At 42.6% G+C, this 58,314-nt stretch overlaps 1 protein-coding gene and 1 long non-coding RNA gene across 2 annotated transcripts; both read left to right on the top strand.

Annotated features, from left to right (window-relative positions):
* The first annotated feature begins 10,472 nt into the window (after nucleotides 1–10,472).
* LOC309334136 lies at nucleotides 10,473–25,206 on the top strand. The gene is made up of 2 exons (XR_014152912.1): nucleotides 10,473–10,596; nucleotides 25,146–25,206. It is a non-coding gene; the product is annotated as an uncharacterized lncRNA (long non-coding RNA).
* A 9,376-nt stretch (nucleotides 25,207–34,582) lies between these two features.
* On the top strand, nucleotides 34,583–47,880 carry P2RY10 (P2Y receptor family member 10). Its single transcript, XM_081848129.1, has 2 exons — nucleotides 34,583–34,718; nucleotides 46,340–47,880. The coding sequence occupies exons 1-2, from the start codon at nucleotides 34,714–34,716 to the stop codon at nucleotides 47,379–47,381; spliced, it is 1,047 nt and encodes a 348-aa protein (XP_081704255.1). The 5' UTR covers nucleotides 34,583–34,713; the 3' UTR covers nucleotides 47,382–47,880.
* The last annotated feature ends 10,434 nt before the right edge of the window (nucleotides 47,881–58,314 follow it).

Raw genomic sequence — 58,314 nt, 5'->3', positions numbered from 1 at the left:
TCCAGAGAGTTTCATGTTCTCCTACCAGACACCTTGACAGGTTTGGGGGTGTTTTTTTGTGTGTGTTTTTAAAAGGGGTGTGTTTCTTTCATGCCCTGGGAACAAACCACAGTCTAGTCTTCTTAATGGAAAGTTGAAAGTAAGGAAGGAAAATTGGTTTGCAACTGGATCGTCTCCAGGATGCTCATACATAAGCTGTCTCTAACCTGAGCATAATGCTTCCTCTTTCTCCCTCTCTCTCTTTTGGAGGGCAACTCACTGCCAAAGCTTACAACCTTTCTGTTTGCAGTTTGGCAAGCCAAGAGCTGTGGTCAGTTTTCTCACGTAAAATGCAAGGCTGTCATTGTTTGCCAAAAGCTGTAAACCTAGATGGTGGGGTGTTTTTTTTTTGTTTGTTTTGTTTTTTTTTTATAAAAAAGGTAATTTAACACCTTTGCTCTATAGATTTATCTAGAGATCATTTGCTAAGATGGAGCTTTACAAATGGCAAGACGTGTGTGTGTGTGTGTGTGTGTGTGCTGAGAGGAATGCATATGTATGTTTGCTCTGTGTGTGTTTGTGTGTGTACAAATAACCAATTATGCATTCATAGCATGAGGGGGAAAGCTTAGGAAAATTGATTCACAGTTTGGGCAGCTTACAGAAAACTGGGTCCCCCCACTTTCTCTAACAAAGAACTATTGTTAGCAAAACGGGCAAAAACAGAAACATTAGTTTAAGTGCACAAGTGCACAGTGAGAGTGATGTGTTTATATAGTTCTGCAGTAACTGCTGAGAAGAGAAAATTGAGAGAAAACACTCAGGGAGCTTCGGAACATTCTGTTTGCTTTATACTTTTATTCATTAAGGTTTTACATAATTTTATTCAGATTTGCATTAATTCATTTTATTGCATCCCATTTCACTTTATTTTAATATTTGCTAAAATAAGAACTTTCCTCCCCCCCCTTTTTTATAGGGACATGTCTGCCAAGAAAATTGACATCTTAAACTTAAGATGTTTCTGAGATAACTATTGATGCCACCCTGTGTAGCTTTCACACTGTTACAAGCTTTTATTTTATGATGGTCTGATGACTAGATACAAGTTAATGAATCTGTTTCTGTGTAGCTGAATCATGAAAGAGGCAGGACATCAAGAAAAAACAAGTTCTGATGTGGTCTCCTTGGTTGACCCGAATCAGCCCAGTTTGACTCAGGAGCTGAGATTTAGCTGGATCCAGAACACCCACCCCAGACTATTGTCTATCCAAGATGGAACCGTTTGTGCACAAAAGAGGTGTATCAGCAAGCTCAGGGAAATCTCAAGGTTCACAGGGGTACAACTGTGCAGTGGGAAGCCTGGCAAGCCAATGCCCTGCTTTGAGGGGTACATTAACGGCTCCCTGCAATCCCAGCACCACTTTGCAAGCCTTGCAAAAGCGGTGTGGCGTTGGCAGGGTGCATGTCTGCTGTGTCCTCTCAGCACCAGCTGGAGGGTGGCTGAGAAGGACGCAACAGCTCATGGCACCCTGCCAGCTTTGCAGGGTTGGCAGGGCATTGTGAGGAATGCACCCTCCTAAAAAAAAATAGCCTCCGGGGCACCGCCCCACAGCCCCCCCCCACACACTATACCTCTGGCTGGAGGGGAATGACAAACTGAGAAGGTGGGGGTGGGAGGGATGAAGTTCAATGAAGAATTCTGAAAAAGGACATGTCTGGCTGGAACCCTGAACAGGAGCACTCCATACTGCAACATTTTGTTGCAGGTCATACCCATGGAATTTGGTGGCTAAGCAAGGCCAGATTTGTGTTTTGCTGAAGGATATGAAAGGTGGTATGTAGTGATGGAGGAAGTCACCACTCTCATAATATACAAACTGGGTCTTAGTCATGTATGGCATTTAGCTGTTACTCAGAAGTTACATATATGTATATTATAGAATTGGAACAGAATCTCCGGACAAAGAACTGTGTCAGTATGAATTGAAAGCTTCATTTTAAATTGAATCAAAAGGAGGATGTTAGTCAGAATGGCTGGCCCTGAACTTGTTCTGTTGATAGTTTCCAAAACAGCAGCATAAACAATGCAAGCAAGACACACCACACACAAGCAACCCCCCCCCTCCATTTGCGTGAGTAGCATTTCCTGGAAAGCATGGGTGCAATTTCTTTCTTGTTCCATTTTCTGAAAACACTTCATTAACATCACACCAGAGGTCTCCAGGATCACATAACTCTTTCCTTTGAAGTTGTTCGTATGCAGTAGACCACTTCTGACAGTCTGAGGCATCATAAGACCACAGCAGTCAGATGACTGTTTTGATATTCACCCTGGTCAGGAGGCTGAGAACATGTTCCACACCATCCGGGTCTCCGTTTACTCTCAGTTTGCTTGTTGACAGGGGCAGGAAGACAGAATTTCTTCTGAGTGAGCCTGATTTCAAAGGTACATAGGTAAGGCAAAGTGGTTTAGTCATGCTGGCCACATGACCCAGAAAGCTATCTGCAGACAAACGCCGGCTTCCTCAACCTGAAAGCGAGATGAGCACCACACCCCTTGGTCAAGTTTGACTGGACTTAACCATCCTGGGGGTCCTTTACCTTTACCTTACCATCTACTTCAGAACTGTCAACACTGACAGGCAGCTGCTCTCTAGGGTTCCAGGGAAGATTATTTCCCAGCCTTTCGTGGAGATGACAGAGATCGATCCTGAAATTTTTATATATTCTGAGTAGTACGGTATGTCAGGAGCTAAATACCAATGTCTTTAGAGTGGATTTCTTGAGGCAGGTGCTGCACACTGATGTCAGATGCTGGCCCACAATTTGGTAAAGGGGATGAATTAAGCATCCTTAGCTGTGCAGGAGTTAGTTCATGGGTAGGCAGACTAAGGCCCGGGGGCTGGATCCGGCCCAATCTCAATCTGGCCCGCGGACGGTCCAGGAATCTATGTGTTTTTACATGAGTAGAATGTGTCCCTTTATTTAAGATGCATCTCTGGGTTATTTGTGGGGCCTGCCTGGTGTTTTTACATGAGTAGCGCGTGTGCTTTTATTTAAAATGCACCTCTGGGTTATTTGTGGGGCATAGGAATTCATCCCCCCCAATATAGTCTGGCCTCCCCACAAGGTCTGAAGGACAGTGGCCCCCTGCTGAAAAAGTTTGCTGACCCCTGAGTTAGTTGATATAAATCGGGGATTCTGAAGTCACCTGACACAGGGTGGAAAATGTGCCTGGATGGAGGACAGAGTGTATGTGAAAGCTAGCCTACTATTCAGTGGTAAAATTAGCATCATTTCCCTGCTAACATTTGCTTCTGGCCCCGCCCACCCCTGGCAGGTGGCCCCTAGAAGGTTGCCCAGATGGACATTAGGTCCATAGGCCTCCATATAAGGTCCCTTACCCCTGTATCAAAGGGAAGTTATTAATTTTAAAGTTTACATTTATGCCCTTCAAAGCCCTGTTTACTTCAAACAGTACCTGCAGAAGCAAATATAAGCCAGGGAGGTGGTGCTTTTCAGCAGAAAAACAGCATGGGACTACTATCCAGACCCAGAGAACATTCTAGATTAGGGCACTGTGAATGCTTCTCCTCCAAAATAACATACCCTTCCTTGGGGGGAAAAATGGATTAACAAAAGTCACATGTAACTCGATTTGCTCTTGGTTTGTCTTTGTTCATGTGAAAGTCACAGCATATCACCCTGTTGCAAAACTGAGAGTTTCATCACAGCAAAACATACTTTTTTATTCCTGGCTCAGATAAAGCAGAAAATGCAACTGTAATACACTGTGAAATCCATTCTGAGCATGAGCTAGCCAGTGCTTTAATTGATTAGGACTTGGAGCTGAGGAGAGAATGTATTTACCTCCCCATCCTTTTTTTAAAAAAAGTATATTTTACAGGGAAAATATGAGCAAGAGTCTGCTGTGCTGTGAGGACCATTTTACCACTTCAAAAGATATGCAAATCCCATTTGGCAGGCAAATATTATGCGAAAGAAAGAGGGGGCTTTGCCCTGCCAGACTTAAAGTTGTACTATGAAGCCGCAGCTTTCTGCTGGCTAAAAGACTGGCTACTTCTCAAAGACACTGATGTACTGGATTTGGAAGGTTTTAACAATGCTTTTGGTTGGCATGCATACTTATGGTATGACAAGGTTAAGATCAATAAGGCCTTTAAGAACCATATTGTCAGGAAAGCAGTATTTAACGTCTGGACAAAATACAAAGACTTATTGGAAAACAAAACTCCGAGGTGGCTTTCCCCTCTGGAAGCTAAGGCCCGAAAAAGACCCAATATGGAGGCCAAATGGCCAAAATATTGGGAAATATTAGAAAAAGATGGAGACAATTGGAAATTGCAGAGTTTGGAGAAAATGAAGGATAAAGTGCGAGACTGGTTACATTACGCTCAGATTAAAGAAGTATTTAAAAATGACAAAAAGTTAGGGTTCCAGGTGGAGAAATCAAAGTTGGAAACAGAATTGTTAGAACCAAAGACTAAGGTATTATCAAGAATGTATAACTTGCTGTTAAAATGGAACACACAAGACGAAATGGTTAAATCGGCTATGATAAAGTGGGCACAGGACATTGGGTATAATATTATGTTTGAGGACTGGGAAAGGTTGTGGACCACTGGGCTGAACTTCACTGCATGTAATGCTTTGAAGGAAAATGTAATGAAGATGATATATAGATGGTACATGACCCCAGTTAAACTTGCCAAGATATACCATTTGTCTGATAATAAATGTTGGAAATGTAAAGAAAATGAAGGAACATTCTTTCACCTCTGGTGGACCTGCCCTAAGGTGAAGGCCTTCTGGGAAATGATATATAATGAGCTGAAAAAGGTATTTAAGTATACCTTTACCAAGAAACCAGAGGCCTTCCTTCTGGGCATTGTCGGCCAGAAGGTGTTAAAGAAGGACAGAACATTTTTTATGTATGCAACAACGGCAGCAAGGATACTCATCGCTAAGAATTGGAAAACCCAAGAACTACCCACACTGGAAGAGTGGCAGATGCAACTGATGGACTATATGGAACTAGCTGAGATGACTGGCAGAATCCGAGACCTGGGAGAGGAGAGGGTCGAAGAAGATTGGAAGAAATTCAAGATTTATTTTAAAAAATACTGTAATTTGGTTGAATGTTAAGAAAGGATGCTAGATCATAAATAATTGTGCACCACTAAAATAGAAGGAATTAAGATGATAAGTAAATTTGAGGAAAAATTATAAACCTATTGGAGAATTTAAATGAATTTGACACAGGAGTGTAAACAAGATGATAAATTGCTGGCAAGAATTGAAAATGATGCAAATGAGAGCGGGAGGCGTGAGGGAGTCCATAGATGTCAAGAAAATATGTTATGATATATGTTATGCTGTTTTTATTTTTGCATTTATGTTTAAAACCTAAATAAAATATATTTTTTTTAAAAAAAACCACAAATATCTCCAACGCCAGACAGTTGCTTTGTTTATCATGAATATGTGCTTGAATGACCCCTGAGATGGTTATGAATATCTTAGCAGACTGATTCATTTTTGCATCGGATTCATAGATGAATTCTCAGTTTGTAATACAGTGGTACCTTGGTTTAAGACCAGCCCTGTTTACGAACTATTCGGTATACGAACTCCGCAAAACCAGAAGTAGTGTTCCAGTTAGAGAACTTTACCTCGGTCTACGAACGGAAGCCAAACAGTGGAAGGGCACCGGTGGCGGGAGGCCTCATTAGGGAAAGCGTGCCTTGGTTTAAGAACGGCTTTGGTTTAAGAACGGACTTCTGGAACCGATTAAGTTCATAAACCGAGGTACCGCTGTACATATATAATTATATTTGCAAAGGAAGACACTACAGCTCAAAACTCTAGCAACCCATCACGGGGGTTATCTGTAAATAGGGGGTTGGCAGAGAATGAAGCCACTCCGGGATTCATTAATATAATATGCCAAGCATTAAGGGTAAGGAAGAGGCATAATGTTGTGATAATGCGGGGAGGAAGCTACTGATCAAAACATAGTACCATAATTTAGTACATTGTTTTATGAGAAAATAAGGAACATTTGCTTGCTTTTCATAACCACCCCTGCTCCTTTCATGTGACATCCCTTTAAACTTACACTCCAAGTTTTGCTGTAAAGAAGCTGATGGTTTCTAAAAACAAAAGAAGCTGAGAATCTTCAGATGGGACTGGGAAAGTTGTGTGTCTGAGACCTTGGAGAGCAGCTGCCAGGCAGAAGAGAGCTAGGTGGACCAATGGACTGGTTTGGTTTACGGCAGCAGTGGGCCTAAGGAAGGGCCACGTACTGTAGCTCAGTGGTAGAGCAACTGCTTTGAATGCAGAAGGTCCCACGTTTAATCAGGGCTGGCTCAAGACATTTTGGCACATGTGGAGAATCACAAAATGATGCCCCCACCTCCTGCCAGGGAAGAAAGGATGAGTGAAGATCTACATCAAGAACAAAGGTGGGAGAGGAGACCAGCAGTGCCTCTTATTGAGGGTAATGCTGAGGAGATGGCAAATCCAATCTCCAAGGAGTGCATTGCAGCTATCGCTGACACTATAGCAGCAGCAGGCAGGCAATGCGTTCATTGGAGACCATATCTGCTGCCCCTGTGGATCTTGCAGCCCAAGGCACATTTTGCCTCACCTTTCCTCATGGGTGGGCGGGCCCTGATATCTTCAAGTAGGGTTCGGAAAGACTCCCTACCTGAAATCCTGGATAGCTGCTGCCTGTCAGTATTGACAATGCTGAACTAGATGGACCAATGGTCTGAGTTTGGTCACATCTGAACCATATATTTAAAGCAGTATGGTATACCACTTTAAACAATCATGTCTTCCCTCAAAGACTTAGAATCATAGAATCATAGAGTTGGAAGAGATCACAAGGGCCATCGAGTCCAACCCCCCTGTCAAGCAGGAAACACCATCAGAGCACTCCTGACATATGGTTGTCAAGTCTCTGCTTAAAGACCTCCAAAGAAGGAGACTCCACCACACTCCTTGGCAGCAAATTCCACTGTCGAACAGCTCTTACTGTCAGGAAGTTATGGGAGCTGTAGTTTGTTGCAAGTGCTGAGTGTTGTTAGGAGACCCCTATTCCTCTAACAGAGCTACAATTCCAAAAGTGGTTTAACAATTCATTCTTCTTCAGGGGAAACTCTGGACACTGTACTTCTGTGAAGGAATAGGGGTCTCCTAACAACTCTCTAAGGGACGCAGGTGGCACTGTGGGTTAAACCACAGAGACTAGGACTTGCCGATCAGAAGGTCAGCAGTTTGAATCCCCGCGACGGGGTGAGCTCCCATTGCTCGGTCCCTGCTCCTGCCCACCTAGCAGTTCGAAAGCATGCCAAAGTGCAAGTAGATAAATAGGTACTGCTCCGGCGGGAAGGTAAATGGCGTTTCTGTGCGCTGTTCTGGTTCGCCAGAAGCGGCTTAGTCATGCTGGCCACATGACCCGGAAGCTGTACGCCGGCTCCCTCGGCCGGTAAAGTGAGATGAGTGCCGCAACCCCAGAGTCGGCCACGACTAGACCTAAGGGTCAGGGGTCCATTTACCTTTACTTTTAACAACTCTCTGCAACTCCCAGAATTCTATGGGCAAAGCTATAACTGTTTAACATGGTATCATAGTGTTTTAAATGTATGGTGCAGATGTGGCCTTGGTAGGAACCAGTTTCCTAGGTTTTATTTGTTTGTTTACATCTTTATCTGGCACTGTATCATAGAGAGATATCACATGGTATACTACAATATAAAACCATGAAATCAAACAATAAAATCATAAAGAGTTAAAACAAATTAAAAGCAAAAAGAAATTAAAAAACATCAAATATTATGTTTTTAATCAGTGAAGTTACTAACTGCAGGTACTGATTATATTTTGGGGTTGTATAAAACCACGATTTTCATAACTTTTGTGGGTTTGTCTGTTTTTGTGTTTAGAGTGAGCTGACTGGGAGAGGTTAAGAGATGCTTTTTTTAAAAAAAAAATCAATACAGGTTCATGAACTCCCATCGCCTGCTTCCTGTATCAAGTGCAGATGTGCAGGTTTGAATGTTCATTGCAGATCTGACACCACAGATTCACAACACTCTCTGGAAGGACTTATTAGGCTAATAAGGCACAACACGCTTGCACTGTCTGATTATGTTTTAGGTTGTACCATGCATGCTTTATTTGGTTGTTGCTACTGAATAATCAAATAAATAAATTTAAATAAGTTTGAAAGAATGAAAAGTGAGAGAGAAGAAGGAAGGGCAGCTGGAAGGAACAAGGACCCAGGGCAGGCATTAGCAGTGAGGCCTTATCGGGACCCTAATTGTGGCATGAGAATGCTGGATGCTGACATTGGCTGTCTATTGATGTATTCATACTTTACAGACAACTCCTGTTCCTAAACTGTCTGTGATAGTCATAAGACATCTGGGTCCTCTGTTTATGAGTCAACTTGGCTTTGCTCAGCAAGGTATAACAAAAGCCATCTGCCAACATTAGACATCTGTGTAGATATGCCAAACACTAAACCAATCTCTCTCTCCCACCCACCCTCTCTCTCTCTCTCTTTCCATGCACATAGAAATGAATATAGCAGTCTATGTATTCGTAAGTGTTTGCATTTCCACCAGCTGCCCAACTCTAATTTCTTGTCATATTTCCTGCATAAAACTCACAGTATTTAATTAGTATCTAAAAAAGCAAGAAAATCCTGTTTGAGGAAGCAGCAGACATAAAACAAGATTGGAGGGGGCATAATTTTTATAGCTTTGTGTGGCAGCCTCAAAATAAATGAGTTATGAATAGCACCTTCTTCCTCTGCACTAGAACATAGGAAGCTGCCTTATACTGAGTCAGACCATGGTCCATCTGGGTCAGTATTGTCTACACAGGGTTCCAGGGATGGAACATTTCCAGCCCCACCTGGAGATGCTGGGAGTTCAACCTGGGGCCTGGCAGATGCTCTACCTCTGAGCTGTGGCCCCTCCCCTGCATCTGTGTTGTGCTTCCTTTCCGTTGGAAGAACACAATTTCAATGAAGAAACAGTTGTCGGAAATACAGGGTTTGATAGTATGGGCTTCCAAAACCAGCATGAGAGAGAAATGATTGGCAGGAGAACATTGGGATATTCCAGATGCAGTTGGCAACAACGTCAGAGTAGCTTTGTTTGCAGGGCTTCATAGGGGGACATGGCAGTAGAGATTAGGGAACATCTGTCAACAGTCCCCAGTGATGTGGGAGGAAAGAAAAGGAGGAGGAGGAGGAGGAGGAGGAGGAGGAGGAGGAGGAGGAGGTAAGTAAGGGGGGGGGGGAGGAGGAGAGGAAGAAGAAGAAGAAGAGTGGGAAAACATGATCCACATTTGATGGACTCACCAAAGTGCCCCTGCCCCAAGGATTCACTTGGTTATTCTGCAGGATGGTTCTGTCCCAGTAAATTCTCTCTGTGCATGGGTGAATAAGGCCTCATTCAGACCATACATTTAAAGCACTATGATGCCACTTTAATAATAATAATAATAATAATAATAATAATAATAATAATAATAATAATAATTTATACCCTGCCCATCTGGCTGAGTTTCCCCAGCCACTCTGGGCAGCTCCCAAACAAGTGTTAAAAACAGTACAGCATTAAATATTAAAAACTTCCCTAAACAGGGCTGCCTTCAGATGTCTTTTAAAGATAGGATAGCTGCTTATTTCCTTCACATCCTTCACGACAGTCATGGATTCTCCCAGAGAATTCTGGGAGCTGTAGTTTGATAAGCGTGCTGAGAGTACTTAGAAGACCCCCCCCCCATTCTCTGCACAGAGCTACAGTTCCCTAAGTGACAACAATCCCACTTGCCAGAGACACCACCAAGCTATGGGTGCCAAGCAGTGCACGTCATGTCATATTGTGCCTGCGCCTGCTGCTCAGCCTTCACCCCTCCCGCTGCCACTCTCTGGCACCACTGCAGGGCCGGGGCTTCTGCCTCTACCATGGGGCCTCTGTTGGGGCCCGTCACATCTGCAGACGCATCATGGAAGCTTGTCTGCAACTGCAGCAGGCCACAACAGAGGCCCTATGGTAGAGGTAGAGATCCCTGGTTCCGTCACGGCTGCAGTGCCAGAGAGTCAGTGGTAAGATAGCAGGTGGTGGTGTTAGAGGCCGGGCACCCTCAGTGGCTCTGTCAGGGGAATGGGGGTGGGTGTCTTTTAACAACTCTCAGCTGCCTTAATAAACTAAAGTTCCTAGGATTCTTGGGGGAAGTCAAGACTGTTGAAAGTGGTATAATGCTTCCTTAACTGTATGGTGCAGATGTGGCTCCAGGTGTGGGTATCTGATCCCAAGCCTGAGACCCCATCCACATTTCCCTCTGCAGTCTTATCTCTCCAAGCCTGGAGCACTAAATCCTTGGGTTTGGTGTGTGTGTGTGTGTGCATCTAACTCTCCATAGTGGAGAGTCCCCTCCCTAGGGTCGAGTTCCATTTTTATTGCAATTCTATTTACAGCCACTTAAGAAAGGAAGGAAGCAAGCGAGGAAGGAAGAATCCCCTGCCCCAAGTTCATTATCTGGAAAACATTGTTCTGATTGAGGAAATGAGAGGTAAGATACAAAAGGCCTGGACCAATGGATACAGAGGTTGCACTTGTTTGCACTAATCTGTATCTGGTAGCCTAAGCAACAGTTCAGTCTTAGAAAATAGCTGCCTTCTTTGTGAGTTTATAAAGAAAACATACCCACTTTTGCACACATGACATTCTAGGCTGACCACAAGCAGAGGAGTTGGAGTCCCAAACAGACAGCCTGTGTTCGCTTTGAAAACAAGGCTGACTCAAGCTCTTTTGCTACCTAGCTGAGGGTGGGGAATTAAATTTGCATGTGTGTGTGTTCACATTCTTCATGACTTTTCTGATTGCACTCCCTCTTTTCACTGATCCATCAAAGGTTTGCTATTAGGAAAACCAATAGTATTATTTATTTATTTTATTTTTTATTTATAAAATTTTCAAATTTAACAATAAAAGAAAAACATTCCTTTTGAATTATACATCCAATTCTAATTTTTCCACTTTTAGACTTCCTTCAGTCTATCTGGAAATTTTCATGTTTTTGCAGTTATTCACATTTCTTGCATCTATATTGTTGTTGTTTTTTTAACCAAATTAATCTTAACAATTATTATAAAACAATATTTCTTTCCATTATTATCACAGAGCTTCTTGAAAACCTACAAACTTTAATTGACCTTCACATATATTCTTTTTTTTTTTTTTCCATATAATTTTTATTATTAAACATAAAACATAAACATAAAACAAGACAAACGACAACAACAACGAAAAATAATATATATATGTACAGTGGTTTCACATCATTTTCATCACTACATTTTCTTTCAAACTTCCCTCAGCTGTCCCGTAAATCATCCGTATTCATCACTTTCATTACGCATTCCTCAATCTTGTATTGACATTATTTATCTCTTTTCCTCCTATTCCCTTTAATCAATACTTATTACTTTTTTACAGTGCTTCTTTAAATCCCTTAAGCGTCATCTTTCCTTTACTTAAGCATTCCAGATAATCTACATATTTCTTCCAGTCCCCGATGAATTTTTGGTCTCTTAAGTATCTAATCTTTCCTGTCAATTTATCTAACTCTGCGTATTCTAACAATTTTGTTCTCCAATCCTCTATGGTCGGTATTTCCTGTTGTCTCCATCTCTGGGCCAATAACACTCTTGCGGCTGTGATTGCATATCTAAAAAATTTGCAGTCTTCCTTTTTTATTTCCTTTCCTATTAGTCCTAGTAAAAAGACTTCTGGCTCCTTTCTAAACGTATACTTTAAGATCTTCTTTAACTCATTGTATATTTTCTCCCAGAAGTCTTTCACCTTCCCACAGCCCCACCACATGTGATAGAATGTACCCTCCTTATCCTTACACTTCCAGCATCTATTGCATGTCTTATACATCCTCGCCAATTTCACCGGTGTCATATACCATCTATAAAACATCTTCATCGTGTTCTCTTTTAACGTCATACATGCCGTGAATTTTAAGCCCTCCTTCCATAATTTTTCCCATTCCTCAAATTGTATATTGTGGCCCACATCCTTTGCCCAACTAATCATTACCGACTTAACTTCTTCATCTACCAGATTCCAATCCAATAGCAGTTTATACATTTTTGATAAATTTTTCGTATCATTACCTATAACCTCGCTTTGAAATAACGATTCTTTGTCCATGAAACCTCGTTCTTTACTGTCTTTTTTAAACACCTCATTCATTTGGAAATAGTGCATCCAGTCATAAACATATTCCTTCACCTGCTCATACGGTTTTATTTTCCACTTTTCCCCTTCTTTATATAACAGTTGGTCATATGTTATCCATTTACTTCCCATATTTAATCTCTTTATACTCTTTGCTTCTAAGGGTGAAAACCAGCGTGGTGTTCTAAGTTCTAATAGATTTTTGTATCTATCCCAGACCTCAATTAAGGGACCTCGGAATATGTGGTTCTCAAAGCCCTTATGGACTCTCTTTTTTTCGTGCCATAAATAAGCATGCCACCCAAATCTGTTGTTGAATCCCTCCAAATCCAACAGTTCGTTATTCTTCAATTTAATCCACTCTTTCGTCCAGCAAAGACATGAGGCCTCGTAATACAATTTCAGATCTGGCAGGGCAAAACCTCCTCTTTCTTTTATATCTGTTAGCAATTTAAATTTGATTCTCGGTTTTTTGCCCTGCCAGATGTATTTTGAGATCACTCTTTGCCACTCCTTAAAGATCTTAATTCCCTTAATTATGGGGATAGTCTGAAATAGGAACAGTAATTTTGGGAGCACGTTCATTTTGATTGTAGAGATCCTTCCCCAAAATGACAATTTCAATTTTGCCCACACCTCCAAGTCCTTTTTGATTCCCTTCCAAGCTGGTTCGTAGTTGTTTTTATATAAATCTATATTTTTGGGAGTTATCCAAATACCCAGATATTTTACCTTTTTGACCACCTCTATTTGGGTTAATTGTTGCATTGCTTCTATTTGGTCTTGATCCATATTTTTTACTATTATTTTTGTTTTTTTCTTATTAAGTTTAAAGCCTGCCAGATTTCCAAACTGTTCCATTTCCTCCAAAACTGCTTTTATCGTACTTGTTGGTTCCTCAATCATTATAGCCAAGTCATCTGCGAATGCTTTGGTCTTGTACTCATTCTGTCCGATTGTCACTCCCTTTATAGCCTTGTTTTGTCTGATCGAATTCAAAAGAACCTCTAATACCGTTATGAAAAGTAACGGCGAGAGAGGGCATCCCTGCCTCGTTCCCTTTTGTATCCTTATTCCTTCTGTAACTACATTATTTATAATCAGTTTAGCTTTCTGATCTGTGTAGATAGCTCTGACTCCCTTAAGAAAGTCTTCGCCTATCTCCATGTATTCTAGGTTTCTCATCATAAAGTCCCATATTATGTTGTCGAATGCCTTCTCGGCATCTACAAAGATCATTGCGGCTCTTTTATCAATCCTATCAGACAGGTATTCCATCACATTAACTATATATCTTATGTTGTCTTTCATCTGTCTGTTTGGTAAGAAGCCGGCCTGGTCTTTATGTATGATTTCTGACAGAATCTTTTTCAGCCTCTTTGCTAGAATTGCAGCAAATATCTTGTAATCTAGGTTTAGGAGTGAAATCGGCCTGTAGTTTTTGACTTGGGTTAGATCTGAGTCCTGTTTTGGGATGAATGTAATGTACGCCTCCTTCCATGTTTCCGGGATTTCTCCCTCTTTTAGAATATTATTCATCACTTCCTTCAATGGTGTTATCAAAATTGGTTCTAACGATACAAATTCGTTTCCCAGTCTTTTATTAATTAATATTTTTTTGTGTCTTCTTGCTACGTGTGTCTCTTGTAGGCATATGATGTCTAAATTTTTCCTTTTTAGAAACTGTTCAATACTATTCCTTTTCTTTTTTTCGTTCATCCCATTTATGTTCCAATTCCATATTTTTAGCGCCATGGTATCTTACTTTGAATAAAGTCTAGCTGTTTGCCTATAATTTGTCTGCCTCTTCTTCTTCCTCGTCTTCTTCCTCGTCCGTTTCCTTTCTATTCTCTCCTTCCGCCGCCTTTGGTTTTAGTTGCTCTGGTGTTCTTCCCTCTGCTCCTTTACTTTCCTCCGGATCAACTTTGAGTTCTTTATATTTCCTCAAAAATTTCCCAGTTTCTTCTGGGTTTGTCAGTCTGTGCCTCTTACTTCTATACATAAATGAAATTCCTTCTGGGAATTCCCACCTGAACTCAATATTGTTTCTCTTTAATGTCTGGGTCAGCAGTTTGTAGGGGTCTCTTCGTTTAAGCAGCCTAATTGGTATATCTTTAAAAATGATTATAAAGTTCCCATCTATATTCAATCTTTTTTCTCTGTTCTTCTGCAGGATCAAATTTCTCATCTCTCTATCCTTGAATGTAATCAGGCAATCCCCTGTAAATCTTTTTGCTTTATTTGTCTTCACTTTCATTCTAAATGCACTTTGGACCGCCTTTGCCATCTCTCCTGTAGGTAGTTCCATCCAGTTTGCCAGTTCTGTTATTAGTTTGTCTTTGATATTCTCTCCTTGAGTCTCTGGCACCGCTCTAAGTCTCAGGTTCACCTCCCTCATCCGAAGTTCGTTCATCGCTATCACATCCTTTATCTCTTCCTGTGCTTTATTTAGATCCGTCATTTCTACTTTTAATCTCTCTTCTTCCCGTTTAACCTCTTTCATTTCTAATCTTGTCTTCTTTAATCCCTCCTCAACCGATTGAGTCCTTCTAAACACTTCTTTCATTTGCCCTTTCAGTTCATTTACTGTTTCGTCAATTTTTTTATCCATTTTTCCAATTTTATTATCTACTTGTTCTAATTTAGATTCTAGATTCTTTTCACTCTGCTTTATTTCCGCAAACATTCTTAGAATATCTGCTTTAAAGTCTATCTCTTGTTTAGATCCTTTCCTCTCTACCGGTGTCCCCCCCTCAGCCCCTTTCTTTGTTGGGTTTGACATTATGACCCAGTGGTTCTCCCCTCACACCAACAACTTCTTGCCTAACCCTCAGCCACAACCTCCTCCCAACAAAGTTTGTCAACTTATCCCAATTCTGTCCTTTCACAGTTATTTCACAGTTATGTACAATTTAACAATTATTTAAGTTTAAGTAGTCTTTATGGCTTTTACAACTTATGAATATACCACCAGAAGTTCAAATAATAGTCCGCTGTATTGTCTTCTTGCCTCCACTCAGGCTAATCCTTTTTTAATGATGTTCATTTAGTAAGGTCCTATCAAACACGAAGAGGGGAGGTATAATATTTGAGATAACAGTTTAGTAACTAGTTCATCAGATTCAGTTGGATGGAAGAAGGGTATTTCAGAGCCCTCTACCCCTTTGAAGTAAGGTGGTCCTATTATGTATTCAGGAGCAATCGCTTAGATAACTGCTGAACGACAATCAAAGTCTGTCAATTGAGTGAAAAATGAAAAATGAAAAATGAAAAATAAAGAACAAATTGTGCTGCCTCTCTTTATCCACTAGAGGTCTTAGTCTGTATAGCGTTACTCCAACTGAGGAGAAGAAAAGGCAAGCAAAGGAAAGTATCCGTCGCCGTCAGTCTCCGCGCCCCCAATTCATAAAAATAAACTCCACAAGTAATTAAGGAAGAAAAGCCCAAAATAGACAAAAAAAGCGGGAGGGGGAAAGAAAAAAAAAAAAAATAATAAGCAGGACGATTTGCACCAACCAACTGATGTTGCTCGATCTTGCTCAAAAATATTCCGCTGAGATGTCCATACGTGACGCATAAAATGTCTGTAATGGCGTCGGGACCTTCTCTTCCGTTTCGCTGCTTTTTGTTGCTGCGTACAAATAGAGAAGCGTCCCTTTTATCGCTTACACCCTCCGATTCACCCAGGACTTCAGTTAGAGACAGTTAAACTTCTGTTCCCCCCTTTGCTATAACAGTATCTTTGAAATCAGTTACTTTTTAACAGAGTTCAGACAAGGGGGAAAAGCGGTATCCGCTGGGGCAACTCACTTTCACTTTTCCCAGCTCTGCAAAAAGTGCTGCGTCGAAGTTGATTTCGGCTGTCAGCTGAGCTCCGCAACTTCTCCTTTTTTCTCCGGGACTTCCTTGTTTTATAGCTTCGAATTTCTGCTTATTCGGTACCGGATTTCTTTAGTTTGAGAGCGTAGCGCTTCCTCGGCAAGCTCGGGGCTTCGCTATTCTGGAGGCAGATAATGGCTTCCCTCGACCCGCAAGTCCGCTCCGCCGTTCTCTTCGCTCCTTTCGGAGCTACCTGACGGCCGGGCTGACCGCTCCTGGTCCGCTGGGATCCTGACCCTCTGGACACCCACCAGTGGTATTTTTGGGGGCCACCGCGCCCTGTAGCACCCCTTTTTCCTCCAAAATAGCCCGGGATCTCCCTCACGGAAAAATCCCCGCTTGCGACGAGATCGCGCTGCACCGGAAGTCCAATTGACCTTCACATATATTCTTAATATACTCTGTAAATTTATTCCAGTCCTCAGTAAATCTCTGGTCTTGCCGGTTCCGAATTCTCCCTGTTAGCTTGTCTAATTCTGTGTATTCCATCAACTTCATTCTCCATTCTTCTTTCATCGGGATTTCTTCCTGTTTCCATTTTTGTGCCACCAAAATTATTGCCGCTGTTACTGCATATAAAAACAACTTCTCATCCTTCTTTTTTATGTCATTTCTTAGTATTCCTAACAGAAAAGTTTCTGGTTTTTTTAACAAAGGTATATTTCAACATTTTTTTCAACTCATTATAAATCATTTCCCAGAAACCTTTCATTTTTTTACATTCCCACCACATGTGATAGAATGTTCCTTCTTTCTCCTGACATTTCCAACATTTATTACTCACTTTGTACATCTTTCCAAGTTTTACTGGTGCAACATACCATCTATATAACATTTTCATAACATTTTCTTTTATTGTAGTACATGCAGTAAATTTCATTCCTTCTTTCCACAATCTTATCCAATCATCAAATTGAATATTATAACCAAAGTCTTTGGCCCACTGAATCATTACAACTTTAACCTCTTCATCCTTAGTATGCCACTCAAGTAATAATTTATACATTTTTGATAAAATTTTAACATCATTATTCACAATTTCTGTTTGAAATCTAGATTTTTCATCTTGAAAACCTCTATCCAGCATCTCTTTTTTAAACACTGCATTCAGTTGGAAGCAGTGTAACCAATCAAACACATATTCTTTAACTTCATCGTATGGCTTCAATTTTCATTTATTTCCTTCTTTTATAATTAAATTCTCATATGTAATCCAACTCCCCGTCATATTGATCTTCTTAACACTCATTACCTCCAATGGCGACAGCCAGAATGGAGTTTTAAACTCTAATAATTTTTTGTACCTATTCCATACTTCAATCAGCGGACCTCGGAAAATGTGATTTTCAAAACCTTTATGCACTCTTTTTTCCTCATACCATAAATATGCGTGCCAACCAAATCTATTATCATATCCTTCTAAATCCAAAAGTTCTGCATTTTCCAACTTTATCCATTCTTTCACCCAGCAAAGACATGCAGCCTCAAAATATAGCTTTAGGTCTGGCAGGGCAAAGCCTCCTCTATCTTTTGCATCCGTTAAAATCTTAAATTTTATTCTAGGCTTCTTGCCCTGCCAGACATATCTTGATAATACTCTTTGCCATTCTTTAAATATCGTAACACCTTTAATTATTGGTATTGATTGAAATAAAAACAACATTTTTGGTAGCACATTCATTTTTACCGTTGCAATTCTTCCCCAAAATGACAACTTTATTCTTCCCCACACTTCCAGGTCCTTCCTAATCTTATTCCAAACTGGTACATAATTATTTTGAAAAAGATCAATACACTTGGGAGTTAAGGAAAACCAATAGTATTAAGGGGGAGGGGGTGCACGTTGCAGGAATGTGTCTGAGAGAGAAAAAGTGAGGGATGGACAAAAATGTATTTCAGTTCTCTTTGTTATTGTTTTTTTCGATTCTTAAATTCTGTTATCCATATTTCTGCAATTTCCACTTATGTAATGCGTTTTGTATGTTATTTGTGCGCATTTTTATGCACACTTTACCCTACTATAGGGTAGGGTACTACCCTATAGTACCCTATGCTACTTGGCTGGACAGCAGCATTGCAAAGTTTGGAGAAGTATAAATTTCGAAGGATTGCTGTTTTTCAGTTTTGCATATTTGCTTTGCAAAGTGCAAATTCTGTAGGCTCGCTTCTAAATGTGAACAGAATCAAAATAATTATCCCTTCCTTACATGCAATGTTATCTTTTCCTCTCTGAAAGAACTGCAGTCTTCTGCTGCATACAAGTGAATGAAAAAAGTGCCAATTCACTTGGATGGAATTATAGAATCGTAGAGTTGGAAGGAATCCAAGGGTCATCTAGTGCAGGAATCTCAGCTAAAGCATCCACGACAAATGGCCATACAACCTCTGCTTAAAAACCTCCAAGGAGGGAGAGTCCACAACAGCTCTTACTATCAGACATTTTTTCTGTATTGTCAGAGCTGCCCGAAGTCCCAGCTCACAGAGGACCAACGCCAGGTCGTTGTTATATACAAAAGTCTTTATTGAAGTTCAGTCTCTATTTCACAACCGTGGCGCGCAGCTCTACATCTTAAACCCTAGACCGCCGAAGCTCCGTCTGAATCTCCTCCCCTCTGACACCAGTTTAAGACTCTAGACCTGCTCCACCTCTTCCTCTGCTCTCTCCTCCTCTGGGTCCTCCTGTCCGCTGGGGCATTCCCCTTTCTGGACTCTTCTGACGCTGAGTCCCCTGACTCCTCCCCCTGCCTCCGGCGGGCTTTAGGACCTGGTTCCCAGTCCAGGTTCTCTGCTGTCCCGCGCGCCTGTACATTTGAACTTGGCTCTCGCGCCAACCCAGTGACCTTCCTCCTGACCGTTACACTGCTTCTGTCACTACTTCCCTCTTCCGGGAGGCTAGCTGGACCTGACCTCCCCTCCGTTCCCTGACTCTCCGATGGAGGCGTGGTCAGCCATGACTCATCTTCTCTCCCTGCTGGGGGAGACGCTGGCCCCGAGATCTGGGACTCTTCCCCCCCCCCCACGCTCTGGTGGGGAAGCTGGTCCTGATCTCCAACTGCTGCTCTGGGAGTCCCCGCTGGCCCCTTGCTTCTGGAGTGTCCCCTTTTGGACCCCCCTTGCCCTGGCCACCGGCGCCCCCTTCTGTGAATCTTCTGATTCGCTGGAGAGGCTCATGGAATCTCTCGGGCCACTGTCATCTTCTCCTACGCTGCCCTCAGATTCTTCCCCTTCGCTCTCCATTTCCTCTCTTCCCTGTGCCTCTGCTCCTGAGCCCCTGACATGTATGTTTAGTTGGAATCCCATTTCTTGTACAGTGGTACCTCAGGTCACAGGCGCTTCAGGTTACAGACTCTGCTAACCCAAAAGTAGTACCTCAGGTTAAGAACTTTGCTTCAGGATGAGAACAGAAATTGTGTGCCAGCGGTGCAGCAGCAGCAGGAGGCCCCATTAGCTAAAGTAGTGCTTCAGGTTAAGAACAGTTTCATGTTAAGAACGGGCCTCCGGAACAAATTAAGTTCTCAACCCAAGGTATCACTGTAACTTGAAGCCATTGGTTTGAGTCCTACCCTCCAGATCAGGAGAAAACACGCTTCTTAGACTTGAAAGCCCTTAAGATATTTGAAGATGGCCATCATATCTCCTCTCAGTCTCCTCTTTTCCAGGCTAAACATACCAAATTCCCTCAATCGTTCCTCATAAGGTTGGGTTTCCAGATCCTTGATCATCTTGGTTGCCCTCCTCTGCACACGTTCCAGCTTGTCAACATCCTTCTTAAATTGTGGTGCCCAGAATTGGACACAGTATTCCAGGTGTGGTCTGACCAGGGCAGAATAGAGTGGGACTATTACTTCCCGTGATCTGGACACTATACTTCTGTTGATGCAGCCTAGATTAGCATTAGCTTTCTTTGCTGTAGCATCGCACTGTTGATTCATGTTAAGCTTGTGGTCCACCAAGACCCCTCAATCCTCTTCACATGTACTGCTAGTAAGCCAGGTGTCCCCCATCTTATATTTGTGTATCTGGTTCTTCCTGCCTAAGTGCAGAACCTTACATTTGTCCCTTTTGAAATTAATTGTTAGTTTAGGCCCAGTTCTCCAATCTGTTAAGGTCATTTTGAATTCTGATTCTGTCTTCTACAGCAGTGTTTCCCAACCTTTGGTCTCCAGCTGTTTTTGGACTACAATTCCCATCATCCCTGACCACTAGTCTTGCTAGCTAGGGATGATGGGAGTTGTAGTCCAAAAACAGCTGGAGACCAAAGGTTGGGAAACACTGTTCTACAGCATTAGCTACCCCTCCCAGTGCTACAATCAGGAAAACTCCTATGGGGTGAGAAGGCACAAATCCCCTTCCCCAGTCTATTTGTATTTACAGTGGTATCTCAGGTCACAGACGCTTCAGGTCACAGGCGCTTCAGGTTACATTAGCTAAAGTGGTACCTCAGGTTAAGAACAGTTTCAGGTTAAGAACGGGCCTCCGGAACAAATTAAGTTCTTAACCTGAGGTACCACTGTATTCCCAAGATTTCAGGATGGGAATCTGTTTCCATGGAGGCTTTTCCCAATTTGCCCAGGACCTTTTGAATCAGCTCAGCCCCTTGGGTTGGGCTGGTCTTGGTTTAAACGTTAGGATGGAAAGACCTATTGCTGAAGGAACCCCACCCCACCAAAAATAGGGAATGCAGAATGGGAAATGAATTACACTGAGGTCTGTCCTTTTAATGGCATTTTGATTCCATTAGGGCTTAGGCCCTTGGTACCAGTAAAGTAATTTTGTTGAATGTCGTCTGAAACTGGGTGGGCAGAAAGTAGATGCGCATCTACTGGTAGACCTTTGGGTGGGTTTCTGATCCCCAATTGTCTAACAACAGGAAACACTGCATAGCTCAGGTGGCAGAGCGTGAGACTCTTAATCTCAGGGTCATGGGTTTGAGCCTCATGTTGGGTGAAAGATTCCTGCATTGGAGGTGGTTGGACTAGATGACCCTCATGGTCCCTTCTAATTCCACAGTTCTGTGATGTCCATACACACCCAAAATAGGTTTCTAAAAAATAATGCTTTTGGGGAAGCCAGCAGCCAGCAAATGCGGGCACTGTCTCACCAGCCTCAGCCTGCTCTCAGTCAGCCCCCACTGTCCTGTCTTCTTACTAAAAACCAGTACAGTGGTCCCTCGGGTTACAGATGCTTCAGGTTACAGACGCTTCAGGTTACACACTCCGCTAACCCAGAAATAGTACCTCGAGTTCAGAACTTTGCTTCAGGATGAGAACAGAAATCGTGCTCCGGGGGTGCAGCGGCAGCAGGAGGGCTCATTAGCTAAAGTGGTACCTCAGGTTAAGAAGAGTTTCAGGTTAAGAACGGACCTCTGAAACAAATTAAGTTCTTAACTTGAGGTACCACTGTACAGGGATGGCTTTGCAGGTCATTGGCTCTGGTGCCACCTGCTGTTGGGTTTCCCTGCCTTCCATCCTGCCAGTTGCATTGGTCACCAGCTGCCACTGCCAGGAGTGGGCAGACAGAACTTGCATGTTTCGTTCTGGTGCTGATCAGTTCCTAGGCTGGGAACATGCTCAGAGGTTCCTTGTTGCTTATTTCTTAGCAGCTGAGCCTCCTAAATTGCACCTAGCTGTGGTTTGAGGACCTCAGGTTTCCAGCAAAAGGAGAGAGAAAGAATGGGGGGAGGGGGGTATCCTGCCCACCGTGGCGCTAAAACCACCCCATCTCTTCTAGTATCGTGTCCTTTTGCCTCGATCTGCTTTTCGCTTTTTAAAAACAGGAATTTAGCTACAGGCAATTGCTACGGTGCATGCTGCCATCTTGTGGCTACTAGGAGAAAAGCAGAAGTAGAATTTAGTGGGTGAGATTATTTTTTAAAAAGGACCATGTTCACACTCCAAAATAGGCACCCAACTTCTGGACAAAGAAACCCCGATTTCTTTACCGCCCTTTTATTGCCTGAACCAGCACAGATTGCTGGTTAGTATGCATCATGCACTCTGCAATTACTAATTGTGGGGAGAGACAAAAATAGGCAACGACGCTCTGTCCTCACAACTAGCGATGGAGAAGGAATTTCTCAGGATTCCCATTTTAGTGCAAACCTTCCTCATTTGCACTTCCCAAATATGTGTACAGAAATCCATGCAGCTATCCTTGCAAATCTCTGCTGTGTGCATTTTGAGATGCAGCTCGCTCGTTCTCTCTTTTAAAAAAGGACCAAAGTGCCCACAATTAGGAAAACTGGGCAGAAAATGCACATACGGGATTAGCGAAAATAACTTTGAAATGCATTATATTTGGGAAAGTTCCTTGCAATAATAATAATATGTGTGTGTATTGTTGATGTACTGCATTGACTTTTTCTTGTCTATGCCATATAGGCAGCAGCAGAGTGGGTGGCAGAATACAAGTCCCCCACCCCCCACCCCAAAGCAAAGAATTTGCCTCCTCACTTGCTCCCATCCCATCCCTGTCATTAACATATACTGTTGTTTTTCTCAGAAATATCCTTTGCCCCTTCTGTGCCACCCCTCTGACTTTTTCCCCTGGTGTCATCAATGCTGTAATATATTGATTGCCGATTCTAAAGCTAGATGTCCACGTTCTTCTGCCTCTCTGGCACATGCCCACACTTCCACTCTTGCCAAATCAGTTTGATCTTAGCTTCTGGGATTTGTGGTGCCAGCTGAGCAGAACCCAAGCCTGGAGCTGCCCCCCCCCACCTTCATCTTAACTTTCTAGCCCTCTAGGGAGAGCATTGTTGCATTCAGGTCTTACTTTGTTTTTGTTTGTTTTTTATAAATATTTATTAGAATTTTTTGAATACAAATGCACCAATAATAAACAATCTTACTTCTATCACAACGTAGTTTCATCACTTCTTTGGACTCCCTCACGTCTCCCGCTCCCATTTACATCGTTAAAAGGTTTTTCCAAGCAAATTATCAACTTGTTTACGATCTTATATCCACTCATTTGAGTATAATCTAGCAATTCTCCATAAAATTTATGTTTTCTTTGATCTCACTTATCATCAAATTCAAAATCTAATTTAGTGGTGGCCAATTTTTTATAATCTAGCATCATTCTTAACATTCAACCAAATTACAATGTTTTTGTAAATACGTCTTAAATTTCTTCCAGTCTTCCTCAATCCTCTCTTCTCTCAGGTCTCGGATTCTGCCAGTCATCTCGGCCAGTTGCATATAGTCCATCAGCTGCATCTGCCACTCTTCCAGTGTGGGTAGATCTTGAGTTTTCCAGTTTTTTGCGATGAGTATCCTTGCTGCCGTTGTTGCATACATAAAAAATGTTCGGTCCTTCTTTAGCACCTTCTGGCCGACAATACCCAAAAGGAAGGCCTCTGGTTTCTTGGTGAAGGTATACTTAAATACCTTTTTCAGCTCATTATATATCATTTCCCAGAAGGCCTTCACCTTAGGGCATGTCCACCAGAGGTGAAAGAATGTTCCTTCATTTTCTTTACATTTCCAACATTTATTATCAGACGAATGGTATATTTTGGCAAGTTTAACTGGGGTCATGTACCATCTATATATCATTTTCATTACATTTTCCTTCAGAGCATTACATGCAGTGAAGTTCAGCCCAGTGGGCATTCAGGTCTTACTTTGAGGCTTGCCATAGGTATCTGGCCGACCACAGGTTGCTGGGCTGGATGGGTCATTGGCTTGATGCACTCCCCCTCCCAAAGAAACCACATTTAAAAATGCCTAACATAAAAATCCCTGGATCTATTTACCTGTGATTTGGCAGGTTACTTGCCTAGGAGAACCTCTATGATGTATGTCATTTTCTTTCTAGTTCTTAAAATTGTTATAGTAGATTAATACCATCCATCTTCCAGTTATCTATCTGCCTGGTTCAGATAGATCAGTGCTTCTCAAACTTGGGTCCGCAGCTGTATATTATTATTATTATTATTATTATTATTATTATTATTAATAGTTTCATGCTCTACCAACTGAACTATACATGCTGTTTTTGTCCACATTGCTTAAAATTTTTCGGTCTAGTAGAACCAGTTTGATTTGCAAGACTCAGATTGGTTAATTTTTTGTTGCATATATTTCAACAATCCCAAAGTTTGAGTGTCAGTAGCATAGTGTTGTAAGGACGCGGGTGGCGCTGTGGTCTAAACCACAGAGCCTAGGGCTTGCCGATCAGAAGGTTGGCGGTTCGAATCCCCATGACGGGGTGAGCTCCCGTTGCTTGGTCCCTGCTCCTGCCAACCTAGCAGTTCGAAAGCACATCAAAGTGCAAGTAGATAAATAGGTACCACTCCGGTGGGAAGGTAAACGGCGTTTCCGTGCACCGCTCTGGTTTGCCAGAAGCAGCTTAGTCATGCTGGCCACATGACCCGGAAACTGTACACTGGCTCCCTCGGTCAATTAAGCGAGATGGGCACTGCAACCCCAGAGTCGTCCGCGACTGGACCTAATGGTCAGGGGTCCCTTTACCTAGCACAGTGTTGTAAAGGTGTGGTGATCTGTCATGGAACAATCCCATCAATGAAGAAAACAGTGAGTACTCAGACCACAGTGCTTGCTGCAAAGGGGTCCCCATAACAGTTCAAGCTTCAGGGCCCCAAAAATGTAGGTTCCCCCACTGCATACGATGTAGGCATGTCCTGTCATGTCTTCTTTCTGGTCAGAAATTATTGTTTGCATTAAAATTTTGTTTTGGATAAATCCTTGATATTTGTGGGTGTTCACAAATGCTTAAATCATACTCCTGTGGTGTGTGGGCTAACAGATGGCCAACAAAATGGTAATAGATGAGCCCAATCATGGCAAAAAGATGTACACTGCAAGGCTAGAGGGACAAATACCAGCTATTCAGTGTTCTGAGGACATCAGTGCCCAAAAGATGATGCAAAAATCTGCATGGGATTTGTGACATCCTTTATATATGTTTCTGTTTATAAGGTCACAATTACCACCCATGCAGAGTCTTAAAATAAATCTCTTTCAGACTCATCGAGAATGAAGCTTTGCCTGTTTTGTGTCCAATACGCTTCAAGAAAAGAAAAGAAGGATGTTAACCCAAAAATATTTTCCACGTTTTAATTCCCCCTCCCTAAGTTTCATATAATAATTTATAAATGTAACCAACCATGCCACCATCCTTTAGTTCATGTAGCATTGCTTCTGTTTTAGGTTGATTTCTCAGTCCATATTTTCTTAGGAGAATTTGCAGTGCATACCTTGTTTGAAAATATCCAGATCTTAGAGGAAAGCGGGAGTACATTTGTCTGTGTGTGTGTGTGTGTGTGTGTGTGTGTGTGTGTGTTTGTTTCTGGTGATGCAAGCACTTTTGGCTGTGCAATGGAACTTCCCCTCCCTTTCCTCTCCCCAGTTGCCCCCTAAATCTGCTCTGGGAGGTTGGGGAGAAAACCCACAATAGATATAAGGGGCTTATGGGGAGGGCGCAGGAAGCAGAGGGAGGGAAGTTCTGTCTGTTACTTCTTAAGAAAGCTAAGTTGTATTATAGGAAATAACATGTTGGATAGGAAAGAGCCTAGTTCTAGCTAACTAGGATGAAGATGCAAAGAGCCATGCTTGGTCTTTCATCTCTGCAGAAGAGAAGCAAAGGAAAAAGTCTATTGTGGGGGGTGGGCAGGAGCAAAGAAGAAGCAGAAATAGGAAGTAAGATTGGCAACCCAGTCTAGCACCTGAGGAAATGTTAGCACAGGTTAGGTCAGAAAGACAGGGGCGTTCCGAGGTGGGGATGGGGGGATGACAAAATGGCGACCCCCTGGTCAGCGGCACCCCCCTGGGGTGCACGCCATGCCCCCTGAGACGCACACCACTCCGGGTACCAGAGCAAGTTGCTTTGCCTCTGCAGAAAGATAATCTAGGAAGTGTTGGTTGGGAAAGAAATATTAGGTATAAAAAGAGAATTCCCTGGACGATTAAGACCCAGGTTTGGAGCAAGTTCTCTTTGGTGAGAGAACCACAGCAGAGATTTAAATTCACAAAATATATGGCAAACTATAAAATGAAAATAGAGGCTGGTAGACCTATAAAGTATCCTCTTCTAAGTTGCTTCTAAAGTTCTCCTCTTTCCCTAGCAAAGAAAAAAACTTCACACATTTGGTTAGTTAAAAATGATATACTTACAAACTCTTCAAAAGTCAGAATCATGCATTTCCACACAGCAGTCAGAAAACACGGGGAGCAGAACTTAGGTTAGTTCCAAAGTGGTGTAAATTCCCAAATCATAGGACCATAAAGATGGCTTTGTAGGAAAAGCCATGTGGTCTGAGCTTGGAGCAACCACCTCAGGCCTCTTTATAGAGGTTCACAGGGTAGAATGAGGCAACAATAGGCTGGACTTCCTCCTAAGATGAGGGGAAGTGACCTAGCTAAGCCTGGCAGGACAGCTTACTCTATGACATTAATGCCCTCATGCATTAAGTAAACTTAAGCATGTTGGTTAAATGAGGCTGGTTATCCCACAGGAAACAGTGTTACATTTTCCATTTTACTTCCTTCCCTTGCAAACCCATCAGTCTTCAATACAAGCTGAGTTTCATCCCAATACTTCTGAAAGCCTAATCAAACCTCTCTTGTTCATGCAAATTTTCATACAAATTGCCTGCAAAACAGTAGATGAGATTAAGTGAACCTTTTTAAAGAAAAAAGCACTGCTTAAAACAAAAAATGAAGAGGGATTGGAAGCAGCAGCAGCAGCAGCAGCTGGGGTGGGGGGAGTCAAGACAGTGAAATTTCTCCCAATATGCTTAGGAGTTGTTTAAAACCAAAATATTAAAAGCTCAGCTGAAATGTATACTGCTGATCAAAGGCCAAGAGCAAGAGTGGGGAACATTTTTGGCCTAGTGGGCCAGATCTTTATGGTGGGCCTGGTGGGCCAGATCTCCCGGAGAGCCAACACTGACAGATGGATGGAACCACCCACTTATCAATAATCTGTAGTAACCAGTCTGTAGGGCTAGTCTGCACTTTTACATAGTTTACATGACATCAATGAAACTGGAATAAGTTTAATATAAAATCTGCATGAACTATCTGTGACCCTGTTACAAGCTCCTATCTCAGATACGACCGTGAAAGAACAGCTAACATCCTGACCCTAATAGTTGCAGAAAAGATCAGAGCAGTTATCTTTGTGTTTTCCAGAGATAGTTTTCAGCCTCTTGAGCAGGAAGCAGATGTCTCTCACACATAATGAACATCTCTTTAAAGGTAAAATTATGATTCATGGACTGTAAAAATAAATCCGTGGTCTTCCCAAAATTAAAGCCCTCCTCACTTTAAACATATCTCACAAGAGTACACTAGAAGCAGCAAACAGCAGTTCAAAGGACTTGGTGTCATGTTATCCAACTCACTGAGGAATTCCCCCTCCCCTCTCTATAAAAGTTAGCGTCAAAGTATATCATAACACCAGGTTTTCAATATTTAGTTAGCTCACAGCTCCAACAGGACCACCTCTTTGCTCCTCAACAATCTCAAAGGTCAGCCCTACACTTTTCTGAACCAAGGACCAAAGGAATGAGCGAGAGACTCTGTTGCCTTGCTGCCTTTGTGGGAAAACTCCAGTTATCCTTCTGAAAGATCCATCTGCAAGATTCATAATCTTAGAAGGTTCAACAAACATTAAAATGTCATCCAGAGCAGTATACAAATGAAGTATCTATACTTCTGTGTTGCTTTGAGGGTTTATTTTTTTCTTTCTGGTATTGCAGATGGCCTGCAGCTGCGTTCCACACAAAGCTCTCATGCAACCGTTATCTTTTCATCATATCCATCCATACTTGGGTGTGTGCTCTCTCACCACACTTCTATGGCTTCCTAAAACATTGGTTTCATCTACTGATTGCTTCATGTACTTCCTAACCACTCAATGGAGCTATGATGAAAGAGTGTTTTTGCAATATTTTCTCTGTTGCTATAAGCTTATGAAAGTGAAAAAGCCGGATTGCTCAGCAAGTAGAAGTAGAAGAAGCATCTCTGAGCACCTTAATGACTGCAAATCATGATGGTTACCTCAAGGATCAGTCTTCCTCTGATTAGCCCTTGCTGGAGACAGGGATGTGAGAATCAGCTTGCTATTTTTTTATTTTTTTATTTTTTTAAATTGTCATGAATTTTCCCCATAATATACACATTTTTGTGTGCAATCTTGCCTGTTATGCACATTTTTGCAAATGAATTTCCCCAATACAGTGCAGTTTTGTAGGTTGCATCACTGATATATGCATTTTTATGCACACGTTAATCCTGGTATATTTATTTTGGATGCATTGCTTGACTGGAGAACTGCATTGCAATATTCAGAGAAGTGTAAATTTCAAAGGATGGCTGTGTTTCGGTTCACATATTGTTTTGAAAAATGAGAAATAGGTAGGTTGGTCTTTAAGTGCAATCTGAATCAAACTGCTCCTCCATCTCTAGCTGGAGAACCTGAAAGGGAGAGAACTCATGCTCACGTCCTTATCGTTGGCTTCCCATTGGGGAATTTGGTGGGCCACTATGAGAACAAGTTGCTGGACTAGGTAGACCTGTGGCCCGATTCAGCAGGGCGAGCTCTTCTTATATTATTTTCATTTAGATAGACAATTCGTTAAGTCACAATCCATTTTTTTTTTTATAAAATATTTATTAGAGTTTTTTATAAAAGAAATACAAAGATAATAAACAGCATTGCTTTGTTTTAACAAAATTTCATAACTTCTTTGGACTTCCTCACGTCTCCCGCTCCCACTTACATCGTTAATAAATTTTTTCAAGCAAATTATCATCTTATTTGCAAGTTTATAACCACTCAATTCAATATAGTGTAACAATTCTCCAACAGATTTTTGTTTCTCTTAAACTCATTTATCGTCAATTTCCGATCCAATTTAGTGATGGCCAATTATTTATAACCAAGCATCCTTATTAACATTCCTCTAAATCACAATATTTTTGTAGATAAATCTTAAATTTCTTCCAATCTTCTTCAATCCTTTCTTCTCCCAGGTCTCAAATTCTGCCAGTCATCTCCGCCAGTTGCATATAGTCCATCAGCTGCATCTGCCATTCTTCCAGTGTGGGTAGATCTTGAGTTTTCCAGTTCTTAGCGATGAGTATCCTTGCTGCCGTTGTTGCATACATAAAGAATGTTCTATCCTTCTTTAACACCTTCTGGCCGACAATACCCAGAAGGAAGGCCTCTGGTTTCTTAGTGAAGGTATACTTAAATACCTTTTTCAGCTCATTATATATCATTTCCCAGAAGACCTTCACTTTAGGGCAGGTCCACCAGAGGTGAAAGAATGTTCCTTCATTTTCTTTACATTTCCAACATTTATTATCAGACAAATGGTATATTTTGGCAAGTTTAACTGGGGTCATGTACCATCTGTATATCATTTTCATTACATTTTCCTTTAAAGCATTACATGCAGTAAAGTTCAGCCCAGTGGTCCACAACCTTTCCCAGTCCTCAAACATAATGTTATGCCCAATATCCTATGCCCATTTTATCATAGCCGATTTAACCATTTCGTCTTGTGTATTCCATTTCAACAGCAAGTTATACATTCTTGAAAGTACCTTAGCCTTAGGTTCTAACAGCTCTGTTTCCAACTTCGATTTCTCCACCTGGAACCCTAACTTTTTGTCATTTTTAAACACTTCTTTAATCTGAGCGTAATGTAACCAGTCTCGCACTTTATCCTTCATTTTCTCCAAACTCTGCAATTTCCAATTATTTCCATCTTTTTCTAATATTTCCCAATATTTTGGCCAGTCGGCTTCCATATTGGGTCTTTTTCGGGCCTTAGCTTCCAGAGGTGAAAGCCACCTTGGAGTTTTATTTTCCAATAAGTCTTTGTATTTTGTCCAGACATTAAATACTGCTTTCCTGACAATATGGTTCTTAAAGGCCTTATTGATCTTAACTTTGTCATACCATAAGTATGCATGCCAACCAAAAGCATTGTTAAAACCTTCCAAATCCAGCACGTCAGTGTCTTTGAGAAGTAGCCAGTCTTTTAGCCAGCAGAAGGCTGCGGCTTCATAGTACAACCTTAAGTCTGGCAGGGCAAAGCCCCCTCTTTCTTTCGCATCGGTTAATATCTTAAACTTAATTCTGGGCTTTTTGCCCTGCCAGACAAATTTGGAAATATCTCTCTGCCACTTCCGGAAGCACTCCGTTTTGTCCACAATCTGCAACGTTTGGAACAAAAATAGCATCTTTGGCAATACATTCATCTTAATAGCTGCAATTCGGCCTAACAAAGAAAGCTTCAATTTTGTCCAACTGTCCAAGTCTCTCTTGATTTCAGACCAGCATTTTTCATAATTATCCTTAAATAGACTCAGATTTTTTGCTGTTATATTTACCCCTAGGTACTTTACCTTTTTGACCAATGATAATTCTGTTTCTCTCTGAAACCGTTCTGACTCTGTATCTGTCAAATTTTTTCCCAACACCTTTGTTTTCTGTTTATTTAGCTTAAATCCCGCCACCCGACCAAAATCATGAATCAATTGTAATACTCTTTTCGTACTAGATTCTGGCTCCTGCAATGTCAAAACTAGGTCATCTGCAAAGGCTTTAAGTTTATATTGTTTCGCTCCAACCTGAATCCCTTGCACCAACCGGTCCCCTCTAATCAAATTCAAGAGCACCTCCAAAACTGAGCGTTAAGTCACAATCCAGAGGCATATATTGGGTAAATCCAAAGTGTGAAAGAATTGTTAAAAGTTTGCAAAACGTATCGGCAATGACTGAGTTTCACAAGGAACACTTGCAGCACAATCTGATGCTGTGTCCAAGGGGACTTACTCACAGGTAAGGGTGCTTAGGACTGTAACCTTAGACAATGAGCAATAGTTGAGCCCCTAACTCTAATAAATAAATGAAACAGCTGTAAAATTGATCAGGGCAAGGCAGTTCCCTGCAGGTTAAAAAATGACAATGCACCAGCCTTTTACATAGGATAACAACTAATAAGCCAAAGTGTTGGTGCTTGTTGAAAACTATCCACTTTGCAAAAACAGAACTAATTATTTAAGGTGCCAACCTAAGGGAGGAACAGAAACCAAAAGTGGTAGAATTACATTATCCAAAACTCTGCAAGGCAGAAATGGGAGCAGAAAAATGCTACTGAGTTCTTCCATCCCATATTAATTTCCCCTCCCAATACTACTGCATTTTAAACACTATTTCCATTCCAAAAAGGAAGAGGGAGACCAGCTCCTCTGTGCTGTGTCTGCACTTCCCTTGCTGTAACGTAGGAGGAAGGGCCATAGCTAGGTTCTAGAGCATCTGCTTTGCATGCAGAAGGTCCCAGGTTCAATCCCTGGTAGGGCTGAGAAAAGACTTCTACCTGAAATCCTAAAGAGCTGCTGCTACTCAGTGTGGACAATACTGAACCAGATGGATCCCACCTATGTTTCTAATAGATTCTGTTATTTGCATTTAGCGGGGAAAACTTGATGGGAACTGAGAAGGAAGAGCTCATGTATATGAAAGATTCCGTTCTGCCTATAAACTGTCAAACCACCACCCAGTCAACTGTGCACATGTAGTCCCAATGAGACATTGCCAAAAAAGCCTGAAAATAAATGCCACAAAGGTTTAACAGATGACAAAGTGCAAAGCTAGATGACTCATCCTATGCTAGAGAACATTCATTCAGTTAAGAATACTTAAGAAGACGAAAAACTGGCATCATCTAAGGGAACTCTACCAGACCTAGGAAGCTGCCACCTACTGAATTAGACCATTGGTCTAATTGTCTCAATTGTCTACCCTAGAGTAGGGAAGCCTCAGGCCCAGGGGCCAAATGCAATCCTCCAAGTTTCTCAATCTGGCCCTTAGGACTTTCCCCACATTGCACCTCTACCCAGCCACACCTCCTATCCCCAGGCTGTCCCTGTCACCAGCCTTACTTCACAATTCTTTGAATATTTTGACGGGCTGGAATGTGCCTTTGAATTCCGATAAAGATTTTTTGCTTGCCTGAATGGCGGAAAAGAAAAGAGGTGTGTGTGTGTGTATTGAAACACATACCCTCCAGCACTTTGAAGCCAAAATCTGGGACACAATCTTCCTGGATGCCATCTTCCTATTTATTTATTTATTTATTTATTTATATTGAGAGCACAACAGTCATTTGGTTGCCATTATCTTGTGCAATTTTATGCTGCAGTTCCCCACGACCCAAATGCAAAATTGCACTGTGAAATCACGCGAGACCAAGGCAACCAACATGGCCACCATTCTCTTGTGATAAAAAATGGGATGTCCCCCTCCCCGCCCCCACCCCCAGGTATGAAAACAAGCTAATATCCTCTTGAGACAAGGTGCTTGAAAGGGTGGCGGCAGTCTAGCTTCAGGCATCCTTGGCAGAGACTGAATACTTGGATCTGTTTCAGTCTCACTTCAGACCCACTCATGACGCTGAAACTACCTTGGTTGTCCTGGTTGATTACATTTGATGAGAGAGAGATGGGGGGGCAGTATGACCCTCCTGTTTTTCTTGACATTCTGGCAACTTTTGATACCATTGACCATTGCATGTTTCTGGAGCTACTGAAGGTGGTTGAGTTGGGGGCAGATTGTGGGTGGAGTCAGCACTCCCTCCATGTCCACCAGCAATAGAGGGAGCAACAAAACATGTTTGGATCTGGATGGGGAGGTGGCAGAACTTTCAAATATCTCCCTGGCTGTGCAGAGTGAGTCAGCTAATAGGTGACAGCTGGGGAATGGGTGAGTGCCCAGGTGGGCACCTTTGTATATCAGGGTCCCTTTCTCTACCCTCCTCAAATATACTCGGAGTCGGGTGTGGATTTCATGCTCTTTATTCAGCTCATAGTAGTGAGGAAGGAAAGTTTCCCCAAGCTGTCTGCATTTTACATAATGGGCCCCACATGATTGGCTAATTCCGGGATTCTCCTGTAGGCCTATCAGGTTGTGGATTCACTTCCACCTGGAGCTGGATTGGGTGGCTCCTGTGGACCAATCAGACTGCTGCATTCTGAATGCTATTGTTCTAGGACCAATCAGACTGCTGCATTTTGGATCCTATTCAACTCAGTACATAACACTTCCCCTTCCATTCTTCCTCCCATGCAGGATTCTTTCTTCCTCAACACAGTCATACAAAGTTTTGTGGGCACTAAGCTTAGACCTCTTTGGACTATTTTGGATTCCACTTCCCTCTACCCACTAAGGTTTTACTTCCCAATATATATTTTTGGTACTTGTGCACATCTCTGTGATACGTCAAGTCTACTCATGCCTTCCTCTTGCATGTTGCTATTTTGACTACAGAAGTGGCAATTAAATAATTTAATCAGAATTAGGATATACATTGATTCCTACTGAAATTATTTGCCCACACTAATAGTAGCACATTGAACATGGCTTGGAAACAAATGGCCTGGCAGCAGGCAAGCAAGTGCAGATCTCTGAGCATAGGTAACATGCTTACACTGATAGAATCTTATTCCTGCCAACAACCTTGCTGCAGCATTCTGCACTAACTACAGTTTCTGGAGCAAGCCCCACACAGAGTACATTACAGTAATCCAGCCTAGATATCATCAATATCATGGTGTGTGCATGCACAAATGAGACTGTGCAATAGAAGAGAATACAAGGCATGGAAATGAGGGGTGATCTGTGTGTAAGGGAAAAGTAGCTGAGAAAAGTAAGGAGGGGATGGAGGTTGAAAATGTGTGAAGGTGAAAATGTGGTTTCAACAGGGAATGCAAAAAGAGGGAGGGGGAGTAAGAGCCTTGTGAATGGTGTCGAAGATGAAAGCTGGTGCATGAAAGGGCCTGGGGAATAGGAGGGGTGGGGGCTTCATAATTGTGCTGGTGGTGAAAAGGCAGCTTAATAGTTGTGATGCAATGGGGGGGGGAGGAAGAAGGTCAGGAGTAACCATGGGTGGTTGCACACAAGGAGAGGGGAGGCAAGGACATGGTGGTGAAGGTGAAAACGGGTTCAGAGTGGGGCTGCAGAACAGAAGAGAGAAGTGGCTTCAGAAATGGGGTTGGGAAAGTGGAAAGCAAGCTTAGTAGCTGCATAAGATGGGAAGGGAAACTCTGGGGGTTAATGTGGGGGAATGGCAGGGGGTGAGTGGAGCAAGCAAGGGTGCAATGGGTTGTTTGAAAAAAAAATAAGCTGATGCATAAATGAGAAGAACTGGATTTAAGATTGGGAAACTGAGAGAAAGCAAGATTGATAAATTCATCCATCCCTAATCATTGGTCGCGAAGAATAAATGTGGGTGGGTGGGTCTTTGGCTGTGAGAATCTGTCCCAGTCTTTGTTTGGTTACATAAAACCAGCATAGCAACACTATGATTCAGACTGATGTTCTTGCATGTAAATAAGACTTCTGTGGTAGAAGTAGCATAGCGTTTTACTTCCTGTTGCATTAACCTGGCTGTAGCAAGTTCTATCTACTGTCTTCCTTTCTCCGTTTTAATCACACATGAAAGCAACAAGGTGCAACACTGCTGCCAGAACGCTGAGTTTCCCAGAGGGCTTACTTTTGCTAATACTGGGACGTTCCAATGAGGTAAGGCTTTGGAATCATGCTGTAGGAAAGTTCTCGCCACACCACCCTCTGTGAGTTTCAGGAGAACTGCTTCTGCCCAGCAAAAGATTGCTAAAAGGACATTTTTTGAAGCCAGACTCCAGAATATAAGATTCAAACCAATGATTTCAAATTACAGGGTGGGAAAGTCTTTCGATTTTGGTTTCTATAAGTTTCTCATTTTTCTGATCTGAAGTTCAATTGTCCACACTGTAGTATGTGATTTTTTTAAAAAAAACAGTCCTCATGAAAATTCATTTTATTGCAAATTTCTAAAATTCACATTTTTCTTGCATGCAAGTTTACCCAATGTGCACATTTTGGCAGAGCAAGTTCCCCTGATGTAATGCATTTTTGGTATGTTATTTTCACTAATATATGCACTTCTGTGCACACTTTACCCTGGCATATAAATTTTATATTTGCAGCTTGTCTGGAGAATGGCATTAAAAATTTGAATTTTGAAGGGTGGATATCTTTAGGTTCTCATATTGTTTCAGAAAGTGCAAAATAAGTAGATTCATCTTTAAATGTAACAGAATAAAATTTCTCTCCTGTCTCTAGTTTTCACTAAACATCTCTCATCGGCAGGATTAAAATTTCTTCAGAAGGTGATTAACGTTCTCAGAAGGTTTTTCAGCAGAGTCTAGATATGTACCTGTCAGGGATGCTGTAGCTGTGGGTTTCCTTTACCCTGGGGCAGGGGTAGATTATCTTATGTTTGAGGTGATCTCCAACTCTATTGTTCTATCGCCCTTTGGGCAACTAGTCTGTATGCCTGCAAAACAGTAGAAAGCATGAAATGACTAATATAAATTATTCTTCTGAAAACACTTAAAGCTGTTGATTAGGGATGGAAAGATCTCCCAATTTTGGTTCTATGCATATATAATGTTTCCAATCTGAAATTCAGTTCTCCACATTTTGCATTTTATTTTATTTTTTAAAAAACCTCATGAGACTTCACCAGCATTTTAGTGCAAATGTCTTTTATTAAAAACATTTTCATAGGCGGTTTTGACTAACGTCCACATTTTTGCAAGCAATTTCCCCTAATGCAATGCATTTTTGTATGCTAGTCTTACTAATATTGACATGTTTATGCACATTTCCCCATAAAATATGCATTTTTGGTAAGCATTGCTTGCTTGGCGAATTGCATCACAAAATGTGAGTAATTGCATATTTCGATGGATAGCTGTGCTTCAGTTCACATATTGTTTTGGAAAGCGCAAAGCTGATAGATTTGGCTTCAAATATGTACTGAACTGAAATTCTCTTCCATTCCTACTGTTAATTGATTAGTTGTTTAATCATTTGCCTTTTAAACCACCGAATAGCTGGATAAGCTTGAATTGAATGCAACTTTAACATAGGTGACAGACTGAGAAATGACCATGCTGGTGACAGTGTAAGGTTCTCTTAGGTCTTAACAAATCAAATATGTCACTCTGTGTTTGGAAAACCCTCCTACGACAATGTAACAGAGCAAAAGAGAATCCAGAGTTGTCCCTCCATGCAGTTTAAACTTCAGATCACGGATTGGGAACCTGTGGCCCTCCAGATGTTGTTGGGCTCCTTCAGACCCAGCCTGCAGGGCCAATGGTCAGAGAGGGTTAGGTGATGTGGCAACACCTAGAGCAGGCACCCCCAAAACTTGGCCCTCCAGATGTTTTGGGACTACAACTCTTATCATCCCTAGCTAACAGGACCAGTGGTCAGGGATGGTGGGAATTGTAGTCCCAAAACATCTGGAGGGCCAAGTTTGGGGATGCCTGACCTTGAGGGAGAACAGGCTACCCATTTCTGCTTTAGATAATGAATCTGCAAGATCTGCATTGTTTTGCCCCAGAAAACTTCTTTTTTTAACAATAGGAAATAATTGTTGATGCCTATCTGGTCCATTACCATGTGTGCTACTTGGCTGGCTGAACGTAGATCCCTTGGACTCCCAAACTGAGACTGGCCTATTTATTTATTTTTATCCCACCACCCTCAGTTGAAAATTTAAACAGTTATTCTTGTTTCTGGTGGTTACACTCATACACTTTTGCTGGCCTGCCTTAAAGAATATGGGGAAGGGTTGTGGCTCGATGGTAAAGCATCTGTCCTGCATGAAGAAGGCACTAGGTTTAATCCCTAGCAACTGCAAGTAGGGCTGGGAAAGGACAGAGTCTGAAACTCTAGGGAGCAATCTCTCTCTCTCTCTCTCTCTCTCTCTCTCCCTCTCTCTCTCTCTCTCTCTGTGTGTGTGTGTGTGTGTGTTTTGATTTGAATCAGGAAAATAGGATGGAAGAGTCAATTTTCATCACCTAGAGTAGCTTCACATTCCTAATCCAAATTGCCTCTCTCCACTCTCCCACACGGCTCTTTTTAGTCCTAAAAAGAATGTTAGATCCAGCCATAGATCTCCCACATCCTTTTCATGGATTTCCCACAGCTGATTGAGTATGGCTGGCTTACAGCAGGGGGCTTTCCTTGCACTGGAGATATGCCAATTTACAATGCTAAGAATCTTTCAGAAACAGCTTAGAACAGCATCATTCATGCTGTGATATTCATGGCTAGGTTGAAGGTTTTTGTGGGTGGGATATATTAGCAAATGATTCTGTTTTGTCTTCACTTTTATCAGCTATCTCACATTTTGCAGCTGGTATTGATCAAATAACGGTCAAATCTACCATCTAACTGCTGAGAGGGCTTTAAGGTTAGATTTTTAGGTTGGCAATGCACTCTTATGCATGTTTACTCAAATTTGGGTCCCACAATTTTCAGTGAGGCTTATTCCCAGATATGTGCATAGGAATCCTATTGCCCACAGAAGAACATCCTGCTGACTTCAGTTGGACTTACTCCTAGGTAAGGGTGTACAGGATTGCTGGCTAAATGTTGTTTTTGGCATCCATCTATCTCAAGAGACAATGGAGTGTGCCTCTGGGGGTGAACTCAAACCACTACATTAGCAACACGAAAGTGACCTCTTTGGGGTGCAAGCCCTGGTAGTGTGTATGGAGGTTTTGGACTGACCAGACAACAAAAAAAAAAGGCCTCTCAGCCGTGATTTTGTGGTCCACAGAAAAGCAGAGCAATACATTTGGCACCAGCTTGGCTGCAGCAGTTGGTGGAAGAAGACAAGCAAGTCACCATCCCACTGCCTTGGGGACTCCACTCCAGATTTGTGTAGTGTTTACTCCTTAGCCTTTACTTCTCCTAAAGATATCCTGCCAGGCAGCAGAGATTTAGGACCAGAGTTTTCTTCTCCTGGATAGGCTACCTTCCTAGGCTGATGAGCCCCATTTCCCCCTCACTTCCTGCCACCACATGTTCAGAAACCGCCTTCTTGACCATTGAACCCACTATTGGTCTTGTCTGCTCAGTCTGCCAGAGTCTGTCTTCACATGCAGGGAAGTTCCCAATTTACCAAGAGTTTGAGATGCACCAGCTACCCTCACCTGATTTAGCCAGCCAGTAGAAGCCATTCCCAGGGTGTGGCTGCTGTTGCATGCTGACAGCTTCTAGGAGCCACAGGTGAGAGCAGAGTGCAGGGTGGGGACCAAAGGTGGACAAACTATCCTAGAAGGAACATGATGTGTTGCCCACCAGAGATGTTACACCTCCTCTAACACCCTATACACCCCATAGCTAAATGTACTTCTTGTGCAAAGAAGGAAAGCAAGCAGAAAGGTGTAACAGGGCCATGCTTTTGCCCTTGCCCCATGGTGCATGGCACCACATCTGTGCCCTTGCTATTTGCATTGTAGCATATTTGATCAGGCTTCCAGGATTTGGGGAAGCTTTAATGCTAGAGACAGGATTTTTTTTCAGCCCTAAGGCCACATTCCCTGTGAGGAACTTTCTGGGGGCAACATGCCAGTAGTGGGCCCCTGCAGGGGCAACAGTGAGTGGGGCCAGAAACGAAAGTGGGTGGGATAACAAGGGTGACCCACACAGAGCCATCTCTCCATCCTCCATCCAGAGGCATTATCCTAGTTCAAGGAAACATTTCAGCTTCTAAGAAAAACTTTGAAAAGGATGTGGGATAGGGCTGGCATGAGATGTAACCTGGGAAAGGTGTAGGGGGAAGCATGTGGGTCTAGAAAGAGTCTCAAGAGCTGGACAAAGAGGCCTGGAGGGCCGTGTTTGGCCCCAGGTCTGAGGTTCACTTTTTCAAAAGGTAAATGTGCTTAGGCTTATGCTGTATCAGACAGAAATGCTAATGTGAAGGTGGCAGGGGCCAGACTGGAGTGGAGCCACACTCAATTTCCTCCCCTGCATAAGTCTTGTGACAAAAAACTTGAAGTGTAACAAAAAGCTGAAGTTCACAGAAGAGAGAGAGAGAGAGAGAGAGCAGAAAAAGGCACAGGCACAGAAACAAGTGTGAAATTATCCTAAAAGGCCACACAAATTCAGTGGTGCTATCAGAGCAGGATTTGATGGTGTGGGGCAGATGTCCAGAACTCTGCTCAACTGAATGAGCAAGAGGGTCCCCAAATGCCACAGGGCTGGCTTACCTCATTTTGATGTAAGTGAAGCAATACACACAACCGTCTCAAGAGAAGTGCCGTCTGGAAAAGTCCAGCCTCTAAAATGACTTGGGTGCATCACTCAATGGGTGCAATGTTCTTAATGGAGTGGGTATGTTGCAGTACTACCTGTCAGTTTTATTTTATTTTATGGAAGTTCTTAGAAAGGATGGTGAAGAAATTTGATTTTGTTTACATTTAAAGGCAAGCTTACCTAATTCACACATTCCGAAACAATATGTAAACTGAAACACAGGGGTCCTTCAAAATTCAGTCTTCTCCAAATATTGCAATGCAGTTCTCCAAACGCATAGCATGTCCAAAATACATGCATGGGGGGGGGGGAGTGTGCATAAAAATTAGTGAAAAGGGCATAGAGAAATGCATTGTATTAGGATAAATTGTTTGTTTGTTTGTTTGTTTATCAACCACTCTTTATCCTAAGATCCCAGTGTGGGTTGCAGCATTAAAATGCAGTATTAAAACAGTTTAAAACAACTTACAATTACAAAAACAAGGTTTGGTCCTGAAAATATACACCTTATGTCAAAAGTCAGGGTAAAGAGGTGCTTGTCTATCTGGCAAAAGTGCCTATAAAAATGTTTGTTTGCTTGCTTTTATTAGATTTTATTGATACCATTCACATACCATTCACATTAATACACCATACAGAAAAAGAAAATAAATTTCCAACACCACCAAAGCAAAAAGAAGAGAATTAATACATCAACTAATAACCTTCAAAACATAAAATAAAAGTGGTATTTTTCTATCGACCAGACTTCCTTTCTATTCCTTATTACAGATTCTGTATTATTTTGTTCACTGCCATTGCATAACTAGTTTTGTTCAAATTTAATATCCTTTGATCCATTCATAGGTTAAACTACAGAGCCTAGGGCTTGCCAATCAGAAGGTAGGCAGTTCGAATCCCCGCAACGGGGTGAGCTCCTGTTGCTCGGTCCCTGCTCCTGTCAACCTAGTAGTTTAAAAGCACGCCAAAGTGCAAGTAGATAAATAGGTACCGCTCTGGCAGGAAGGTAAAAGGCATTTCCATGCGCTGCTCTGGTTCGCCAGAAGCGGCTTAGTCATGCTGGCCACATGACCCGGAAACTGTATGCTGGCTCCCTTGGCCAATAAAGTGAGATGAGCACCGCAACCCCAGAGTAGTCCACTACTGGACTTAATGGTCAGGGGTCTCTTTACCTTTAATACTGCTACTGAAATTATTCGAACACTGTGAATGACCTTAGACTACAATTATTATTTTTCAAATATATTTTTAAAACTTCCCATTTTGAGATAAATACCTGTTTTGGTTTATTTTTTCGGACAGGCTATCTAATTCCGCGTATTCAGCCAATTTTTGAATTCATTCTAATCTTGATGGGACTTTTCACTTTTCCAATTTGCCGCAATGAGAACTCTTGCTGTTACTGTAGCATATAAGAAGATCTCTTTAGCCTTTTTAGGAATATCCAAATCTGTGATTCCCAAAAGGAAAGCTTCTGGTTTCCTGTTGAGAGATATCTTTAACATTTTTCCAGTTCTATGTGGATGTCCTCCCAAAACACATTGATTTCTTTACACTGCCACCACATATGGAATAGAGTACCTGGCTTTTCTTTACACCTCCAGCAGTTATTTGGGACATTTTTAAACATCTTGGACAATTTACAGAGGGTTAAGTACCACCGATGCTGCATTTTAAGAAAATTCTCTCTCAGAGAGTAACAGGCTGTAAAATTCCAGGTTTTCCCACTGCTTCCTTGTTATTGAGTACCCAAAATACTGTGACCACTTAATCATAGCCGCTGTAACCTCCTCCTCCTTGACTTCCCAGTCAAGGAGGAGTCGGTATACTTTAGAAAGTGTTTTAATTCTGGAGTTCACCAAATCCAATTCAAATCTAGAGGTCTCAGTGGAAAAACCCTTTTGTTTGTCAATTTTGAATGTCTCAAATAATTGGTGATATTGAAACCAGTCAAAAAGGCACTCTCTTATTTCCCCAAAGCTTTTTAATTTCAATTGGTTATTATCCTCCTTTAGGAGTACTTTATATGTTGGCCAGGGTCCCTGGGTATTTTTTCTCTTGACCGCCTTTGGCGCAATCCACCAGGGAACCATGGGTTCAAGCAGGTTTTTATACTTCTCCCAAACTGTCATTAAGGATTTCCTAATAACATGGTTTGAAAAATTCCTATGAACTTTTGCTTTATCTTACGCTAAGTATGCGTGCCATCCCCATCGATTATCATAACCCTCCAAATCTAAGAGGTCTGGGTCCTGCAGTTTGTTGATCAATTTTCACATTGAGAATAGTTTCTGGTTAAGTCCAGACCAAAAAATGTTTATATTAGGATAAAATTGCACCAGATAAAATACTGGTGAATTTTCATGAGGAAGTTTTGGGTGTTTTTCTTTGCAAGCTGATGCAGAAATGTGGAGAATTGGACTTAACCAGAAACTGTTCTCAATGTGAAAATGACTGAGGGCACCTCCCCATGCTTTTATGGCATAGATTTATTGCCCAATGCATCTCATATCCATCCCTTATTAGCCCCTCTCCCCTCCCTCGGCTGGCTCCACCACAGTCCAAATTTCAATTATAAAAGTTGGTGAATGTAGGGAGTTGCCCTTTTGGCTTATAAAACTTCTTAAAGGGTGTGGTTTTGGGAAGGAGGGCGGGAGAGAAGTTGCAGTCCATGCCAAACCTTGGGAAAGAGTGAGTAAGGACCTAAATGAACGACTACATTATGTGCAGCTGCTTAAAGCAGCCTTCACTAGGTACGGAGGAGAGATTTGATTCAGCTCGCATTTCAAGGTGAATTATCTGAATTTGCACTCTTCGAAACATTATCAGAACTAAAACACAGATATCCTTCAAAATTCACATTTCTCCTATGTATGCAATGCAATTCTCCGACCAAAGAATATTTATAAAAATTTGTTTTAGGTGACAGTGTGCATAAAATATATTCATGAAAGTAACAAAAAAAACTGCATTATATAACTTTCAAAAAGTTTACATTAGTCAAAACAGCATGCATAAATATGGATATTAGGAGAAATATGCACAAATGTTTTGATGATTTTTTTTAAATTCCAAATGGCTGCATAAATAGGAAGAGTAGGATTTAATATTGGAAGCTGAGGCTGATGGGAGTCTACCATCAGAAGGGCCCCTTCCCTAAAAACTACGCATGGGATCTCCAGGAAGAGTAATGAGCTTTGCCTTCTAAAATCTGAATTACATTATTTCTCCACTTCCAGCCAGGTGGAATTTGAACAATTAAACCAGATTAATAGCTATGGGTTATGTTAGAAATGCACTTTTGAGGATTATTTCATTAACGCTTGAGCCATTGCTGTCTCAGCTGGCCCCACATTCTAGCCAACAGTAGCACAAGCCCATCCATATTTACTCTGAATTAGAGAAGGAAGGATCTGCCAAACTAGGCAGACGGCCTTCTAGGTGGTGGCGCCCACCCTGTGGAATGCCCTCAAATCAGATGTCAAGGAAATAAACAACTATCTGACTTTTAGAAGACATCTGAAGGCAGCCCTGTTTAGGGAAGTTTTTAATGTTTGATGTTTTATTGTGTTTTTAATATTCTATTGGCAGCTGCCCAGTGTGGCTGGGGAAACCCAGCCAGATGGGCAGGTTATTATTATTTCTGTTCTTTCAGTTTTTTGTTCTCTTCAATGCCGTTCTCCATATTTCTGTATCAGTTTGTGAATTTTCATTTAAAATCTCATGAAAATTCAGCAGCAATTTAGTGTGAATTTTTCCTAATAAATTCATATTTGTCTGCAGCTTTGACTAATGAACATATTTTTGCAAGCAGTGCTCCCTTACACAATACATTTTTAATATTATTTTCACTAATATATGAATTTGGATGCATACTTTCTCTTGATATAAGCATTTAAAAAACAATAACTTTTGTTGGTTAGAGAACTGCATTGCAAAGTGTGTATAAGTGTAATATTCAAAGGATGGTTGTGTTTCAGTTCTCATGTTGTTTCATAACATGATAATTTGATAAATTCATATTTAATATGCAAACTGAATGGAAATTCTCTCCTGTGCCTCCACTGAAGTAAAGTCCCCAGATTTCAATGAAATTACTTCCAAGTAAGCATGCATAAGATCTGCAGTTTTTATTTTCAATAAACTGGGGTCAATGGAAAGGAAGTGAATTTTTAAAAAAGAAATACCCACACACAACAACAAAACAACAACACCTCCACACAAACTGACTTACATTTTGCTAGGCCAACCTTTTCTGGCCCACTGGCATTTTTGCCACCTGGAGGAACTATTGTGGGTACCATGCAGACACCACAACAGTATGCACACTGCAACCACATGTGCACCACAATCTCTCTCTCTCTCTCTCTCTCTCTCTCTCTCTCTCTCTCACACACACACACACACACACACACACCTCACCAGAAATTAAGTTTCATAAATGTGTTTTAGCTACTACTAGAGAGTAAATTCAACTGAGCTAAAAAGTATTATTTCTAAGAACACTTTGACAGGAATGTGCCGTCATTGTTGGAATCCGGTTAAAGCCTAATTCTTGTGGAAAACCCAAAGCGGAAAGACAGGCAGGAGACCCTATTCTTCAAGGCACATGGTCCAGATATGACTTATTTCTGCCGCTGTACAGAAAAAGCTACTAGTTACAAGTGCTCTGTTTACTGTTTTAAGACCTACGCCCACTTACTGGAGAAAGGAAGCCACAGACTGAGGAAGCTCTTAAAAAACAACCTGTACAAACAAAGTTGGTCCACAGTGCAGAGAGTCTGTTTGACAGTTTACAGGAAGGCTGCCTAATAAATCCAACAACCATGGAACAGCTTATGGTTTTCTTAGCAGAGAGAGGCGCAGAGAAAAACAGATGCTGTGGCCACTTGTTAATGTTCCTAAACCTATACATTTTCTCCACTCTGTGGGCACTCACTTTAAACATGCATACTTATCTGAAGGCATATGATAAGGCAGGAGCAACCACCCTGTGCTCCTCCAGATATTGTTGGACTTCAACTCCCATCAGCTTAGACAAGCATGACGAATGGTCAGAGATGATGGAATTTGCGGTACCCAACAACACCTGTGCTAAAGTCATCATTGACATGCCCATCCTTCTGACATTTAACATGGAAGGAATGGGTATGTATCATAGAAAAAGGAAGTGGGAAATCCTCAACTGCCCCTCAACACATCCTACTATAGGGCGCTGCTCCAAGCACTCCTCTCCCTTCTCAACCTTAGTAATTGAATGAGGACTGAGGGGAAAGTACCTAAATTCTAGGTCCTAGTACAATGAACTGTGTGGAGGTAAGTTGTTAGTGGGCATGGGGATCAATGTACTTCTTCCATCTGCTCCTTTTCAGTTAAAACAACAGTAGGGAACCTGCAGCCTTAATTAGCCCCTCTAGGGCTCCTTGTTTGGCCTGCCTGGTCATTTTTGAAAAGCCACACCAAACTTCCCTATACCTGACATCATATATGGAATCAGATATGAAACAAATGAAGATGTAGTTGGGCTGCAGATGTTTTGCAATCAGCCAAACATCAGCACCTGCATAGTTCTATGCAATGCCCTACACACAGCACTTTGCAATTCCTAATAACGACCAGCTGGTTGTTGGTGGTTGCAAAAGCTCTGTGCAATGCTCTTTGCAAGCAGCAAGCGGTTGACCATTAAGGTTGTCATATGTGACTTGTTTCCGAGCCCTAATAAGCAGCTGTTTGCCTACGTGCAGGCAGCTGATGCTATTGTGACATCAGGTGATAGACAGGAGGGCAAACCTGCCCATCTGTTGAATTTGGCCTGTGCAGGCTAGTGAAGGTAAGGATCTGGCCCGCAGGCTGGATACATCTGTGCTAAAGGAAGCCCCTCCTACCTCACTTCATTTCATATGTGAACAGGCTGAATGCCCAGAGAGAAACAAGGGTCAGCAGGGTCAGCCCAAGACATTAGGCTGCCTGATGTACACAATTCCATGTACTGAAGCTGACCAGACTGGCAAGTGAATCTTCCTTCAGCACTGGCACTGAGACAGCACCCTCTACCACACCTGAGGACATGAGGCTAACTTTGGGGGTGCAGTGCCTGCCACAAGGCACACTCAGCTCCATCCCCACCCCTACACCTGCCACCTGCACCTGCCGCCCGAGGCAGCTTCTTCACTCTGCCTAAATGGTAGGGCCAATCCTGTGTCAGCCACTGACACAACTACTTTGCCAGCAACCTACATATGCTATTGATCTTCTGGGCCAACCCTAATTACATTAGAAGCACTGATTTAATTCTCCAAGGATGGAGAAAACCCAGAGTCCTTTTGTAAACTGCATTAAGCTTTATTTTCTCCAGAGACATCTTCATGTAAAATTGAAGCTAGAAATCAGTTGTTGTCGTGTGTTTTTTACTAAATTTCTGAGTGACTTAGTGAAAACATATGAACACACAACTAGGTGAGGATTCAAAGGAAAAGTGATGAAAGAGGCTAAGAGGGAATCAGTTGAGCAATTGCAGGAGACAATAGCTGAGAATTGGTTATGTGCAAGAGTTATTTCCGTGGGTGGAAACAGACCAGGAATCAGTTGTTTTTGTTTACAGTGCAAATAAGATTTGCAGCAATACAAAGAGGTGAGTAAAATTGCAGCAATATCTAGGGACACCCCTCCCATTTTACCAGTATAATCTCAGGTTACCCCCCCGCCAAAAACAGAGTTTCATTGGTCCTTCTCTGTGTGAATCTGCAGGGGAGGGGGCACATGTACTGCCAGTCATTTTGCTGCAGAATTCTGCACTAACTGCTGCTTCTGAATCAAATACAAGGGAATCCCCACATAAAGTTCATTGCAATAATTCAGTCTTGAATAAACCAATATATGATCTACTGTACTGTGGTCAAACTTTCCCTGGTCAGTATGACTGAGTATTAGTCCAATGCTTTTTAAAGCATTGTAAATCAAAGCAAAGACAATACTGTGTCTTTTCGCAATAATGAAAAAAGGAAACCTTACACTACTTGTTTTTGCTTCTGTTTTTTTAAAAACAGGGTAAATATTTCCAAAGAAGTGCCCCTTTCATCTCACTTTGCCTCTAATGGGAGTGCAGCTGTGCTGCTGCTGCAGAGCTTTAGTGCAACAGACAATTGCACAGAACCCAGAAAAGAGTTCCAGCATTCCCTTTATGCAGCGACATACACCATCGTTTTCATCCCAGGCCTCCTGACCAACAGCATAGCCCTGTGGATTTTATGCCGCTTCATCAGCAAGCAAAACAAAAACATAATCTTCATGGTTAATTTGGCCACTGCTGACCTCATTCAAGTCCTTTCCTTGCCTCTGCGGATATATTATTACATCAACTACAAGTGGCCATTTGGAACCTTCCTCTGCCAGCTCTGCTTCTATCTGAAGTATCTTAACATGTACGCCAGCATTTGCTTCCTTACGTGCATCAGCGTTCAAAGGTACCTCTTCCTTCTCCATCCATTCAGGGCCAAAGGGTGGAAACGGAGGTATGACGTGGCCATATGTGTTGCTGTGTGGATCTTTGTTGGAGCTGCTTGCTTGCCGTTTCCACTGATGAGAAGTTTGAACAGCAATGATACTTGCTTTACCGACCTTGGTGTCAAGAAAATAGGCAGCCATGTCAGCTCAGTCCTGCTGGTGCTGGTGGCTGAAATTGTTGGGTTTTTGACCCCTCTCGTCACCATTGTCTACTGCACTTGGAAGACAAAAGCTTCCCTCCAAGAATGCCATATCTCTCTGCAAAACACTACTGAGAAGCAGAAGGCACTACGGATGGTTGCTACGTGTGCCATTGTCTTCTTCGTGTGTTTCACGCCATATCACATTGTGTTTTTCTTCTATATGATGGTGAAAGAGGACGTTATCAGAGACTGCTCCGCACACTGGTTTATCCTGCACCTGCACCCTTTCTGCTTAAGCCTTGCAAGTCTTAACTGTTGCTTAGATCCAATCCTCTATTTCTTCACAACATCAGAATTCAAGGGTCAGGTGTCAAGACACAGCAGCTTGGCCATCAGGAGTCGTCTGATGAGCAGAGAAAGTGCTTCTTCTGTTAAGGAATAAAAAAAGTTGGACTTCTAATCATTCAAGGAACCATAGTCAGAAGCTGTATACAGAGCCACATGACTCGTCCATCTCACTTTGTATCATCTTGTGCAGTCTGGATTCCACGCATAGCATGGAGAGGACCGCCCTGGGCTCAAAATTCTTAGGAGTGCACAATTTCAACACCCGGTGTTGCCTCAATACAGGTGAGCGCTTCTGTCTCTGGGGTCCATTGAAAAGGAATTCTCCATGTGAACCAGAAAGTGACCTCTCTATACAACAGAATGACTCTTCTTTTTTTATCTCTGTGGCTGCAATCTCCTGGGTGACGCGGATGCCCTTACGCAGTTGAATGTGCATGCATACTCCGTTCGTTTCCTTCCCCTCCCCACCCCCACCCCCTCCATGTGGCCATGGGAACTGGAAACTCACGCTACGCCATTGACACCAAGGGGGAGACTGAAAGAGAAGAATATCCTACAAAACTTGACGGTGTCATTTCAACAGGCATGTCCCCAGTATGCAGCGGCGTAGCGTGGGTTATCAGCACCCGGGGCAAGGCAAGTAATTTGCGCCCCCCAACCCGGGGCAAGGCAAATAATTTGCGCCCCCTAACCCGGGGCAAGGCAAGTACAGTAATTTACTCTCCCAAGCAGCAGCAGCAGCGAGGCTTCTCTCCTTAATTGATTCCCCCTCCACACCGCGTCGTTTCCTGGCTGCTCCCCCCCCCTTCCCCTCTCTCTCCTCCTCGCTCTGCTTGCCTTGCCCTGCCCTGCCTGAGGGCACCCTGAGGAGACTCCGCTCTCCTTTTTGACCAGGCGAGGTGGGAAAAAGGGGGGAAAGTCTCTTCCCGCCCCCTCGCCAGACTCCCTGCTCCGCTCGGCTCACTACCCAGGCGGCCAGTGGAAAGAGAGACGCAATTACCTCTCCCTCCGCTTCGCCAAGCTGTCAAAGCCCGGCAGCAGCGGCAACGGCAGCAGCAGGCGCAGCCAGACCCCCGCGAGCCAGCCAGCCCGCCCGCCCGCCCGGCTTCCTCTCCTTTTTTTGCCAGCGGCAGAAGGCTTTGCTCTCCCCCTTCTGCGACCTCCTCGCCAAGCCGAGCGAGCGCGGGCTCCCTAACCAGTGGATTTTAGTAGGGGCAGAGAGCTGCTAGTGCGAGTGCGCCCCTGCCCAAGTTGCGCCCGGTGCGGCCGGCACCCCTGGCACCCCCCACGCTACGCCACTGCCAGTATGTGAAAAGTGTGGGGGGGCTCTGCCTCACCTAACTTATTGTTAATTGTATAAGGGAAAACAGCCAAGTAGGGTTTTTGTCAACCAAAGAGCACAAGAACTGTCTAAAGACAGAGCTGTCTTTATAGTGACTCAGACCGCAAGTTCATCCAGCCCAGTGTCTCAAGCAGGAATCTTTATTCTAACTCATACCTGGAGATGCCAGTGACTGAACGTATGTTCAGCTATGACACTTTCCCTGATAAAGCAAGATAGAAAACTAGCTCAGTATCATCAACACTGACTGCAGCAGCTCTCCAGGATTACAGGCAGAGTTCTTTCTCATTCCTACTTGGAGAGCTCAGGGATTTATTATGAGGTTTTCTATATGCAAAGCTGAGGCTCCACCACTAGGCTGCAGCCCATCGCCTGCCAACCCCCATACAGCAGCTTCTGCAGTTCTGTGTGGGAGACTAGCTCAGCTGATAGAGCACGAGACTCTTAATTTCAGGGTTGTGGGTTCAAGCCCCACACTGGGCAAAATATTCCTACACTGCAGGGGGTTGGACTAGATGACCCTTGTGGTCCCTTCCAACTCTACAATTCTATGATCTTATGATACTATGACATTTGGAGAATAAATAAGGTAGTCACCTAGTTTTAAAAAAGTATGCCGGCCAAGGTTATGGCCCTTTCCTCAGAAGCAAATCCTACTGATTTCCATTGGGAATGTTCCCTGTGAAACATATGCATTTTATTTGTAGATTCGTTGATTATATCTGCATAATTGTGTACACAAACATGTACATACATGAATAAAATAACAGTTTTAAGGAAAAAAGGCAAGAGTACTGTGTTCTCTTCACCACTGCTCAACAAAAACGTAAGCCTTATTTCGCCATCCTCTCAACACCCCAAAGATTGCTATGATGGGGAGGAAGGACATGGATTGCTAGTTCTGCCTCATTCCCTGCCCATGTCACATCCCTATTATGTTTGTGTTTGTTTGTTTGTTTGTTTGTTTGTTTTTTGAATTTATATACTGCCCTATACCCGGAGGTCTCAGGGTTGTACACAGAAAAGATAAACATAAAAACTACAATAAAGTGGTACCTCAGGTTAAGAACTTAATTTGTTCTGGAGGTCCATTCTTAACCTGAAACTGTTCTTAACCTGAGGTACCACTTTAGCTAATGGGGCCTCCTGCTGCCACCGATGATTTCTGTTCTCATCTTGAAGCAAAGTTCTTAACCCGAGGTACTATTTCTGGGTTAGCGGAATCTGTAACCTGAAGTGTCTGTAACCTGAGGTACCACTGTATATATAAACAAAATAAAAACAACAACCCTGTAACACCCCTCCCCCCACAAAAAACCTCCACATTTTAAATGGACATAAGATGTCAATCAAATCAACCAAAGGCCTGTTTAAAAAGGAACGTTTTTGCCTGGCAGTCACATCAGAGCCCGCACTGTGGGTGCTGAGCACCCACAAAAAAATTGTAGGTGCCTGGGCCCTTAGGGCCCCCTATGGTTGGCCCCTTTGCCCACAACAGCCTATATATCCTTAACCACAGAAACAAAGTACCTTCACAGATGCACTGCTTTTTATAACTAAGAGAAACTTGCCACAAACACACTAAACCTTTACTTCCAGTTAGTGTTTATTATACTTTATATATCCCACTGTATCATGGGGGCTTTCAGCCTGGTTTCTTATGAGCTCCACACTTGCTTTGCCTCAGCTACAGTTCTCCTAGGCAACTTGTTCCCTCTTAAGAAGTAATCTTTGTAATACTGTAATGGCCTTTATGGCCCCTCAGGAGCCTTGATCCCCCTTTAATGGACAGATTTGCTGTTTTTATATGAGGTGGGGTGGTTAATTGTCAGCTGAGCGCCTTGTTATTTGTTATTTATTGCCTTTTTATTTTCCTGTGGTTTTTAATATTTGATTTGGGGAGGCGAAAGAGGACAGGGGTGTCCTGGACGTTTAACAGGAGTGACACAGAGGCTTCACTTGCTGAAACTCTACACAACTGGGAGGCTTGTGAGAAAAACAACAACAACAACAACAACAACAACAACAACAACAACAACAAGAAGAAGAAGAAGAAGAAGAAGAAGAAGAAAAAGAAGAAGAAGAGGAGGAGGAGGAGGAGGAGGAGGAGGAGGAGGAGGAGGAGGAGGAGTTTGGATTTGATATCCCGCTTTATCACTACCCAAAGGAGTCTCAAAGCGGCTAACATTCTCCTTTCCCTTCCTCCCCCACAACAAACACTCTGTGAGGTGAGCGGGGCTGAGAGACTTCAAAGAAGTGTGACTGACCCAAGGTCCCCCAGCAGCTGCATGTGGAGGAGCGGAGACGTGAACCCGGTTCCCCAGATTACGAGTCTATCGCACTTAACCACTACACCACACTGGCTCTCCAGTGAGCCGTGCCCTCCCTAATTTGATTGTGTTTTGATTTTGAATATCTTGGTAAGCTGCCTTGAGGACAGCAGCGTATACAATAAATACTTTTTTATAATAAATTGAGACCAAGTAACAACTCTGTGAAAGTCACACAGATCTCACACAACATCGTGGCCCTGAAAGACACGAGTCTCGGTTTACCTCTGGGATATGTTGGAGGGTATGATATAGCAAAACATTTTGATTTCACCTCCCTCATCACTTTTTTATTCCATGAGGGCACCTGAAGAAGTCCAATCATAAGAAAAATGTGCTGGATCAGGCCAATGGTGCCTCTGGTCCTGCATCCTGTTCTCACACTGGCCAACCAGATGCCTATGGCAAACTTGCAAGCAGAACTTGAGTACAACAGTTCTCTCCCAGCTTGTGATTCTCAGCAACTGGTATTCAGAAGCATACTGCCTCTCACAGTGGAGGAAGAACGTAGTAGTTGTGATTAGTAGCTGCTGCTGGCCTCATGTGCCATGAATTTGTCTAAGCCCTCCAAGCTGGTAGCAATCACTGCCTCTTGTGGGAGCAAAATCTATAGCTTAGCTAAGCACTGTGTGAAGAAGTACTTCCTTTTGTCTGTCCTCAACCTTCCAAGATTCATCTTCATTGTTGTTGTTGTTGTTGTTTAGTCATTTAGTCGTGTCCGACTCTTCGTGACCCCATGGACCAGAGCACGCCAGGCACTCCTGTCTTCCACTGCCTCCCACAGTTTGGTCAGACTCATGCTGGTAGCTTCAAGGACACTGTCCAGCCATCTCGTCATCTTCATTGGATGTCCCTAATTTCCAGTGTTAAAACAAAATAAAAAAATTCCTTCCAGTAGCACCTTAAAGACCAACTGAGTTAGTTCTAGGTATGAGCTTTCGTGTGCATGCACACTTCTTCAGATACACTGAAACAGAAGTCACCGGACCTTTCTATATAGTGAGAAGGTGGGGAGGGGTATTACTCAGAAGGGTGGTGGGAATGGGTGATTGGCAGATAGCTGCGATGAGCCTGTTGACGACTCTTAACGACTGCAATAGGTCTAACAGGAAAAAGCAAGGGGTGAGAAGGTGAAAAATGGCTTTGTCATGTATAATGAGATAAGAATCCAATGTCTTTGTTCAAACCAGGTCTCTCTATAGTTTTAAGTTTGGTGATAAGTTGCAATTCAGCAGCTTCTCTTTCCAGTCTATTTCTGAAATTCCTTTGTAATAGAACAGCTACTTTGAGATCTTGTATAGAATGTCCTGGGAGATTGAAGTGTTCTCCTACTGGTTTTTCTGTCTTGTGGTTCCTGATGTCGGATTTATGTCCGTTTATTCTTTGGCGTAAGGTCTGGCCTGTTTGTCCAATATAGAGAGCTGAAGGACACTGTTGGCATTTTATGGCATACACAATGTTAGACGATGAGCAATTAAATAGTCCCGAGATGGTATGTGTGATGTTGTTGGGGCCAGTAATGGTGTTGTCCGGGTGTATGTGGCAGCAAAGTTGGCATCTGGGTTTATTGCAGGCTCTGGTGCCAGTGTCCGTGTTAGGTCTGGTTGTAGTATTATTGTGGGTTAGGAGTTGTTTAAGACTGGGTGGCTGTCTGTAGGCAATGAAAGGTCTTCCTCCCAGAGCTTGAGAAAGAGAACTGTCATTGTCCAGGAGAGGTTGTAGATCTCTGATGATGCGTTGTACTGTTTTAACTTGGGAGCTGTATGTGATGACTAGAGGTGTTCTGTTATTTTCTTTTTTGGGTCTGTCTTGCAGCAAGTTCTCTCTGGGTATCAGTCTGGCTCTGTTGATCTGTTGTCTAACTTCATCTGTTGGGTATTTTAGTTCTAAAAAGGTTTGCTGTAGATCTCTTAGGTGAGAGTCTCTGTCTGTAGAATTGGAGACTGGAAAGAGAAGCTGCTGAATTGCAACTTATCACCAAACTTAAAACTATAGAGAGACCTGGTTTGAACAAAGACATTGGATTCTTATCTCATTATACATGACAAAGCCATTTTTCACCTTCTCACCCCTTGCTTTTTCCTGTTAGACCTATTGCAGTCGTTAAGAGTCGTCAACAGGCTCATCGCAGCTATCTGCCAATCACCCATTCCCACCACCCTTCTGAGTAATACCCCTCCCCACCTTCTCACTATATAGAAAGGTCCGGTGACTTCTGTTTCAGTGTATCTGAAGAAGTGTGCATGCACACGAAAGCTCATACCTAGAACTAACTCAGTTGGTCTTTAAGGTGCTACTGGAAGGAATTTTTTTATTTTGTTTTGACCATGGCAGACCAACACGGCTACCTATCTGTTCCAGTGTTAAGAGAGAGATACTTTTCTCTATCCCCTTTCTCCACACGATGTAAAATTAATTATACCTCTATTATGCCTCCGTCTGTCTGTCTGTCTATCTATCTATCTATCTATCTATCTATCTATCTATCTGTCTATCTGACTGCCAGTCTGGCTGTCTCTGTATCTTTTCGTCCATTGGTCCACCCACCTCCTCACCCACATACAAACAATATGTGAGGAAGTCCACATGCATTATGAATGCATAATGCGTTGCACAGGGCTTCCCCTTCCCCTTCTGTTACTTTTCTTTCTTTCCTCTCAAAAGGCGTGGGCATACTCCTTTTACAGTCAGGTGCATCCTGTCAGTTATTTTTAACGGTTGATGGTTGACAGGGTACAGTTGTTTTTCTGCCTACAGACTCCTTTTTTTTTTTTTTTTTTTAAATCTAATTATCTACATTACATACACTAACCAGAACAATGGGTTTTTTTAACAGTGCCAGAGGTTTGTACAACTGTCAGTCTCCCAACAAGACTGTTAATATTGACCAGGGAGAAGGGATTGTGAAAACTCTTGATTTAAGGAATGCTTTACAAACCTTGGTTAGTACATATGCAAAAATTAGCAAAGCTTTGAAAGTGTTCTGAAAGATGCCACAACGCTGTGCCATGCCCTTAGGGATACATGATATTTCAGAAGATGAAGACTCATAAAATGATAGAGGTCACATCCACACCACACACTTAAAGCATATTTAGAGCACGTGGCTTCCACTAAAGAAGCCTGATCTTTTAAAAATGTTGTTTTTGTTTTGTTTTGTTTAAAATCACCTCTCTCTTAAAAGAAAATCAGCAAGTGCACCAATCTCGGGTCGTCCCATTTGCCACTTTTCAACTGAAACCCAAAGAATTATGCCATGAGGCAATTTTTCCCTTAATGGGACCTTTTAGGGATCAGGAACTGTGGACAGCTGAGGAGCCAGCAGACTGCAGAGATTAATGGAAAGAGGAAAAACCACTCACAGCCACCTCATAATGCTCAGGCAAGCTCAACCATACAGCCACTGTTATTCTAAAGAAATAATAAAGTATCCAGAGAATGAGGCAGAAAAACACCCCCCCCCCCTTTTAAATGCAGTGCAGTCTTGAAAAGTTTCCATCCTTTTCACAAAAGGGGATGGGAACTTTTCCAGACTGCATTTAATTTCATTGCTGTCTCAGTGTAACCAGATGCACCAGAGAAGCGTCCTGGAGTCCTAGAGCAGGGGGAAGGGAACTTTTTTTTCCAACCCAAGGGATTGTATTTATTTATTATTCTTTTTTACTGAGCAACCATCTGAGAGCCACATGCTAGGGGTGGGCAGGGCCAGAGCAATAGTGGGCAGAGCAAATGTGTGGATTTTACCTTTGCACACTGGCAGTGGTGGCTGGTGCCCATTGGGACTGGTAGGGCAGAAGACAGCAAGCCTGACAGTAGCTGAAGCCAGAGCCAAAGACAAGCAGAGCCAACTTGCAGTAGTTTTCTCCCCATCCTCCTCCTCCCCCTCCCTTGCTGAGTTGTAGGGCCACACCAAGACTAAGGAGGTGGAAGCTTACAGGCAGTGCCACCTCCTGGACTGGTTGTCAGTAAGAAGGCTAATTTCTACACATACTTGTAAACTCCTCTGTACCTTCCAATGCAGCAAGGAAGAAGCATTATCAGAGTGCAAGGACTCATTCCAACTAGGGCAAATGCTCAAGGAAAGTGCAAAGCAGGGTCAGTAAGGGGATAGGAAGCGGGGGCCTGAGGAGACTCCCAAGGGCCAGATTGAAAGTCTTGGGGAGCCACACTTGGCTTCCAGCCCTGAGGATCCTCATTCCTGTCATGGAGCATCACGCTCATTGTAGTTTCAGGGAAGTGGGTGGTGCTGGAAAGATAAGCTGTCCAGTGTGTGTCTGTGACGGCACTAAAATGCATCCCTCACATTGCCTTCCCCATTCTTGTAATACCATGTATAAAAGGCAGTCAATTTCCCTGTTTCCTCTTCTCCAAAATGTGGTCCAAGATCTGGGAGGAGGTATGTTTTACCTCACAGACCAATAATATTGTTGCTGCCCTAACAAAACTCCTGCCATCTAGTGGTATGTGGTACACAGTTCTGGGCAATGTGCCCAGGCAAATTTGCACATTTATATATTGCCAATATATTATGTCCTAAGTACCTAATACAGGTGCAACATTCAGACTGAACAAAAGAAAAGCTAATCTGTGTAACTGTTTTTCCATCAGATACAAGGGAAGAGCCATACTGAGTTCAGTGGTAGAACATCTGCTTCACATGCAAAAGGTTCAATCACTGGCATCTCCAGGTAGCGCTGGTAGTATCCCCTATCCAAAACACACAAGAGTTGGAATATCCAAAGAGGGAAGGCAAGAGAAAGTTGAATCTGTTGGTTTGGATTTCTCTCAGTTTGAGTTCAGTTCTCCATATTTCTTCATCAGATTGCACCCCCCTCCCAAAAGAGTATTAATGAAAATTCATCAGTATTTTAGTGTGAATTTCCTATGTATGCAACCTTGCCTAATATGTATAAATTTGCAAAGCAATTTCACCTAATGCAATGACTTTTCTAATTTTTATTCCCTCCCCCATATATGCATGTTTATGCACACTTTGCCCCAATAAAGACATTTTGACACATATCACTTGAATGGAGAACCAGATTGCAAAATTTGGAGAAGTGTAAATTTTGAGGGAAGGCTCTGTTTCAGTTTACATATTGTTTCAGAAAGTGCAAATTAGGTAAGCTTGCCTTTAAGGGGACAGATATGGATGGCTTTCCTTCCCCAAAGTTGGCTCCCTTCCAAACACCAGAAGCAAGCTGGGAATGGAGTAACATGGATGGAGAAATCAAGTGAGAACAGGTAAGGTACAGGGGGGGGGGGAGAGAGATGGACCAGTACATCTCTTCCATTGTTGGTGTTGGTTGAACCACACAAGGTTGCCAGAGATGATCCAGGATGTGAACCAATGAATGAAAGCCAAGAAACCCACTAGAGCCAGAAAGACCAATGTTGATTTGGCCAAATCCTAGCCAAACAGGAAGCTCTTTATGGCATTCCTGTCTAGATAGATAGGCCATGGATGGGCAGGATTTGGCCTAGGTGGGTGATTCCAGTCCACAGTAAGAATACTTCACTACCCAGTAACATGGTGCAAACTGTAGTGGTCCAGTGGTCCACCACATAAAACAACTGCACATGGAACTGAGAAGGTCTGGTGTTAGCCCTCACTGCTTTTGCTAGTCAAGTACTCACCAGGGAAGGCACATAACAAGAAACACATGTCAACCATCCTCATGTCTAATTTGGTTCACATGCAACACATAAGCTAAGAGACCCCGGAATGGGAAGCCGAGGTGGCTACAGCCCCCATTTGGAGAGAACTTAGAGAGAAGTAAGCACCCTCCTGAGAAGATCAGGCAAACACAACAGCCCTACTGCTGTAGTCAAAGCTAATTGAGGAAAAGGTACAATTCAGCAAACATGGAGCATATCTTATCTGTGGAAGGGAAAGCCGAGGTGAGTTGAGAAATAATGTATGGAGAGATATGAAAAGAGGGAGACATGGGTGAGGTTGCGGGTGAAGCTGAGCCCTGAACAGTGAGATTCTAGGGCTTTTTCCCACCTACTATTTTTTACTAGTCATGAACTATGTCTTATGGAAATACACTAGATTTTTCTCTCTTTGTGCAATGTTTACTGTCACTGTGCTGCTTTCATTGGTTGTTTCCCAAGGTACTAATGGGTGTGGGACAGGAACAAAAAGGAGGGAACTCATGTCTGTAGGAAATAACTTGAGGGGGTAGGAAAGGCCTTGAAGGGTGCCGGGGGGGGGGAGGATCTCCCTCTGGGTGTGACAGCTTCCCCACTGAGAGGGCAAAAGTGGTTGTTTTAAACAATGGTAGATGTCTGAATAAAGGAGGGATCGAGGGACACTCAGATTGGTTTGGTTTTTTAAAAAAGGTTTAGCAAGGAGAAATAGGAGAGATGGGCACAAAAAAGAAACTCTCCCTCTTCTGTTCCTCAGCTGCCTCATGTGAGAGTAGTAAAGGGTGTGGAGTCCTGAAATATTTCATGGTGCCATCCACACAGGGCTTTTTTCCAGCTGGAACTTGCTGGAGCTCAGTTCCGGCACCTCTCAGTTGGGCACCATTGCCATTCTAAGAGAACAAGGGAGAAAGTTGTGGTGAGCTCCGGCACCTCTTTTTCTAGAAAAATAGCACAGCTTCCACATTATATTTCACATTATGCATTTCACTCCTAGTACCATGTGTTCTCTTCAATATGAAGTTCCACATTGAATGTAGTAATTTAGAACAAATATTTAATTAACAAGCAAAGACCCTTATATGTACAGCATCCATTAACTGAAATTAACCTTTCGTAATTGAACAAGCCAACTAACAGACTCTGGTCTTAAGATTCTATTCATCCTAAAAATGCAACAACATACATCATCATAGTGTGTGTGTGTGTGTGTGTGTGTGTGTGTGTATGCGTGTGTGTGCGCGCGCATGCAAAGGGGACCGCAAAATAGGAGACAGCATTGAGGTGGTCTGTGCACAAAGAAAGTTGGAAAACGGAGGGGGAAGGGAGGGAAAAGGGACAAATGTGATAACATAGTGTATGTTCAAAGGTGGGCTGCAGAATACGAGAGCAGGTGGCATGAAAATGGGGTGATTTGTGCAAGAGGGAGTTGAAAATGAAAGCAGGAGAAAGGTGGGGGAAATGGGGCAAAAGTGAAAATGAGAGTTGCAAAAGTGGGTTACCAAAAGTAAGGAGAGAGTGGTACTTGTGGAAATGGGGTGAAGATGAAAGTGGAGGTAAAAATGGCAATGCAATATGGGAGTCGTAGGATGACTATAATTGGATGGAAAGTGAAATGGTTGCATAGCTGCAATGGGTGAGAAGAGAAAGGTGCAGGAGGTTACCATGGAGGGTGGTTTGTGTGCAAGTGCAGTTCAAAAAAGGAA

The sequence above is a fragment of the Podarcis erhardii genome (genome assembly GCF_964252035.2).
Source record: "Podarcis erhardii genome assembly, chromosome: Z".
Taxonomy (NCBI): Eukaryota; Metazoa; Chordata; class Lepidosauria; order Squamata; family Lacertidae; genus Podarcis; species Podarcis erhardii.
The sequence above is the reverse complement of the archived record's forward strand: the minus strand, read 5'-3'. Positions and strand labels throughout refer to the sequence as shown.